Here is a 72,089-nt window from a genome sequence, read left to right as displayed (position 1 = left end):
CAATTATTTCAACTTCATACTATACACCATTGCCAACCATAATTTACTTATTTCATCAATACTTTCACAACCTAGGTGAGTCTCATAAGACATCTTAGGTACATGCCATTATCAATACTCAATATACTTTACCTCATCGAATTCGGGATCGGCCTGGGATGATGATTCAACGGTCTAGCCTTAACTTAATCTGCGCACAGAAACAAACCGTACTCTGAGTATACACTCAGTGGTATTTCTATAATCTGAACACTTAAATAATTATAAAACATATTAATTTATATATATTGAACTATTCAAACTCAATGAGTATTCAAACATTCACTTTCCAACCAATGTTTTGATCCACTTTAAATTCAAAATCATTTATTATTTTTCAATAGCAATTAATCAATCAGTAATATTCATTAACAACCAGTAATATTCATTAACAATCAGTCAATCAAAATAATTATTTATTCAGTAACAGTCAGTTATTCGGTAACAATCAATTTTTCAATAATAATCAATTATTCAGTATCAATCAATTGATCGGTTATCCAGTAACAGTCAATTCTTCAGTAAAAATCAGATATACAGTAACAATTAAATTATTCAGTAACAATCGATCTTTCCAGTTCCTTTATTTACCCCTTTAATATGACTCGGACCCAGACGGATACACGGATCCAACCAACACACCAGTACAGCACATAGTGCCTCATTGGCTGAAGCAGGAACAGTAACAGTAACAGTAGCAGTACGGTACACAGAGTACCTCATCAGAACAAATCTGAAACGGTAACAATAACAGTACAGTACACAAAGTACCTCATCGGAACAAATTCGAAACAGTAACAATATTCGACAAACAAAGTGTCGAATCGATAACAGTAACGGTAACAGTAACATAGTCGGCACATAAGTGCCTAATCAGTAAGCCGGCAAAACCTGTACTCTTCCATATCCTATGGCATGCCAACTATATCCGACTAGCCCGACTAGTTAATAGGGTATTTAATTCACTTTGTCTTTTTCCTTGCTTAGCCGAGATTTCCCGAGACAACATTAGCTACGGGAATTAAAATAATTATACCATTAATTTTAAGCACTCATTATAACAAATAATTGAATTTCTATTCAATTTACACCTTATTTTCAATTAGGTCCTAACTAATTCATTCACTTTACTAACTTAATTTGTGACAGCCCTATTCTGACCCTAGTCGGGAAGTGGTTTCGGGATCGCTAAACCGAGTTGCAGAAATAATTGAATATAATATTTTATGTCTAAAATATGTGATCATGCATGTGTGAAATTTGAATGCTTTGATTTTTGTCAATTTGAATGTGTTTCTAAATAAAAAGGACTTATGTGAGAAGCTTTGAATATATGTGTGGCTTATTTTAAGTGATTAATTATTGAATGATGCAAATAAGTGGGTTTGCATGCCAATTTGCCACTTTTAATGCTAGTGGCCGGCCAAGCTCATAAGTATGGGCATTATATACATGGTTTAATATTATTATATTTATTAGTGGTGAGAAATATGTAATAAAAAAATGTATTAAATGAATTAAAGATGAATAAAAGAGTATGGGTAATAAAAATAATGTGTTAGTGGGAGGAGAAACCAAAGTTGGTTTATTCCTCCATTGCCGTAGCTAGGAAAGGGTGGAGAAGAAATTTCCTTTTGTTGTTAAAATTTTCGGCTAAGGAGATTGCTAGATTAAGGTATGTACAATGCTACTCTTGGAAATTCATGCATAAATTGAATGGTTAGTTTGAATTCTACCTATTTCATGGTTCAAATTTTTGTTATTTTGGAAGATTGAAATTCGGCCAAGGAGCTTGAAATTCTTAGTAGTTGTTTTGATGTCATTAGCATGGAAATTTATGTTGGATGTGTTGAATTTGCTAGTTGTTTTGGCTTGGAAGTTAAGGTTTAGTGTTTGATTATGTGATTGCCGAATGTGTGGATAGTTGAAGGAAAATTTGTTAAAATGCTTAGTAAATGGATATTTGGTTAATATTGTGTATATTAATTACTTAAAATATAAACTTTAAATGAGTACTAAAGGTTGTATATAAATTCGGCCTTGGGGGAAATGTTAGTATAAAAATGCTTGAAAGTTAAATAGGTGATTGCTTTAATGACCAAATGTGCCAAAGAATAATGCATGATCTAGTTGACCAATATGTGTTAAGGGAACATGAATAAATATATTTCGATGAGCTATACATTCGGTTATAGTATGAAATGCAATGTTAATACATAGTTGCTAGTATGTATATGTGTGCTGGCCGAATTTGAACTTGAATAATGATTTGAGCACGATATATTGTATTGAGATTATGCTTAAGTGAAATTGTGATGAAATTGATTGGTGATATACATGGTTAAATAATATGTAATGCATTAGTTAGTAAAATGTATGCCATTTATGTGTGGTATTAAGTATATAATCGGCCTCAACATAGACATGCATATTCGGCCATAGGAAGAAGATTGGTGTTGCATGTATTCGGTTAGAGGCAAGCATATTGATGCTTTTGTCTTGGCTTAGAAAATTCGGCCAAGGGGGAATATTAGCTAAAATGTTGAGTTTGATTCATGATTCCATATATATATGTGACTCTAATGCCTAAAGTATATATGGGCTAAGTACCTTGAGGTTTTCTTTTGATGTTCGAATGAATTGTATTAAATTGCTTGATGTGATTAAAAATGCATATGACCATTGTGTAGTTGAGCTAGAAGGTGGCCATATGACCAATCAAACTCCTTGTCATATTCGGCCATAAGCTAGCATAATGAGACTTTAATACGTTAAATTTGTTTGAATTAGCTCAAGAGCTTAGAGGACCACAGTTGGATAAGGGAAAGGAAAAAGTGATCGAATAGCCGCCGAAATTGTTCGACCACATCCGAGGTAAGTTTTAAGTGTTTAAACGTTGAGTAAATTCAATTATAATAGGACATGATGAGTTGATTTAATAAGATATGATGTGGCCATGATATGTTCTAAGCTCAAATGGTAAGTTCTTAAGTGTTTGAGCTTGGGAATTTAAGGGTAATTTGAAATAGTCTGCTTAGGACAGCAGCAGTAACGTGACTTTAGAAAATCACCATAAATTTATGGACTTGAATTAGAGGCTGAATGAGACATGAAATTAAAGCTTAATGAGTCTAGTTTCTTATAAAAGAAACCGTGTAAGCAAAGGAATTTCCGATAATGAGATATTTAAAGTTGTGTGAGACGGTGTCAGAATGACTCCGAAATCCCCTGTTCGGTTCATAGAAAATCATTATAAATTGTACAAAAATGGTTATAAGATAAAATTTATATGCTTAGACTCCCTAATGAGTCTAGTTTCAAATGAAATCAAATACAACACATTTTGAATTCTGTAAAATAAGAAATTTGATTCGTAGTGAAGAGTGGTCAGATTAGTCAAACAGTGAAACAGGGGAAACTTTAAGAAAAATCTGGTATTGATTGGCCAAACCTAAAATTCTGGAAATTTTATGGATGGAAGATATACGAGTCTATATTCAGGAAAAATTAACGGAAAGTGTATATATGTGATAAGGCCTAATAGCCGATGTGATGAATGTGAAAGTGTATATATGTGATAAGGCCGAATGGCCAATGTGATGAATGTGAAAGTGTATATATATGTGATAAGGCCTAATGGCCGATGTGATGAATGTGAAAGTGTATATATGTGATAAGGCCTAATAGCCGATGTGATGAATGTGAAAGTGTATATATGTGATAAGGCCTAATGGCCGATGTGGTGAATGTGAAAGTGTATATATGTGATAAGGCCTAATGGCCGATGTGATGAATGTGAAAGTGTATATATGTGATACGGCCGAATGGCCGATGTGATGAATGTGAAAGTGTATATATGTGATAGGGCCGAATGGCCAATGTGATGAATGTGAAAGTGTATATATGTGATAGGGCCGAGTGGCCAACGTGATGGATGTGAAAGTGTATAAATGTGATAAGTCCCGAAGGGCATTTGTGTCAGTACTATATCCGGGTTAAAACCCCGCAGGCTTTATGCGAGAATATTATCACTGATTAATGTCCGTAGGCTTCGTGCTCGTACTATATCCGAGCTCTAAAGACCCGATAACTTCGTGTGGAGATTACGTCCGAGCTAAAGGTCTCGCCGATAATCCGAGTAGAGGTTAAAGCTATAAGACTTCGTAATAAGAATTGCTTATAAATATATTCAATGCGAAAGGTTAAACAGGTATGTACTCCAAGTTTATATGTGAGCTTGATTTGCACTAAATCATAAAGTAGTTATGTGATGCATACGAGAGCAATCTATGAGACTATTCCTATGATTATGTGACATCGGATCACTGTGAGAGGTTATGTGAAATCATACGATATATCTATGTCACATGAGCTCACTTTTATGTGAAAGTTTATCTGCCTATTGTATATGATGAGATGTGCATATTCGGTAAAGGGATGGTATGCCCGAAGGAAGAGTGAAATAAAAATACGAACAACTATGTTATAATTTGATTGTTATCTGTTGACACTGCTTAAAACTTACTAAGCATTGTAATGCTTACTCCGTTTACTTTGTTTCCTCTGTTTTATAGATCTCATTGCGAAGCTACAGGCTCGGGGATCGTCAGCAACTCGTCACACTATCACTATCCACTGTTTGGTACTGCTACGTTTTGGATTATCTTATGGCATGTATAGAATAGACTAGTGGCGGAAGAATATTTTTGGTTAATGTATATAAGCCATGCGAAAATGGCATCTTTTGAATGTTTACTTAGAGAAGTTTAAATTGTATCACTGACTGCCTTTAGTACTTATCTAAAGGAATGTTCAAAAAAAAACTTACTGTTCTGATATGAGTTTCAAGACTGGTAACGCCCCTTTATCTATTCCAGCGACGGATACGGGATTGGGGTGTTACATAATTCATACTCTATTTCTATTCAAGTTCCATCCAAACTCAAATTTAACTACTAAATTTTCATCTTATTTCACTAGTTTCAAAATTTCCTCAAATTAGCCCTTCAATATAAAACTTATGAATTACTTTACAATTCAATCCTTATTTCATTTCTAACTTGAATTTCTATCAATTTAACCCTTATTTCATCATTTTACTCAACATGAACATTATCTAGAAATCTAATAACTTTCAAAATATCAACTTAATTTCATCAAAATCTTGTTCCAAAGCTTCTAAAACATTAAAATTAAGTAAAAAGGGTTAAATTAACTTACCTATTAAACTTTCAAGCTTTAAAATCCCTATTTCTCCTTTTTCCTTTCTTTTCTTCTTTCATTGCTTTTCATTCCACATTCTGTTTCTTTCTCTTTATTTCCTTTATTTCATTTGTTTTGGTTATTTATATATCATATAAATATCTTATAACATAATTATTTAATTAATAAATATCTTTTATAAATAATAAATATCTATTAATACTTAAATACAAATATTACAAGTGTATTTATTTATTTATTTTTATTAATACATTTGTATCCAATCATTACCATACATTTGTCTTACTTTTATTTATTTATCATATAATATCAATTTAATAATAATAAATACATTAATACTTACTTAAATAATAAGTAAATACATACATGTATTACAAATGTATGTACATTATTTATCACACATGTATTTTATTTTTATCACACACTTGGCACTCACTTTGGCCTATTTACTTATTTAATCCCCTCAACTTTCTTTATTCTATAATTAAACTTTTACACTTCATTCAATTTAATCCTTTTATTCATTTATCCTTAATTAAGCTAAATTCACTTCATTAAACTTTAATTAACCACTCACTTAACTTCGTAAATATTTTTAATAAATATTTACTAATCCATTTTTCAGAAATGAAGACTCGAAAATACACTTTTCCTATAACCGTAAAGTTCGAGTCATTACATTTAAAACTTTTTAAAAAATAATATTTTATTTGGTGGAGCCATATAGAATGGTTCCACCAATATACTATATGGTTTTTTTTAAATGTGTTTTTTTTAATTTAAATTTTTTTTAAATGATATTTTATTTTGGGTGGCTCCACCATCTTGGTTGTCCTACATATATAGATATTGTTGAGGCTTTTTTGTAACAGTTGAACTGGAAGAGAAGAAAAGAGAGAAATTGTTGTGTTTAGTAGGAGAGCTTAAAAATTCTGGTGAAGATGAATTACTTGGTGTTTTTGGTGTACGTTCTTTTTTATGGTGAAATTGTAGAATATGATGTTGATTGTGTATTTCAAGGTTAGCAAAGAGTAGGGTTGCGATTCAATAAAATTGTGAAACTGGAAAAAAAGAAACGGAAGATCAGTGCGAAAAAAGCTATCTGTTATGGAAGGGCAATATCCAGATTATTTTACAAGTTTCTAATCTCTACAGATCCATTGATATTTTGTGAGATGCAACAGTTAGATGATGATGACCTGGGCATTATGATGGAAATATGGTGGTCGACTAGAAGCGAGAACCCTAACTAGTTGAGTTATTTGCTGAGTTAGCGGACTTAGAGCCCATTGAGAATGTTAGTCCAATAAGTCAACATCGCGGGTTTAAATTTGATCTTAATGTCGGATAGACAGATCAATTAAGCTACGAAGGAATATCGCAGATGCCCGAAAATCCAAATTATGGTGGGATTTTGTATATATATCCAAAGGTGATAAGCACTGATGCAGACGTCAGAGAGGGGACCAATAATGGTGAATATTATAATTAAGATGTTGAAGATTTTAGTGACCTCGATATTGATGAGGTTCCTGATGATATCGACAATAAAGGCCTGGAAGAGGTTGCAGATGCTCACACCCTTTTTTCCAGTAACCTAAGTTGTGGCATTATTTTACGGAATAACCCTAGAGGCGACATGTTAACCATAGATCCAGATACAGCGCATGCATTTGAGTTCCTTGAGTACACTGATAAAGTTCATGCTCACAAATTGGCGTCAAATTTGCAGTTGGAAGAGTTGTTCATTGGGCAATGGTTTGAAAACAAGGACATTATGTTTTCCATCAAACAGTACAACATGAAGGTGTCGATTAATTACAAAGTCACCAAGTCTACACCAACATTATATGTTGGTGAATGTTGGAAAGTCGACGATAGGTGTGGCTGGCAGGTTTGAGCTGTTTTTGTACAGAGGAATCAACAGTGGCAAATACAAAAATTAGAAGGGCATCATACAAGCACTATCACACATATGACTCAAGACAACCAGAAATTGGATGCCAAAAGTATCTGTAACCGCACTATGCCACTAGTGAAAGATATCCCAACCATTCTTGTGTCAACATTGATTGCGGACATAGAAGCCCGGTTCCAATACAACGTATCGGACAAGAAAGCATGGTGGGCGAAACAAGTTTTCATGCAGCAATTGTACGGAGACTAGGATGAATCATACAATGAATTTCAAGGGTGGATTTCAACGATGGTTGAGTACGTCCTAGGAACTGTCGTAGACTTCAAAACATTGCCATATAGAGGCCCAAATGGACAATTGAAACCCGGGAAAAGAGTTTTTCATCGATCATTCTGGACTTTTGATCCATGTTTTAGGGCATTTTCCCACTTCAAACCACTCGTGCAAGTTGATGGAATGTAACTTTATGGAAAATACACTCAGATACTTTTGATTGCAGTTGCACAAGACAGTAATCAAAATATACTACCGATCGCTTTCGCCATTGTGGAGTCGACAAACTCAGAATCGTGGGAATTTTTCATTAGGAACTTGTGAAGGCATGTTGTCAAGGAAAACACCATTTGTGTTGTCTCTGAGAGATCGAAGGCTTTGTTGCTGTGATTCTGCAATCCAATGCTTCGTAGAGGTCCGTCTACTACAGTCGACACATCACTATCAATTTTCACAATAAGTACAAGAACAAATAATAAAGCAAACAAATCTTGAACATGGGTAAAAATATCATATTTAAATTTGTAGCTATAGATATTTCGAGTCCATTTACTAAAAGGGATTGTAACATGTTTTATCAAAATACATACGTAAAGTATGAGCTGTAACCACATCGATTCAGACATAAGTTGACGAGGTTAGAGACTGATATGGTGGGGTCTGATCCTTCTATCAAATAGTGGTTGGGTAGCATGGAGCTGTGCCAATGGGCTCAATATTTTGATAAATGGTACCAATATGGTCATATGACGACCATTTTCGTTGAGGCCGTTAGTTCCATCTTAAGGCATACGCATCACTTACCGATTTCATCGATTTTCTCAGCCACGTTTTACAAGCTAACAACCTTGATGTCAAAAATAGGGTTGAGACAAGCAAAACAATTGGAGGTAGGACACGTACACGTCGAAGGTGTAAGGAATGCCATGAAAGATAGTGCTCAGAGGGCGAGGGCAATGAATGCAGAACTATATTCCCAGAACTTGGAAACTTTCTGAGTTACAAAGTACATTAGTCATCTATCAGGGATCTCACCACGGTCCTACGGAGTTGATATTTGAAATAGACGGTGAAAGTGCGGGAGGTTCCAACCACTACAATACCCGTATGCACATGTGGTTGCAGCGTGTACAACCTTCAACTTGAATATTGAACAATATATCAATGATGTGTACACATTTAAACATACATTGCATATTTGGGGTAATGAGTTCCCCGTATTTAGGGATGTATCAATATGGAAAATACATCTGCCTGCATTCGAGATGTTTCCAAATAGGTCACTATGTAGGAAAGTCAAAGGCTGACTGAAAATGATGATGACTCAGAATGACATGGATATCAGAGAAGAGCTCGTTCCAAAGCGTTGCATCATATGTAAATCAGTCGGCCATAATCGGAGTAAGTGTCCCCATGGAAACATCTATACTGGCCAATCTTCACAATCTAGAGGAAATTAAATGTTGTACCCGATGTTTGCATTTTATGGTGATATGGAAATAAAGTTTGTATTGTTCAGTGTTAAGTTTTTATTTAAAATTAACTTATACAACTTTTAATACTTTTAAAAGATATTATAAGTTATATAAAAATAATAATACATAAGTTTTGGAATTATAAACCAATACAACAAATATGACATAACACTTGAAATTTATATGTATCAAAATTGGAATGAACCAGGAATGGTATTGACATTCAAGGTATAGCGATTTACGAGCTTCTATTGATGGGGTGAACGTTGTAGTGTACTGTACATATCAGAAGGATTGGGCGTTGGGTCAAACATGGCTTGAGGCGGGGTGGAGAACATGGTATCACCAAACATATCAAATATTATCGGTGGTTACAGTTGCATGCAAGTCAAACTGGAACCGCCCATCACCGGATGACACGCATTACTCTAGGACCCCTCACAAAAGGTGTCAACCCATTGGTCTGGTGAAATATGTGTGTTACAAGGTTGGTTCTCCGGGTTGGGCTCTGCCATATGTTGGCCAACTGGGTTAGGCTCCACTATATATTGACTTTCACATTTGTAGTCGTGATCCAGTACTATCATAGTTGCTCACAATATAAATAAATGCACCATCGGGCAATGTACCACTGTATGTATTCAATCGAGGGACTAAAGTCAAACATATAAGAGTGCATCTCAGGCCGTTTTTCATATCGGGCATTCCATAGTGCTATATAACGCTGATGTTCCACTCTCCAATCTGCTCCGTCTTTTCCCCTCATGGTCTTACCATAGACATTAGCAAATTATTTTGGATCGACCAACATAAATTATCTTCACCCAAACTATCGCATAACCCAATCGGTGTTGTACCACTCAATAGTTCAAAAGTTGAGCGCCAACATGGTAATGCACCACACATGGGCTTTGTCATGAACCCACTATACAATAAGGGTTGCTACGTTCGGCACGAAATATGACATCCACAAGAACTGCACAAAATAACATAATGGGTCAAGTCACATACTGCAAGTGGATAAGTTAAATCAATGTATATTAATCTCTCCGGCGGATGCTTCTATCATTTGGAGGAAAATAATTAATGTATTGCTCACGTCAATTCCTGAAGATGTGGCCCATCTGAAACCGAAATAAACATGTTAGCATTTAAACATGGGAAAATATTATCCACACTTTTGAGTCATTAAATGTTAAGTATAATTTTGTCTTTACCTATTTACAAGTGGCCAAGTATTTGGTTGGTGCCTAACATCTGCTAAAAACGACATCCTGTACAGAGCTCAGGACTGTAGTAGCCCCATACAACCAGCCACGTTACTTACCCCCTATTTTTTTACTCGACAAAGCTCACGGTACAATATGGCCAACATTGCTGATCCCTAACTGTAAGTACTTGCACGATGAAAATCCTCCAATAAAGGCAAGTACTTTAAGTGGACCCTATTAGACGTGTTGTCCGGCATAAGTACCCCATTGATCAGCTGTATAATATAGGCTCGAGTGGCGTAAATCACCTTCTGCTCAGTGGCGGTGCTCAATAACTTCTTGAAATTTACTTTTAACCATGCCAATTTCAAGCACATGAAGTTCCATTCCCGTCACCAAGGGACTATCCAAGCAATTTGTGGCATACCACTGAAGGTTCCAACACTTTGCTTCGGCCCATAACCAATTCACCTTCAACTCATAACCCAAGTTGCATAGCGACATCCCCCAATGTGATCATGCACTCACCACACGACATAATAATGGTGTGGGTCTCTGGCCACCACCGCTCAACCAAGGCGGATATTAGGTTCGCCATCATGTCAAACCTCCGAATTAATGCAACGTCCCTAAATCCCACCAACTGTAAGTATGGTATGACCCGCTCACCCGGATCGTACTTGGGAAAATGAAACTGCAACATCAAAACCCGGTACCCATCATGTACTGTAAGTTTTTTATAAAAAAAATGATAAATCAAGTATCTATATAATTTAAACATAAAATTGTCAATGTTTTCAAGTAATTCTCATATCTATTTGCTTCTTTTTACGTACTATATACTATATATCTATTTGTTTAACTCATTAAAGAAATTGAATTTGGCTAATAAAAAAATAAATAATTCAAATAAGATCCGAGGGAAAAAAATAAAGAAATTATTTATTGTATTTATTTTTAACTTAAAATTAATTTAAAATTTAATTATATATAATATATAATTAAATATTTTTTATTTAAGTTAAATTAAATGAGTAATTTTATTTAAATTAAATTAATATATATAATTACGCCACGTGACACAATTTTAATGTCATATTATATTATATATATGATTAGTTTATGATTTGTACCATCTACTGCTAGAAGAAAATGATTAATAAAATGTTACTAAAATGAAAAAAAAAAACACTTATTTCTAACGTTGTTATAAAAAATATAAGTTGATCTAGTAATAAAAAGTATTTACAGTTCAAAAATTCTAAGGTTCATCCTATTATTTAATGATAAGTGCAAAAACTTCAAAATCAATGCAACAATAAGATTATAATATTTTTTATTAAAATTGACTGGGTATTTATTAATAAAAAAGAAGAATAACTGAAGCCCAAAAACAATGGGCTCAAGCCTACTAAAACAAACAAACTATCAAAACTGGCATTCACTATATTTTTTTTAGTGAATACCTCTAAAGTAAACTTAATAAAAAAAAACAAAACTTAATAACAAAGTAAAGCAATAAATGAATCTCGAAAAAAGGAAACCTATTGTCTACCTTAGTCAAATTCAAACAGGCTAGACTCCATAAACTTTATCGACTTTTCATTTCAAATGTCCCGTCTATTCTGATGATAGCATTTTCCAAAGAACTTTCTTTACTTGCTATCTGTTGTTGCTTTATTTCCTCTCAAAGACACCTTAATCTGGGCTCCTTGACCATTGCCCTTCCGGAGCAGTTACATTGTGATTCGGCGCTTCTCTCACCAGGTATGAGTTCTCTCCTCTTACTAAAGCTTCTTTTGCAATTTTATGGGCTCGAATGTTTTCTGATATGTGAATATACTGGAAATCAATTTCTTCGAAGCAAGATTTCTTACTCTGAATGTCCCTAATAATCGCCCCAATAACTGGTTTGTCTCTTGATGATGTTTGGCATTTCTTGAATATTGTTCGCGAATCCCCCATTATTATTACTAAGTGTATACCCATTGAGATTTCTAACTTAATCGCTTGTAAACCTGCATATGCTTCTACTGCAGACGGAGATGAGACGTTGTTGTGAAAGGTCGTCTTTGGTGCTAGAAATTCACCCATCAGACTCCAAACCACCAAACCCAATGCCGATTTGGAATTTCTTTTCTCAAACATTGCATTAAACTGAATCATTATCCTCGGTGTGTCCTCTCTATGTTTTTGGTTTTTATCCATATTTAAGGTGATCTTCTTTGCTGTCACTCCTTGTTCTGCCAAATACTTTTGTATTCTCTGAGTTAGGTCTCTTCTTTTTGTATTTTTCCTCTCATGTACAAATTGGTTCCTTGAATTCTAGATTGACCATAAGGCATAGCAAAAATATCGACACTGTTTATCGGTACCTCTCTTGAAAACCCAGGTTAGCCACTCCCAAAAATTTTGATTCATGTTGTTTGTGACCCAATAGAGACTTAAATTCTGCCATACTTTTATGGTCATAGGGCATTGCCAAAAGACATGGTGACAATCTTCTTCCCAGGAGTAGCAACGGGGATATTTGGTGTTTGTAATAACTCTTCTTGGCATTTGTAATAACTCTTCTATGTCTAATGTTTACTAGATTAGGAATATAGTTCCAGGAAATTTGCCAAATTGTGATTGTAATTTTTTACGGTAGTTGTAGATACCATAGTTTCCTGTAGAATTCTTTGATTTCGGCCTGTATTAAACAACTATTAGGATCAGGGTTAGCATCTTGTAATAATAGGCGCTTCGTACTGAGTATTCACCGGACAGTTCTCCTTTCCAAACTTGAATGTCTTCATAATCTGTTTCCGCAAGAGGGATCCCGCAAGAGGGATCTGCAAGATTTTCTGAGCAATTTCCACTTGAAAGGTATTGTTAATCAAATTTGTCTTCCATTTCTTATTTGTGAAATCAATGGGATCTGACACTAACTTTAGATCTTCATTGTCTGTTCTATTGTGGCATTCATTTGTATCGATCCCTGGGATCCATCGATCATCCCAAATAGAGATTTCATTCCCTTTCCAACTCTCCAGCATAGCCCATTTTGAAGAAGACCTTTTGCTGCCCAAACACTCTTCTAGGTAAATGAAGATAGATTTCCTAACTCTGTATTTAGAAAATTCAAATGCGGATAATACTTTACTTTTAATACCCTGGCCAATAAAGAATTTGGATAATTAATAAGACGTCAGCCTTGTTTGGCTAATAACGCAATATTGAATTGACTAAATTTTTGAAACCCTAAACCACCATTTTCTTTTATGATACAAAGGTTCCTCCAAGCACACCAATGAATTCCTTTTTTTCCATGTCCTTTTTGCCACCAAAACTTTGCAATAATACTATCAAGGTCATCACATAGTGATTTAGGTAATAATAAGCAAGCCATCATGTAAGTTGGTACGGATTGAAGAATGGCCTTTATAAATACTTCTTTCTTGCCCTAAGATAGGTACCTAATACTCCAGTTATCAATGCACTTTTTGAGTCGGTCCTTCAAATTTTTAGAAGATTCATTTTTTCTTCTATCAACCATATTCGGCAAACCTAAGTAGTGTTCTAGATCACTTGAACTATGTACCTCTAGTATGTTGATAACCAACCTTCTATATTCCTCTAATGTGTTTTTACTAAAGAATACAGTTAATTTATCAAAATTTACAAACTGACCCAAACAAGATCTATATTCGCATAGGATTTCTTTGAGTAAATTTGCTCCCCTATTTGTTGCCTCCCCAAATAAAATGTAGTCATCTGCAAATAGGTGTGATATTTGTGGGTCACTTTTGCTAACATTAATACCTTTTAAGAGCCCGCCCTTTGTTGCTAATCTCATCAGGCTCGATAAACCCTTTGCATATATTAGAAATAAAAATGGGCTTAAGGGGTCACCTTGTCAAAGTCCTCTGGTCGAAAGAAACTATTCTCCAACATTACCATTAATTGTAATATCTCGAATTAGGGCTTAGTCAAAATAGTAGTTTTGAGATCATAAATTTGAGACAGAAATACATATTTTATGATTCTTATGAGGTTTATGATATGAATGCATGCTGTGAAAGTTTTAAGAAGAAATTCTATGCATAAAATGTCTAATTAAATTTTAAGGACCAAATTGAATAAGATGAAAAACTTGAATTCTAGAAGATTTTAGCATGAAATTACTTTAAATTATGAATTAGAAGGTCCTAATTAGCAATTTGACCAATTTTTAAAAGTTCGAACAAAAATGGATATGTATAAGAAAATTTTGAAAGAAAAGAATTAAGGATATTTTGGTTATTTGGTAAATAAAAGAATAAAAAGGGAAAATAAGTCAAAATTGGTGTCCATCTTTTTCTCTCATTGCCGAAAATTGCAAGACAACATAGCTAGGGCTTTCTTCAACATTTCGAACTTGATTGTAAGTCAATCCTAATCCCGTTTCTAATGTTCTTTGCATTTTTGAAATGTTTGAAACATGATCTATCCATTTCTAGTTATATTTTGAGCTAGGGTTTAAGTATGAAATTTGACCCATGTGTAACATGCATGTATTTTGTTGATTAATGGAGGAATATGAATGTTTGATGCATGATAAATATCTTTTACTAAGTGATTTTTAGTGAAAACACATAAAAATGGGACTTGTTTGTAAAAGTGTAAAAGTGGGTTGTAATAATGTGTAATAAAGGAAAATATGGGCTGATATTAGCATAGTAAAGGTTAGGCTAGGCTTGGGTAACCAATAAAATACATGTATTTCATTTTACGATCTTAGGGACTAAATCGTAAATAAGTGGAAAGATAGGGGTAAAAAGGTAATTTTATCAAAGCATGAATTATGGATCGATTTGAGTAATGTGATTAATAAACAAGTTAAATTTGGCATTATATATTAAGAAAAATGTAAACCGGGTCTTGATCGAGGGAAGGATAATGTGTAACACCCCGAACCCGAGATCGACACCGGAGTCGGACACGAGATGTTAACAAACTTTGAAAAATTTTTCCAGACACTGCCCAGTCTGAGTACTAGTCGCTTCAAAAATCATATCTTGAGTTTCACAACTCGAAAATCAGTTTTGTGATTTTTCCCTGAAACTAGACTCATGTCTCCACTTATGTATTTTTTTCTAGAATTTTTGGTCGGGCCAATTAGTACAGTTTATTAGTCAAAGTCTCCCATGTTACAGGGGTCGACTGCACTGACCTTTTCCCATTACGACTTGGATATCTCTCTGCACAGAGCTTCAATACTGATGCCGTTTGTTTCTATGGAAACTAGACTCAGAGGGGAATCCATACATATATGGTATGACCCCTAATTATCTCTGGTCAATTTATAGTGAATTTCCAAAGTCGGAACAGGGAATCCAGAAACTGTTTTGGCCCTGTTCTACAAGAACCCGAATATCTCTTACTGTACTGTTCATATGATTGTTTCGTTACTTTCATATGAAAGTAGATTCATCAAGGTTCGATTACATAATTTATTCACTATTTAATTCCACTCCTACGAATTCTTGTGATTTTTCCAATTCACACCACTGCTGCTGTCAGCCTCTGTTTTCAAAGTAAACCTTACCTATTTTCGGGGTTTCATGGACCAACTAGGGCCTTGTCATACATATGCCCACATATGATCATACTTAGCCATTCCAATGGCTGATCATTTGCTCAACACTTCCATTCCAACTATAGTTACATCATGAAACCATCTATACATTCATAAACACGAATGGTCTAATGCCATACTCCACTTCTACAAGCCATTTTCGCATGGCTGTACACTTATACATTTCATAAAGTACTCGAAAAACAACAATGGGTAGTCCTATACATGCCATATCAAAATTCAACCAAAATAGTACCCAAAAGAGCCTTTGATAGTGTGGGCGACTTCGACTTCAAGATCCCAAGTCCGATAGCTGGAGAACTAAAAATCTATAAAACAGAGGAGCAGTGTAACGAGTAAGCAATTTATGCTTAGTAAGTTTTGAGCAAGGAATTCCAGCATAAACAAAGAATAACACACATTTAGCTAAACGAAATATTTCATAATACGCAATTTACAGATATCAAACTTGCTTCACAACATTAACAACCCTTATGTACATACACAATAGACTAACTTAGCCGAAGGCCGGTAGCTCGTTTATCAACTGAGCGAACATTTATTTGTAAGGGCTCGATTAAATTCAACACATACGTAACATATCCCCGTATTGGGATGTTTTTCGAGTATTCGCTGGAATTTTACAGCAAGCTCATTATTACTAAATCACGTACCTTCGGGATTTAACCGGATATAGCTCCTCGTTCAAATGCCTTCGGGACATAGCCCGGTTTTAGTAACTCACACAATGCCTTCGGGACATAACCCAGATTTAATAACTCGCACGAATGCCTTCGGGACTTAACCCGGATTTAGTATCTCGCCCAAAGGCCTTCGGGGCTTAACCCGGAATTTGTATCTCGCACAAATGCCTTCGGATCTTAGTCCGGATATATTCACTTAGCACAAAGCCTTCGGGACTTAGCCCGGACAGCATTCAATTAATCATGCACATCTAACAATAATTCATGGCACATTCATATTTCATTTTCATTTGCGAAACTTAAACACAAGGCACATATCGTCCTTGCACATTCGGCTCAATAGCCACACATAGAGCATGATTTAATCACATCGTAATTTAAGCTCTCTTACTCAAGAACTTACCTCGGGTGTTGTCGAACGATTCCGCTAGCTATTCAACAACTTTTTCCTTCCCTTTATCGGATTTATTTCCCTTTTGCTCTTGAGCTTAATTAAACAAATAAATTGATTTCATCATTTAGGCATCAAAAAGATGAATACAAGGCACTTAGCCCATATTTATACATTAGACATTAAAGTCTCATACATGCAAAAATCATGCATCAACACAACATATTAGCTAATTTCTTTCCCCTTGGCGGAATATGCATGTCTATTTTTGGGGTCGATTTCAACACTTAATACACACATATACACTAGTAAAGCATCCTCCCCCTTTTCATCAATTTAACACATGCATTGCTCATTAACATGCAAAGTTACATTCGGCCTTAGCACACATTTTGCTAGCCGATTCTTCTCCATTTAGCAACCAATGCACATATGTGCTCACACAAAAATGCTAAAAAGGAGGTTCAAGAATCATCAAGCCATCATCACATGCATCATTAACAAGCTTCATATTTTGCATGCAATGGCATTAACACAACCTCCACCTAGGCCGAATCTTAACTCATCCTCATGCATCATCACCACAACATCAAACACCAACCAAGAATGATGCATCCATGGTCAAGTGCCAATTCCATCACATAGCAAGATTTAGACCATGGGCTAGGTAGAACTCAAGCTAACAACTAAAACATGCATGCATCTCATGGAACATCATCAAACATACCTTAGCCTAGCTACATGCAAGGCCGAATCTCTTCACCTTTCTTCTTCTTTCCTCCTTAAAATTTTGGCCAAGGATGAACCAAAGGATGAGAAAATTTTTCTTTGTTTTTCTTTCTAATTTAGGCTAAATGAAGGTGAGAAAAGGATGAACAAAGATCTTCTCCTCTCTTTTCTTTAGCTCACGGCAATGGGGGGAAAAGAATCAACTACACTTTTTTTTTGTGTATTCATCATACTCCTTTTCATTATTTAATTTCCATGCCTATTATTTTATTTTTTTCCACCCATGATGCACCAACAAAACATGTCTATGACATGTCTTGGCCATCAAACTTGGTCTACCATGCTTGTCATGGCCGGCCACTACTAGTAGGAGGGAATTTGACATGCAAGTCCCCCCTTTGTCCACATGCACTAATAGGTCCTCACACATTGACCTATCACATTTTAGAATTTTCTCACATAAGTCCTATTGACTAAATTCACATGAAATCAACCAAATTGAAGCTTGAAATTTTCACACATTCATAATTGCATATTCTAGACAATAAGTATCACATTCAAATATTTCGGTAACTCGGTTTAGCGGTCCCGAAACCACTTCCCGACTAGGGTCAACTTTGGGCTGTCACAACTCTCCCCCACTTAAGAAATTTTCGTCCCCGAAAATCTTACCGGTAAATAGGTTTGGGTATCGTTCTTTCATCGAGCTCTCGGTCTCCTAAGTAGCTTCCTCGATCCCGTGTTTGAGCCATAACACCTTTACTAGCGGAACTCTTTTGTTTCGCAACTCCTTCACTTCACGAGCTAGGATACGCATCGGTTCTTCTTCATAGCTCATGTCGACTTGAATTTCAACCTCTGATGGGCTAATTATATGCGATGGATCAGATCGATAGCGTCGAAGCATCGAAACATGAAAGACGTCATGAATCTTTTGAAGCTCCGGGGGCAAAATCAATCTATACGCAACCGGACCAACTCGTTCGGAGATTTCGTACGGCCCAATGAATCTTGGGCTCAACTTGCCCTTACGGCCGAACCTGAGTATCTTTTTCCAAGGTGAAACCTTAAGGAACACTTTGTCTCCCACCTGATACTCGATGTCTTTTCGTTTCAAATCTGCGTACGACTTCTGACGATCCGTGGCTACCTTCAGACTTTCACGGATTACCTTTACTTTCTGTTCAGCATCTTTAATCAAATCAACTCCGAAAATTTTACTTTCACCGAGCTCGGTCCAAAACAATGGTGTACGGCATTTACGACCGTACAAAGCCTCGTAAGGTGCCATCTTAATACTTGATTGAAAACTATTGTTGTAAGCGAATTCAATCAAAGGTAAATACCATTCCCATAAACTACTGAACTCGAGGATGCAACATCTCAACATATCCTCAAGTATCTGAATTATCCGCTCGGATTGACCATCGGTTTGGGGGTGAAAAGCAGTGCTAAAATGCAGCTTGGTACCCAGAGCTTCTTGCAATTTCTTCCAAAATCGTGAGGTGAATCTCGGATCTCTATCCGACACGATAGAAACAGGTACCCCGTGTAATCTCACAATTTGATAAACGTACAATTCAGCTAGTTTATCCAATGAAAAATCCGTACGTACGGGGATGAAATGAGCCGACTTAGTCAGTCTATCAACAACAACCCATATCGCATCCTTCTTACTTGCTGACAAGGGCAGTCCGGACACAAAGTCCATTGTGACTCGATCCCATTTCCACTCGGGTATCATGATCGGCTGGAGTAATCCTGAAGGCACTTGATGTTCCGCTTTCACTTGTTGACATATTATACATCTCGAAACAAAGTCGGAGATGTCCCGTTTCATACCATGCCACCAAAATTGACGTTTCAAATCGTTGTACATTTTCGTACTCCCCGGGTGAATTGACAGTCGGCTACAATGGGCTTCGTTCAGAATCATCGAAATGAGTTCCGAATTCCTTGGAACACAAACGATTTCTGAACCTCAAACAATCATCATCATCAATTTGAAACTCCGATTCCTCGTTCGGAAAACACTTAGCCCGTTTTGCAACCAATTCATCATCGACTTTCTGAGCTTCACGAATTTGGTGAGTCAATAATGGTTTAGCTTTTAATTCAGCTACTAACACATTGTCTGGTAGAACAGACAAATGCACGTTCATCGCTCGTAAAGCAAACAATGACTTCCGGCTTAAGGCGTCCGCAACCACGTTAGCCTTTCCCGGGTGGTAATCAATGACAAGCTTGTAATCTTTCAACAACTCAAGCCAACGTCTGTCGCAGATTCAAGTCTCGTTGAGTCATCAAATATTTGAGACTTTTGTGATCCGAAAATACATGGCACTTCTCACCAAACAGATAATGTCGCCATATTTTTAAAGCAAACACGATGGCAGCTAGTTCGAGATCATGGGTCGGATAATTCCTCTCGTGTGGCTTCAATTGTCTCGACGCATAGGCCACGACTCGACCTTTTTGCATCAATACGCAACCCAACCCAAGTAGGGATGCGTCACTACAAATGACAAACTCTTTACCTGATTCGGGTTGCACCAAAATTGGAGCTTCAGTCAAATGAGTTTTCAGTTGGTCGAAACTTTTCTGACATTTCTCCGTCCACTCGAATTTAACATCCTTTTGAAGTAGCTTCGTCATTGGTGTGGCTATCATCGAGAAATCTTTCACAAATCGTCGGTAATAACCGGCGAGCCCCAAAAAGCTCCGAACTTCAGTAATATTTCTCGGAGGTTTCCAGTCAAGTATGGCTGAAATTTTGTTCGGGTCAACTCGAATACCCGACGCGGATACCACATGACCCAAGAAGCTAACCTCTCTTAACCAGAACTCACACTTACTGAACTTAGCATATAACTGCTTATCCCGCAAAATTTGCAGCACTAGCCTCAGATGCTCAGCATGTTCGGTCTCATCTCTTGAATAGACCAAAATGTCATCAAGTACATACGCAAGGTATGCTTCGCACCCTTTTCTTACATATTTCTGTGCCAACATTGCTGATATTACAGCTGGCATCCCCTCCAAGTCCGCAGACTCAATTCGGACTACTTCGTTATTTGCGCACCTCAAATCAATAGTCTTGCTCTTGCAATTCACAATCGCATCATGCGCGGTCAACCAATCCAAACCAAGGATAACATCAAATTCATCAAACGGAAAAAGCATCAAGTCCGCCGGAAAACAGGAACCTCGAATTTCCAGGGGACATTTCTCACACTTTGTCGACAAGCACGTAATGACCCAAGGGATTTGACACCCGAATTACAAACTCAGTAGACTCAATAGGTAAAGTCTTACTGGATGCTAAGGTTTCACATATGTAAGAATGAGTAGAACCGGGGTCAATCAAAGCAATTACATTAGTATCAAAGAGTGAATGTACCGGTAATAACATCAGGCGAAGAAGCATCCTCGCGGGCACGTATAGCATAAGCTCTAGCAGGCGCACGAGCTTCGGATCTGGTTATATCATCTCTAGATCCTCTCTGACCACCACTAGTATTGCCCGTATTTCCAGATGGTCTACCTCGAGCAGTGGTAGCACCCGGTTTCCCACTCTGATTTTCATTCTGTTCAAACAACCTCGGGCAATCTTTAATGAAGTGGTCAACTGATCCGCACTTGTAACAGGAGCGGTCAGGGAATCTACAACTCCTCGAATGCCATTTACCGCAATATCGACATTTCGTTCTATCTTGACGTTCATTCCCAACACTGGCGACCGAAGTGCCTCGTGTACCCACAGGGGGTCGATCACGATCTCGTCTAAAAAGGCCCGAAGTGCCTCTAAATTGGCCCGCATCATCTCGAAATCTCTTCGATGTCTGTTGAAGAGACCTTCCCGAGGATCTTTTACGAAACTCTCCAGTTCCCTCATCAACTCTTTGCTTTTCTTTTCTAAGCTCTTCGGCTTTACAAGCTCGTTCAACAAGTACCACGAACTCTCGTATTTCAAGAACGCCAACGAACATTTTTATATCTTCATTTAGCCCATCCTCGAAGCGTTTACACATAATAGCTTCGGACGAAACACATTCCCGAGCGTATTTGCTAAGTCTAACAAATTTTCGCTCGTAATCAGTAACCGACATGGAGCCTTGCTTAAGCTCAAGAAATTCCTTCCGTTTTTTATCAACAAATCTCTGACTGATATACTTTTTCCGAAACTCAGTTTGGAAAAACTCCCAAGTTACTTGCTCTCGGGGCACAACAGAAGTCAGAGTACTCCACCAATAGTAGGCAGAATCACGTAGCAAGGAGATAGCACACTTTAGGCATTCATCGGGTGTACAAGATAGCTCATCGAGTACCCGGATAGTGTTGTCCAGCCAAAATTCAGCTTGCTCGGCATCATCGCTATCCATAGCCTTAAATTCAGTAGCCCCATGTTTTCGGATTCTGTCAACTGGGGGCTTATTTGACCTTATTTAGTCCGTTACCGGTGGTATTGTAGGTGCGGAGGTAGTATTTGTCGGGAATGGAGGTTGTGGAACAACCATATTAGTTTGAATGTATTGGTTGAACCAATCATTCATCACGCTATAGAATGCTTGTCTAGCTTCATCATTCGGATTACTAGCATTAGGTTGAGAGTCTGCCGGCACTGTCCCTTGTGCGGGAGCAGGCGCTACACTCTCAAGATCATCAGCTACCTCTCGGTCACGATCGGGATCCATTACTATAAACACATTTACAATTGTCAGAAATCACCACACTATCAAGTAATCACATAAAATGGCATGTATAGCTAGACCCAACACATTACGGTAGTCCTAGAATCGACTAAACCGTAGCTCTGATATCAATTTAATGTAACACCCCGAACCCGAGACCGACACCGGAGTCAGACACGAGATGTTAACAAACTTTGAAAAATTTTTCCAGACACTGCCCAGTCTGAGTACTAGTCGCTTCAAAAATCATATCTTGAGTTTCACAACTCGAAAATCAGTTTTGTGATTTTTCCCTGAAACTAGACTCATGTCTCCACCTATGTATTTTTTTCTAGAATTTTTGGTCGGGCCAATTAGTACAGTTTATTAGTCAAAGTCTCCCATGTTACAGGGGTCGACTACAATGACCTTTTCCCATTACGACTTGGATATCTCTCTGCATAGAGCTTCAATACTGATGCCGTTTGTTTCTATGGAAACTAGACTCAGAGAGGAATCCATACATATATGGTATGACCCCTAATTATCTCTGGTCAATTTATAGTGAATTTCCAAAGTCGGAACAGGGAATCCAGAAACTGTTCTGGCCCTGTTCCACAAGAACCCGAATATCTCTTACTGTACTGTTCATATGATTGTTTCGTTACTTTCATATGAAAGTAGATTCATCAAGGTTCGATTACATAATTTATTCACTATTTAATTCCACTCCTACGAATTCTTGTGATTTTTCCAATTCACACCACTGCTGCTGTCAGCCTCTGTTTTCAAAGTAAACCTTACCTATTTTCGGGGTTTCATGGACCAACTAGGGCCTTGTCATACATATGCCCACATATGATCATACTTAGCCATTCCAATGGCTGATCATTTGCTCAACACTTCCATTCCAACTATAGTTACATCATGAAACCATCTATACATTCATAAACACGAATGGTCTAATGCCATACTCCACTTCTACAAGCCATTTTCGCATGGCTGTACACTTATACATTTCATAAAGTACTCGAAAAACAACAATGGGTAGTCCTATACATGCCATATCAAAATTCAACCAAAATAGTACCCAAAAGAGCCTTTGATAGTGTGGGCGACTTCGACTTCGACTTCAAGATCCCGAGTCCGATAGCTGGAGAACCAAAAATCTATAAAACAGAGGAGCAGTGTAACGAGTAAGCAATTTATGCTTAGTAAGTTTTGAGCAAGGAATTCCAGCATAAACAAAGAATAACACACATTTAGCTAAACGGAATATTTCATAATACGCAATTTACCGATATCAAACTTGCTTCACAACATTAACAACCCTTATGTACATACACAATAGACTAACTTAGCCGAAGGTCGGTGGCTCGTTTATCAACTGAGCGAACATTTATTTGTAAGGGCTCGATTAAATTCAACACATACGTAACATATCCCCATATTGGGATGTTTTTCGAGTATTCGCTGGAATTTTACAGCAAGCTCATTCATTACCAAATCACGTACCTTCGGGATTTAACCGGATATAGCTCTTCGTTCAAATGCCTTCGGGACATAGCCCGGTTTTAGTAACTCACACAATGCCTTCGGGACATAACCCGGATTTAATAACTTGCACGAATACCTTCGGGACTTAACCCGGATTTAGTATCTCGCACAAAGGCCTTCGGGGCTTAACCCGAAATTTGTATCTCGCACAAATGCCTTCGGATCTTAGTCCGGATATATTCACTTAGCATAAAGCCTTCGGGACTTAGCCCGGACAGCATTCAATTAATCATGCACATCTAACAATAATTCATGGCACATTCATATTTCATTTTCATTTGCGAAACTCAAACACAAGGCACATATCGTCCTTGCACATTCGGCTCAATAGCCACACATAGAGCATGATTTAATCACATCGTAATTTAAGCTCTCTTACTCAAGAACTTACCTCGGGTGTTGTCGAACGATTCCGCTAGCTATTCAACAACTTTTTCCTTCCCTTTATCGGATTTATTTCCCCTTTGCTCTTGAGCTTAATTAAACAAATAAATTGATTTCATCATTTAGGCATCAAAAAGATGAACACAAGGCACTTAGCCCATATTTATACATTAGACATTAAAGTCTCATACATGCAAAAATCATGCATCAACACAACATATTAGCTAATTTCTTTTCCCTTGGCGGAATATGCATGTCTATTTTTGGGGTCGATTTCAACACTTAATACACACATATACACACTAGTAAAGCATCCTCCCCCTTTTCATCAATTTAACACATGCATTGCTCATTAACATGCAAAGTTACATTCGGCCTTAGCACACATCTTGCTAGCCGATTCTTCTCCATTTAGCAACCAATGCACATATGTGCTCACACAAAAATGCTAAAAAGGAGGTTCAAGAATCATCAAGCCATCATCACATGCATCATTAACAAGCTTCATATTTTGCATGCAATGGCATTAACACAACCTCCACCTAGGCCGAATCTTAACTCATCCTCATGCCTCATCACCACAACATCAAACACCAACCAAGAATGATGCATCCATGGTCAAGTGCCAATTCCATCACATAGCAAGATTTAGACCATGGGCTAGGTAGAACTCAAGCTAACAACTAAAACATGCATGCATCTCATGGAACATCATCAAACATACCTTAGCCTAGTTACATGCATGGCCGAATCTCTTCACCTTTCTTCTTCTTTCCTCCTTAAAATTTTTGGCCAAGGATGAACCAAAGGATGAGAAAATTTTTTCTTTGTTTTTCTTCCTAATTTAGGCTAAATGAAGGTGAGAAAAGGATGAACAAAGATCTTCTCCTCTCTTTTCTTTAGCTCACGGCAATGGGGGGAAAAGAATCAACTACACATTTTTTTTTGTGTATTCATCATACTCCTTTTCATTATTTAATTTCCATGCCTATTATTTTATTTTTTTCCACCCATGATGCACCAACAAAACATGTCTATGACATGTCTTGGCCATCAAACTTGGTCTACCATGCTTGTCATGGCCGGGCACTACTAGTAGGGGGAATTTGACATGCAAGTCCCCCCTTTGTCCACATGCACTAATAGGTCCTCACACATTGACCTATCACATTTTAGAATTTTCTCACATAAGTCCTATTGCCTAAATTCACATGAAATCAACCAAATTGAAGCTTGAAATTTTCACACATTCATAATTGCATATTCTAGACAATAAGTATCACATTCAAACATTTCGGTGACTCGGTTTAGCGGTCTCGAAACCACTTCCCGACTAGGGTCAACTTTGGGCTGTCACATAATGTGCAATAGAGGTGATAATTATACACATTAATAAAGTATACGACGATTAGGCTCGATTACCATCATTTTTGTATCGAGGTAAGTACATGTGTAAATAATGGTAAGTACATGTGTAAATAATGCGACAATGTGGTATGTTGTGTTGTGTTAACATTATGTGATAATTATTCTATTGCTTATTATGTATGCTATGTCTAATGGTACTATTGTAAGCATGAATTATATTATGGTCGCTATCCACGACGTCACGAGTAAGTGCAATAGAGGTGCAATGTGCAAGTGAGAAAAACCTCATTTGAACATCAAGAATAGTTTAGGATACAAGTGAATTGTCATTAGGAATTAAGAAGTCCGAACTCGTTGAATGGTCCGGATTCGTGTTATATGTGGCATCTGAGCTCGTTGAGTGGTCTGAGTTCATAATGGATGCGATATATGTGATTGACTTCCGGGCAATGGTCTTGTGTGTCCTACCGGTGGCTAGGTAATCCTTGAGTGGTCAGATACTTGACAGCTTTTGTGAGCAACCTGTGTAGTTAAACCTTGATTGATAGCTTATACGAGCAAGCCCGTGAGTAGCTCCATTGCGAGTGTTGCATGATATGAGGTAGTTTCAGTTACATATGTTTATGTGGTACTTATAGTATTCTGAGTGTTCAATGGGTATTATAATGGATGATGCAATGAAATTCCCAAGATGGGCATGGTAATGAAGGTAAAGTTATTTGATATGCTACGGGTATGTACAAGTACGTACGTTATACTCATGAGTGATGCCTTGTTAAAGGATGATATGTGACGAGAAAGTACATTTATATATATATGAATACTTGATAAATGAGCTAGAATACTTGTGTAATACCTTGAAATTTTTTTTACAGTAAGATATTATCCTTGATATAGTAAAATAAAGAAATAAAGTGACAAAAAGAGAAATTTTGAGTTATGTCAATATTGAGAAGTATATTATGATATATTTATTCAAGAAAGGACTAAATTGTAAAAGTGAGAAAAGTTTTGTTGCACAAGAGAAAATATTCAAAATTTTAGAGGTTAAAGTGTAAATATGAAAAATTTAAAGGACTAATAGTGTAAATATTTTAAGGGTGGAATGATTTAGAAACTAAGGAAAATGGATGAATTAAGACCAAATTAAATAGGTGAAGAATTATGAGGGGTTAAATTGTAATTTTACTAAATTTAAATGATGACTCAAGGATGGAATTTTAAAAGATCATAAAGGGCAAAATGGTCAATTGGAAAGAGAGAGAATTCTAGAAGGCAATAATGATGCTAGAGATATTTTGATATTTTATAATTATTTAATTAGATAAATATTATTTTATTAATATATTAATAATATATTTTATTATTTTATTAGTATATAAAAAAAGAAAGCTGAGGAATTCTCATCCATCTTTCCCATGCAAAACCAACGTGAGAAGAAGAAGAATAAAAGAAGTTTTTATTTTTTTACAATTTGGTCCTTCTACTAAAAATTTACCATTTTCACTCAAAAATCAAAAGAATTTCCATAACTACTAAGAGAGAAAAATGTTAAGGAGACAACAGGAAGTTAGAATATCAAGTTGGATTCAAGAAATGAAAGCTGAAGGAGAGAGAAAATCAAGATGAAGATTGAAATCAATAGAACAAGGTAAGAACATCATGATTTCAATATATTTTTAAGTTTGATATTATTGAAAAAGCATGGGATTGATGTTAATGTAGAGTTTCCTTACATATGGTCCTATGTTCTTGATATGTTAGTGAAGAGAAAATAAGAGAAAGTGATGAGAAATAATGTAGAGAAAGAAAATAAGGGTGTTATAACATGGTAATTAATATCTTGCACTAAAATAGTTCTGGACAGCAGCAGTGGTCTAACTTTAAAAAATCAACAAAAATAGTAGAAATAGAATTAACAGTTGAATAAAATATGAAATTAAATTTATTGAGTCTTGTTTTTCATAGAATAAACGGTGTAAGCAATGAAATTGTAAATTGTAAGATATAACAAATTTAGTTATACAAGGTCAGAATGATTTTGGGTTCCCCTTTTTTGAATTTGAAAATTCATAAAAAAATTAGATAAAAATAATTAGGGGCTTAAATTTATATGTTTAGAATTCTGAACGATTCTATTTTCAATAGAAATAAACTAGAATATCATTTAAATCTTGTACAAGAAGATAATTAATTTTTAGTGAATAAGGGTCGGAACTGCCAGATAGCAGAACATGGGTGATTTTAAAGAGTAAACTGTACTTATTGGCTGAATAAAAAATTTTGAAAATTTTATGGTAAGAAGATATGTGAGTCTAGTTTTAGGAAAAATTAGCGGATCCAAATTTTGAGTTTTGTAGATCAATATAAAAATAATTTAGTGACTATGACATGGATGGACAGCTTTGAATAAATGCATAAATAAATAGTGAAAACATAGATAATGTTACTTATAAGAATGATATATACATTAAGGATGTGGAATGGAGAGGAGGAAAATAAATATAAAAATAAATATATGAATTTTCAGCTAGCAAGGGTTTACATTTAAAATGGATAATTTGTATGTTTTAGACTCAGTGACTAAATTGAATAAAAGAAGAACTATAGGGGCAATTTTGTAAAAATTTCAAAAATGACCAAAATAAAGGAAATGAATTGTTTTATTGATTAAATTAATAAATTGAATGAAATTATTAATTTGGATCAAGATTGGGTGAAAATCGGGGAAAATGAAAAATTTACCAAAATGCCACTGAATTTTGATATTTCTACAATTTCGCCATGTAAGTTCGTGTAACTTGAATTATATTCTTAAATACTCAACATGTATGTTATTGATGTGAATATGATTTAAATATCCCTTGTATGAAAACTGATGAAACATTGATATATTTGATAAAAAAGGGGAAGAAATCACGGTTGAATGAAAGGAAAATCCGATGGATCTCTGAAAAGGAATTGACGGTAAAAAGGATCTAGCCCGGACAGATGATCCTATCCTGATATAGCCTTCCCGAATAATACGTGTAAAATGGATTTAGCCCGGACGGGTAATCCGAATTAGGGTGTGAATTTAGCCTGAACTGGTAATTAAGATCTAAGCTCATTAGAGTAATTGTCGTTGTAGGGGATTTAGCCTGGACTAGTAATCCCGACAATACTCTATAAGTTTATATTACAGGGGATTTAGCCTGGACTGGTAATCCCGCTGTAAGAATGAGGTTCGCGGGAGTGTGCTTTCTGAAATAAAATGTGTAAGACCATAGTTGAAAGATACCATGGCAATATGATATGAAATGTGTAAGACCATGGTTGAAAGATACCATGGCAACGTGACATGAAATGAATAAGACCATGGTTAAAAGATACCATGGCAACATGACGGGAAATGAATAAGACCATGGTTGAAAGATACCATGACAACGTGACATGAAATGAATAAGACTGGTTGAAAAATACCATGGCAACATGACAGGAAATGAATAAGACCATGGTTGAAAGATATCATGGCAATGTGATATGAAATGAATAAGACCATGGTTGAAAGATACCATGGCAATATGATGAGAAATGAATAAGACCATGGTTGAAAGATACCATGGCAACATGACAGAAAATGAGTAAGACCATAGTTGAAAGACACTATGGCATCATGTCGAAGATAAATAAGGTCATGGATGAGAGACGCCAAGACGTCTGTTGAACAACTACTATTCAGGTAATATGTACCAGATGACGAATAGTTATATGAATTAGTTATAGAAAATGGTTGTGTGAAATGTTTACAAGAATTGGTCATATGAAAATATATGTACAAAATAGTTGTATGAAATAATTAAGAAGATAGATAAATGAAATAAGTATAGGTACATGAAATTTAATTTATATTAAGTTTAATATGAACTATTACCGAAATAAATATACATAAGATATATAGAAATGACGGTGCATGAAATATTGATATAATGAAATGAATGATATATGCTTATCAAGAAATGGTAAGAGAATAATATGTTCCGTGACATGTACATAAATGATTTTCTTTGATATGTTGATACAAGGAAATTATGTAAGTTGAGACTATTGTTAAACTCAAGTGTGATATGTCGAGAAAATAGGTATATCAATGTTGAAATTATATAAAATATGTACAAGTATACTAACAATGTTGTTTGATGCTTAGACAAGTGTCAAGCTATTGATTGAATCGTAATATGTTTATTTATATGATGCATTGAATCGGTAAGTGTTTTTATTGAAAGATTTTGTTAAATGATATGTAAATATCCTAGTAATGCCTCGAAATCCTGTTCCGACAACGGATACAGGTTAGGGGTGTTACAGCTTGAATGATGAACAATCTTGGTGGTTATGTTATTATGTCTTGTATGATTATGGTTACTAATATTGCATATTATTTGCATGTGGACTTATTAAGCTTAAATGCTTACTCCCCTCACTTTTCCATCCTCTGTAGTTTCGCCAAGCTAGCTCGGGGATTGAAAGTTGTTGAAGCATTCGATCACACTATCAAAAGAATGTTGGGTATAGTAAATTTGTTATTTTGAGTATGGTATGTACAGGGGACTTGGTTATTTTGTGATATGTGTCATGCTATTTTGGCCAAATTTTGAAGGCCTATGATATTGATTATTCATTTTGTAATAGCCATGTGATATGGCTCATAATTGATTCTTGGGTTGTAATATCTAATTGTTCATACATGCATGTATTGATGCCTTGATGATGTGCTATGTGCTTTGTGTGATGGATATATGATGAGATATTGTCTTGATGATGAGAATATGATTGCTTGGTGAATGTATGAAGATGTATGGATTAAATATTAGGAGATAAGGAATGGTTTAATAACCTAAGATGACAATAGTTATAAATATGCAACTGGAAATTTTGATAATTAAGTTGATATGCATGAAGTTTGTATAGAATGCTTCCAAATGGTGTGATTAAGGGAATGTGCAATAGGATGATATTATAAAGATGCGAAAGTGCTATGGTGTTGAATATTGAGTGTCTAAGTATGTCATGTTGCATGCTATGAAATATGTTTAAGTGCATGAGTGATTAAGGGTGGCAATTGGCTTGGAAAATAACCTTCAAATTGTCCACACAGGTAGACACACGGGCATGTGTCTATGCCGTGTGTGACACACAGTCTGTCCCACGGGCGTGTTGAATAGCTGTGTGTCCCCCGCACCCTAATTTTACAAGTCAGTATGTTCAGTAGTAAACACACGGGCTAAGACACGAGTGTGTCTTGGTCGTGTGAGAGACATGGCTTACCTACATGGGCATGCTTTGGCCGTGTGAAGTCTGCACCTCTTTATGAAAAATTCATTTAATTTTAATTGACCACACGGTCTGGTCACACGGGCGTGTAATACGGTCGTATAACCCTAAATTGGTGCTGACGTCATAGTCAGAGAGTTACACGGCTGGAGGACACGGGCGTGTCCCTTGTCCCACACGAGCGTGTGGTTCTGTATTAGGGAAAAGTTCCCAAACTTTTCTAAAAGTTCTCGATTTAGTCCCGATCCTTATTCGATGGTTGTTTTGAGCCTCATAGGCCCATATTAGGGACGAATTGTGTATGTATGAATGAAATTGATCTGAAGAAAAAAATTTATAGCTCAGTTTTGCATGAATCACTGTGTATGTTTTCGATAATGCCTCGTACTTTGTCCCGACGTCGGACACGGGTAAGGGGTGTTACAATAATAACTAATGAATAAGAAACAGTGGTTACACATTTCATGAGAGAATTTATCCATTTTGGAGCAAACTCCATTCGTACCATTAACTCCTTGATAAAATTTTATTCAACTCTATCATAAGTTTTACTCATGTCTAGTTTTACTGCCATAAACCCTTTTTTCCCCAATCTCTTCTGTTTTAGCTTATGCAATATTTCATAGGCTAACAACACATTATCTGATATTAATCGTCCTAGCACAAAGGCACTCTACGCACCATCAATGCATTTTTCAATAACTCTTCGAAATCGATTTGCTATAGCCTTTGCCATGACTTTATAAATAACATTGCATAAACTAATCAGTCGAAAATGCGTCATATTAGAAGGGTTGATAGTTTTTAGAATAAGCACAATATGAGTGGAATTTATCGAACTAACCTCCATGTCTCAATTTAGAAGTTGTAGACAAAAAGAGGTGACTTCTTCTCCAATAATATGCGAGCATTTTTGATAAAATAAGGCTAGGAATCTGTCTGCCCCTGGTGCCTTCATGGACCCCATTTCAAATACTACCTCCCGAATTTCTTCTTTTGTGTAGGGCGTTGTAAGTTTTTGATTATCCTCCTCATAGACACAGTGGTCTATCCTTGACAGCAAGTGTTCGTAGTTTCCCCTTCCCCTGTTGAGAATAATTTTTGAAAATAAGATCGTATGACACCCTCCATTTCCTATAAGGCTTCAATTTCCTTTCCATCTTCATTTTGCAGCCTATGAATAAGATTTTTCCTCCGACGCTGCGTTGCTTGACTATGAAAAAATGTTGTGTTTTTATCACCAAATTTCAACCAGTTCAGTCGAGCCCTTTGTTCCTGGTAGCATTCATCCTTCTCAATCTCAAAATTTAGTTGGATTTTCGTATCAATCATCTCAGCCAAATTTTTATCATCCCTTTCAACTTCAGTTAATTCAGATAATTTTGCTGTTAAAAGTTCATTTCTCTTCTTTCTATTTATTTGTATTTGACCATCCCATTTTTTCAAACCTTTTTTTAAAATTTCCAACTTTTGCAACAAGTTCCCTGATGACATCACCCAAATACATTTAACTTCATCGATGAATCAATCCTCTAGTGACCACCAAGCTTCAAATTTAAAAATGTTGCTCTTCAGCCGTTCTTCTTCCCTTCTCGTATTAATTAAAAGAGGATAGTAATCTGAAAAAGAATGCACTAGATGTTGAATTTTAACCTCTGGAAACATAAAAATCCATTACGTATTGACGACTCCTCTATCCAATCATTCTTGCATGTTTGTCTTAGGTAAATTGCCTCTCTCTCATGTGAACCAGTTACCAGAATACCCTACATCAATCAATTGACATTCCTCCAATGTTCTTCAGAAGAGTTCCATTCTTCTTTCATCTCTGGGCAGACCTCACTTTTTTTCAAACCCATACATTATTTTATTAAAATCTCCGCATACGAACCAAAGGATACCCTCAGCATTAGATAAACTTTTCAAAATAGCCCATGAGTCATCTCTATCTTATGCATAAAAGGATCCATAAAAGCCTGTATATCTTCATTTATTTCTTACTTCATTATCTTCTACTATCATATCAATATGTCTTTTAGAGAAATTTCAAAGCGTGATATTAACATCAATTCTCTATGCCAAACACAATCCTCCTCTAGTACCTTTTGAATTGACTTCAATACCATTCATGAAACTACAACTTCGTCGAACTCTTTCCATCTGACTTCTACAAAGCTTTGTCTCCATAAAGAAGACTATTTGGGGATTATAGATCTTCAGCAAATGCCAAAGTCTTTGAGTCGTCCGTAGCTCCCCAAACCACGGACATTCCAACTTAAGATTTTCATTGCGCCCAGTCGGCTTGCCTCTTGGCAACCGCCGATGATAAATGATTAAATTCTACCATTCTCCTATTCCTTACCATTAAGTTATTGTTCTCTTCTTTCCCTGTTAAATCTTCCATCTCCCCCCTATTTCTTTTTTTCCCCTCCTCTCCTATTAAAACACCATCTTCCAAATCATATTCCATAGCAATTTGAGTCTGATCTGCCAATAGTTTTTCCTTCCATTAATCGAGAAATGACAGTCCCCCTTCTAAATTAAATCCCAAAATTGGATCAATAATCTTTCCACATCTTTTTTTTTCCACATCCCATATTCTATTTCCCAATACTCGATTATCCTTTCAGTTTCCTTCCCGTTTCCCTTCACATTTTTTCACGTAACCAGATATTATTCATTGATAAAGCTCTTCGATAAGATTATAATATTAGATTAAATGCATATGTATATACCGTGGTAAAGCTTGCAAACAAAAAAAATAACTTAACAAATATATATACCGATTTACAAATAAATACATGCAAAAAAGGGCTAAAAAAACCAAATAGAGATTAATTTCATGCAACCAAAACATGTAGAGCAAAATAGCGCTGAGCACGAAAAATCGAGAAACCAAAATGAAATCTTTTTTATTTAATTTTTAATTAATTTTACTATTTTGTTTATCCTCAATGAAGTGTGATCCGTGTTTACTCGAGAATACATTCTGATATCTACATAATTTTAAAAAAATACATAAATTAAATATAATTAATTATTACATTACAATAACTACTTTTAATATAATACATGCACATCAAAATAGCTATATATATACCTTACTTATATTTATCTTGTATTTATTAACTTCAAAATAAATACAACTCTTTTTCTCTTCTCTTCTTTCTCTTCTTCTACTTCAAAATTTTAACCCCACATTTCCTTTTAAATGGTTGTTGATCGTCTCTTTCCTTCTCCCTTTCTATTTTTTTTTAAGTCAAACCAGTCATATCGTTGACATCGTTGACACAGCTAACGCAATGTGATCGGTCATAATGTTTATTTTTTAACCTTTTCATTTTTTTATTTCTTTTAAAAATGCCCTAGTTTATTTTTTTTACAAATAAACCCTTTCTCATTTTTTTCCAGTCAATTCAATCCCCTCACTTTCTTTCTTTTTTTCTCATTTTTTCTAAACTTTCTTTATTTTTTGGTCCTCTATTTCTTGATTTCTATTAAAAATATCCTTTATCAATTTTTTTTAAATGTCCCTTTGATTTTCTTGATTTCACATTACATAAATTATTTATATGAAAATTATATTTTACAAAATAACTATTGTAACAATCCGATTTTAACCCTAGTCAGAATAGTGGTTTCGGGACCACAAATCTGGGTCCAAAAATATTTTAATATTATTTTTTGTGTCTGTGATATGTGAATTTACATCTTTGAAATTTCTGTGATTTAATTTGTCTGTTTCTGAGCTTAATTATGAAAAAGGACTTAATTGCAGAGAATGCAAAAGTGGCCTTCTATTTGATTAAGTACTTAATTGATTTGTCTTTTTAAATATGAGGTATTTAAGATGTAAATAGACCATTGATATATTAAATGGACATTGTTGGACATCCATGATAAGCTTAAATGTTTATTATACTAAGGTTAATTTGGTAAAAAGGACATTATAATGTTTATAATAAAATAAAACATGTTTTTGGATGAATCATTCATCCTTATTGCCGAAAATCACAAGAAAAATAAAAGAGAAAAGCTTACCTAGGGTTCGGCCCTTGTTCATCTTGATTAAGGTATGAATTTTCATTCGTTTTTTTATAATTTCTACGTTTCTGTGATCATTGCTTCGTGTTCTTCAAAGCCCATGTCTGAATTTCTATTTCTGTTAAAGTTTTTAATGAAATGCCATTGTTGATATCATGATTTTTGTGATGTTTTTGGATGAATTATGAAGGCTTGGTAGATGGATTATAAGTTTTGTCTTTGAGTTTTGATGTAATAGAGTCATTTGAACTAATTTGTGAAAATAGGGTTTTGAAGGACTAAATTATGAATTAAATATGTTATTTGGGCTTGTATAGAAGCCATGTATATTTAGCCAAGATATAGTCTTGGTGAATTTTGCATATTTGTGATTTTGTGGAAAATAGACTAAATTGTTAAAGTGTGAAATTGTAAGGGCTAAAATGAAAAGTTCCCTATAAATTGAATATAATAAATGATTGAATGGTTGAAATTATATTGTATTGGATCAATAACAAAGAAAATCGGACTTAGATCGGGGGAAGTCCAAATTTGTCGAATAGTTGACTCGTTCCGTCCGAAATCCGTCCAAGGTAAGTCAAATTAAAATTACGTGTTAATTGAAATAAATTCTACATATATAAACTGTAATCCGTATTGAATGGCCTTGAGTGCCAGATAAATATATTTGGAGTAAAGTATGATAATATGTTAGTATTAGAAAAGCTCTGTATGTTTCTAAGAAAAGTTGACATCTGTCTGAGACATTGTGTAAGACCGTGTCTGGGACACAAGCCTCGATTGAGATTTACGTATAAGACCATGTCTGAGACATCGGCATCATATCTGATTTCGTGTAAGACCCTATCTGGGACAGAGGCATCGATATTGAATTACATGTAAGACCACGTCCGGGACGTCCGTATTGTACTTGTTTATGAGCATCTATATCGTTTTTGACCCGTCTGATGATAGCATATGAAATCTGAGATTGAGTATATAAAATGTATAACCTATGCAGGTACGTTTGTATCGTACTAAATTTCTGAATATGAAAAACTCTGTCTCTGTGAAATATGTATGGAAATGAAGCATGGCATATATGCAAACAAAGGAGCATGGTTAAGTTTATGAATTATTCTATGAAATGGTTATGAATCTTTATGGTTGAATTGTACTTATATGCTTTAGTAATTAGACCAATTGTATTTGGCTTACTAAGCTCTTTGTAGCTTACTCTGTGTGTTTACTATCTGTTTTACAGTTATCGTAGCTACTGCAGGCTCGGGGATAGTCGAGGATCATCACCACACTATCGATCTCATTTTGGTACTTTTGAAAGTGTATATATTTTAAAGTATGTCATGTATAGGCTAGAAGGTCTATGTATATAAGTTTTGATGTATATATTATGCCATGGGAGTTGGCTAGCAAATGAAATGTTGTATATAGTTTTGGTATTTGGTTGATGGTGCCAAATGATGTATGGTTGTAGTGTTTTATGAGCTAATATGTTTTTGTTATAATGAAGTATGTTTTGAGCATGGAATTGGTTGGAAATTTTGGTATGAATGTTGTATATTATTGCTTGTAGGATTGGACCCAAAAAAGGTGGCAAATTTGGCTTAAACCAAGCTTGCTTGGTGCCACACGGTCAGGGGACACGGGCGTGACTTGTGGCCGTGTAAGAAAAGCAATATTCTCCTAAGAACCAAAGGGTTTTGACACACGGGCGTGTCACATGGCCGTGGGCTAAAGTCAGTAGCTAGCTAAGTATCACACGGCCATAGTACACGGGCATGCCTATTGGTCGTGTGAAAAAGTCAGTATAGGACCTATTTTTTGGCACGGCTGGTTCACATGGGCGTGTCTAGTACCAGTGTATGACACACGGCCTAGTCGCACGGGCGTGTGACTTTAACAGTTTGAAAGAATTGGTTAAGTTCTAAAAATTCTGAATGGGTTCGATTTAGTTCCGACCTTTCCTTAAATGTACGTTCTAGGTCTCGTAGACTATATTTAGTGATGATTGCTTATGAAATGATGTTAAATAATATCTGTGATTCTAAATTTGGTCCGAAATGTTCTATCTGTTTGGTAATGCCTCGTAACCTTAATCTAATACCGGTTACGGGTTAGGGGTGTTACAACTATCAATTTACATAATTCAAATTTTACATTTTAAATATTCTAAAATAGTTTCACTTAACTTACAATATATAATTTTACAACATGGACAACTTTTTCAATACTAAAAAAAATTTAAACGATTTTGTTCAAGACCGACATCATTGTTTCTTACAATTTGAAAAATAAATTGTTTAATCGCAACAGAAGCGACTTTCTTGGTGCTATTATCTTGTAGCTTGGATGCTGCCAATATTGATGATCTCACTCGTGCGGTTCAATTTGAGATTCATTGAAACCTTCAAACATCCCGTTGACCTAAGAAATCTCAAATAATTCACCCATTGGCTGCATAACCAATTTGAGCCCATTATCGTCTTACTACATCCAATGGAAAAACTTACATAACCAATTTGAACTCGTTACCTAATAAATTACTGGCAACAAAAAATAACCATTAAATTTACCGCTATTAGAGCTCCACCAGATTATCGTTACATAAAACATACCTTCAAATTAAAAAATTTACTAAATAAGCAAAAACATAAATATATAAAAAGAAAATGCTCATCATCTCTCTTCCATTCATTTTCTAACAAAATATAAGCAAAAAAAAAATTTCCTTCAAAACTCAGATTGATTTGCCATTGGGGGTTATATATATCAATTTGGTCATGCCAAAGAGAATGGCTCCACCAGATAAAATATTATTTTTTATTTTTTATATTTAAATTTAAATAAAACATTTAAAAAAAATTAAAAAAAGGTATAGTGAACTGGTGGTGCCATTTAGAATGTCTCAACCAATAAGAAAATATTTAAAAAAAAAAGAGACGCTGACACATTGAAAATGAGTGGCGCCAAACTCTTTGGCTCCACCAAAAATTAGATTTTTTACCCTGTTTGCTAACATGGCATATTGGTGGCACCAAATTCTTTGGCCCCACCAACTTTTATTGTAGCGTTCAGGTCATTTCGTGTATAATCAGAAAAGTAAGTCATATTCGTAATTAATCAAATTTTTAGGGTCAATTTTATAAATAAAAAAAGCCTAATCTACAGTCCACACGTCATTTAAATCTTTTTCGGAAAAAGTTAATTTTTAAACTTTTTAAAGCATATCCAAAAGAAAACTATTGGTTAAATTCTGCTATTAAATTTTGTATTTTGTGTAAGTTGTAGATTTAGCACTTATATATTAATTTAGTCAATATTATCCATATAGTCTAATTTGATTATTCTTAGTCACTATATTTTTTTAATTTCAAAACTTCAATATCAATGCAAACGGCCATCGTTAAATGTATTAACTGATTTTTTATAAGTAATATATGAGAATAATAAACTTATATAGCGTAACATATTTTGACATATCAAATTTTAAAAATAACAATACTTAATGAATTTAATAGTTATCATTTGGCTGGAACTAAAATTTTTAAATTCTAAAAATAAAGATACTAAAAAAATGACCAAATTAAAATACAGATACTAATTTGAGTCTAGAATGAATTATAAAAAGATTTCGCCATTAATTTTTAAATTATAAAATATTAAAAGTGGTGATTGTATTTTTAGATACGAATGAATGATGTAAAATTTAATTACGAATGATAATTAGTTTTTAAAAAAAAAAGTTGGATCACACAAAAATATTTAAAATATTTAAATATCAAGGGGATGATAAAAATGGATCACACTTCCATTTTTATAATTAATAATTGTCACAATAACAGTAATTTCTTATAATTAATTTAAAAAAAATCCTTATAATCTCTGGAGTCAGATTAATTGGTGATAAAAACTCAAGCAATTCTTGTGGTTCAGATTTTCAAGGCTACCAACATTTTAATTCTTTTAAGATGAAAGAAAACATAGAAATAGGAAAAAGAGATAAGGCATTGGCTCTGACTGTTGGAGAGGCTTTGGAACAAAAAGAAAAATGAAAGCCACACTTCCCACACCCCATCTCCGGTCTTTCCCTTCTCCAACCCCACTTTCTTTCAAACTCTCCTTCGCATTCCCTGAAACCAGAAGGAAATCACTAAGCATCAGCTCTACTCCGAAGGGAACACCATCTCCTTCTTTGGCTTACGTGCCACTGAGGGTGAGTGCCAGTTCTCAAGCCGCTGCTGCACCTACTGTCAATTTGACGGCAATTCCCACCGAAATGAAGGCTTGGGTGTACGGGGAATATGGAGGTGTTGATGTGTTGAAGTTGGATGATAAAGTGAGCGTTCCAGAAGTGAAGGAAGATGAGGTTTTGATAAAAGTGGCTGCTGCTGCCCTTAACCCCGTTGATGCCAAGCGAAGGCAGGGCAAGTTTAAGGCTACCGATTCTCCTCTTCCGGTATTTTTCTCCCTTTTCTCTGCTTACTTAACTTGCATGCAACTTATGTCTTGTAATGATTAAAAGTCGATACTGTTCTGTAGCTTTCATAGCTCAGTTGGTTAGAGCACCCGTTCAGTAAGCGGGAGGTCTTGAGTTCGACTCTCAATGAAAGCATTTTTTGAGTCCTGGTGTGCTCATATTCCAACTATGAACCAAATATTTCTTTTACATGTAAAATTATTGCTGCTTTGCTGGTCTAACTTGTTTTTATTAACATGTAAAATGTGGAATTATCATTTAACTTGGTTCCCCTGTAGACTGTTCCAGGCTATGATGTAGCGGGAGTGGTGGTGAAAGTTGGAAGTCAAGTGAAGGAGCTAAAGGAAGGAGATGAAGTGTATGGAAACATAAATGAGAAAGCATTAGAAGGGCCGAGACAGTTCGGTTCCCTTGCTCAGTACACTGCTGTTGAAGAGAAGCTGTTGGCTTTAAAGCCCAAGAATCTAGATTTTTCCCAAGCTGCTGGTCTCCCTCTTGCTATCGAAACCGCCTACGAGGGTCTTGAGCGGACCGGCTTTTCATCCGGGAAATCCATCCTTGTTTTGAATGGTTCTGGTGGTGTTGGAAGCTTAGTTATTCAGGTATGGCATCCCTTCTTCATTTCAAACTTGGCCTGCCTTGGGATAAAAGAAATTTCAGTTTTGTGATTTATGGCAAATTCCGTTTCGAATATCAAGGATGAATGTTTTTACACTGCCGTGGGATAAAAGATAATTCATGCTTCAAGTTACTAGCTTCTTACACTATGCCTCCTGCATTCTAGTGTTTTTACAGTAATCTTCTTCCCATTTACACAGTTAGCAAAACAAGTATTCGGTGCTTCAAAAGTTGCGGCCACTTCCAGTACTGGAAAACTGGAGTTACTGAAGAGCTTAGGTGCCGATTTGGCTATTGATTACACAAAGGAGAACTTTGAAGATTTGCCAGAAAAATTCGATGTAGTCTTTGATGCCATTGGTAAGATTCCAATGTTCTTTCTAGATGTGTGTTATCATTACTTTCAGTCATTGGGGACCCTTTGAAAATATAATGAGGATATACTTGATTACTTGAGTGTGAAACAAGTGTCCTGAACTTCGTTTTTTGCATTGCATGCCTAAACCGAACTCGAATTTGTTTCTTGTGTTTCAATTTAGGGCTCTGAGATTTTCGGGTATCGGTTTCCGTACTTGATTGTTTCCATCTTTGGTTACAGGACAATGTGATAGGGCTGTGAAGGCAGTGAAAGAAGGCGGCAGCGTCGTGGCCTTAACCGGTGCTGTGACACCGCCCGGTTTTAGGTTTGTTGTTACTTCTAAGGGAGAGGTTCTTAAGAAGCTAAATTCATATTTAGAGAGTGGGAAAGTGAAGCCGGTTGTTGATCCCCGGGGACCATTCCCATTTACTCAAGTTGACGAGGCTTTCTCATACATTGAAACAAATCGAGCGACTGGAAAGGTAGTTATACACCCAATTCCATAACTCAGGTAGAACAGAGAAAGGGAAACAGCCATTTTCTATTGCAAGCTGCAAACCCCTAACTAGTTTTAGAACCAAAACGCTAATGTATATGAATGAATGCGACGTTATTAAGAGAATCACAAGCTACTTTCCGCATGTCTTCTTCCGTCAATTTGTTGTTATGATTGAAGAATGAAGTCTAGTAAGGCTTCATTTCTATATCCAAATAAAATGTGACAATGCATGCAAATGGAGGGAGGCCTTTGGTTTTGATATAAAATAAAATGCCTTCATGAAATTAGCTAGTCGGTAAAAGTGTACTATGTAGGTTCTTGTGTTAAGAGTTAAATTACATTTTGCTCTTTTTATTTAAAAATGAATAAATTAATCATTATATGTTAGATTAAAAAAACAAACTGTTTCTTTCTTTAAAAATTTCATCCATTTTTATTATTAAAAACTGTTATGGATGATAGAATAAGTAGATAATTACACATGGTATCTCACATGTACCTTGCTTTGATATATAGGGATTAATTTTTAACAACAGAAATTAATAGAATTTTTAATAGAAATACTAGTTTACTCTTTGATACTAATTTATCCATATTATTAGTAGATTGAATAAAATGTAATCCAATTCTTAGTACAAGTTCATGATATCTTAAGTAGTCTTATGCTCAAGCTAAAGAAACGATTTGTTAAGAGTTTGTATAACCTGAAACCCGTCACTCATTAAAAAAATAAATGCAATAGTAAAATAAGAGAATTTGTGGGTACGGACCATACTGTACAAATAAAATTAATATAAAATTACACTTCTTCTATTTGACATTAATTAAAATAAGATTTCTAATATAATCGAAATAATTTGTATGTCTTATTATTTTACAATTATTCTAAGTTATTATCAATGTCTATTATAACGCGATTAAATAACTAAACAAATATCTTCATGAATCGAATATCTTCGCAATATCAACAGCCCAAAATTTCTGGATATCCCCATGAGTGACATATATGATAGTTTGATGGTAGAATGAAAGATGAACATATGTGCCGAGTAAGGGGGGGTTGGCCACCTACCCCTCAGTCACCTTATCGATGTTGGATAATGAAGGATGATTAAGGTGGTTGTAGAACATGCCAAATGGCAAGGTTACAACCCCAGAGAGTGAGAAAGAATATGGTTATGGTTATGGGTTGGGTCACATCCAGAATAAATTCGTGTCTATTCGGCAGTTGGTAGCAATTAGCATGTGTCATTACATATAGGGACCTTAGCTTTGTGGTCCAACAAATGTGTGGAAACAAATTCAACAACACAAATGCAAATGTTTTGGTTAAAGTCAGCTATTAGTATCTCTATTTTATAAAAATCCCCCTATACTTTCAATTTAGTTAATTTTAGTTTATTTATTTTTCGAGTTTTAAAATTTTAATTCTAATCCAAACAATAACTATTAAATTTATTTGTTTAAATGCAATTATTAGTCTTGTATTAACATATAATTGCAGATTTAATCCATATTTTTCAATTGAATCATTCTAAGTTGCGAATTTTGAAATTTTAGTCATAAAGCAAATGATATCAGTAATCCATTAACTTAATCTTTAGTCAATAATATATGTAAATAACAAGCTAACATAGTATTACACAAATGATAATATGTTTGGAGCATTAGATATTGAAAATAACAAAACTTAACTAAATGAATATAATAATCATCATTTTGCAATGACCGAAATTTTAAAATTTAAAAAGTAAAGAAACTAAAAATGATTAAATTAAAATACAATGACTAAATCCACAACTTTGACAGAACATAAAAATTAATAGCAAAATTTAACTCAAATATATTTTCTCTCTTTTTTGGTGGTAGTGATTTAGGGATATCCCATACTTACGTACCATAAAAGTGTTATTTAAAATATTAAAGAAGATTATTTTTGTATATTATATATTAATATAAACTTTAAACCACAAAATAGTACTTCATTTTTTTAAAAAAAAATCAATACTTAACTTGTGTGGTTTTGAACCCTAATATATAAAATTTTGAAGGAATTTAATATCACAACTTAAATAAGCATTAATTTAATCAATAATATTAAGATTATATAAGTACTAAGATATTTGCCTATTTATTAATTTTAAATTTTTTAATATTTCATTATTTTAAATACAGTATACTTACAAATATAATATAAATATATATTCAAATAAACTACAACAAAAATCTTATCAACTTTTATAGTTGTGCCAAATTTGAGCACATTGATAGAAATTGAGCTTCCAAACTCAATATAAACAAATTTATCATCTGAATATCATATAATTATTTTAAATTAAATAACATAGACTCTGTTTTTTTTATTGAAAATGATTTTCAAGAAATATTTTCTGCATTTTCCTATATGTATTTCATGGATAACAGTTTAGTCAACGGAAAATGACTCACAAGTCAAGTCAATGGAAAATAAATCATTTTTCCTATAAAAAGGACTTAAACGTGATTTTGTTTTTATATAAAAATTAACTTAAGCCAAGCTTAATATTATTATATTAATAATATTTTTATTTTTTAAAATATATAAAATTAATAAAATATTAATATAAAAAATTATAATTTTCAATATTATTAAACAAACATATTTAATTATCTATATTTAATCATATAATAAATTATATTAATAATTTATTATTTTAATAAATTATTTAATGTTTTAATTTTATTTTAATAATAAATTTTAAAAATAATCATTTTAAATAATATTCATCACATATAAATGTAAATTTTCAATACTAATATTTTAATAATAAATATTCGTTAAAATTATAAATATATTAATAATAAATGTTTTATAGTATAAAGGTTAAAATATGGCATAATTTTATGTATTCTTCACAAATTTAGAATTTAGTCTCTGTACTTTTATTTTCAAGAATTTAGTCCCTCTACTTTTTAGATTTAAAAATTAAGTCCAATTGTTAACATTGTTTTTTTTTTTTGTCAATTTTGTTGATGCCACAATTTTAAATAAAAAATACTTGGTATTTATGTAACTAAAAAATAACATTATAATGAACATAAATGTAATAAAATGTAACAAAATATTTTTAATAATGCTAACAGTTGAATCTGAATTTTGATATTTAAAAAGTAGGACTAACCCATAAATAAAAGTATATAGACTAAATTTTAAATTTACGAAGAGCATAATGACTTGTGACATCTAGAATAAAAATATGAATATTTTAATTATATAAATATGAGTTTTTGTTTAAATAATGCTTAGCTACATTTTTCCCTTACAACTCTAATGTGTCAATATGTATTATTATATGTCTGATATATGTTATTTAAATTAAGTTTTAATTAAGCATTATTTTTATTAAATTTATATATTGCATTGATTATTATAAAATATTTTCTTATTATAAAATAAATATAGTTTGTTAAAAGGAAATTGCAGTATAATATTTTATAAAAAATATTTTTATGCCGTGTTTTTTTACAAAAAAAATAATATAAAATATAAACTCAATTAAACAATGAAAAAAAATCTCAAATGTATATTTATTTCATTGAAAATTTTTATGAAATATTTTCAAAAAATCCGTAGAACAACAAAAAAAATATTTTACATAGATTCGTTTAAATACAAAAAAAATATTAAGTCAAGAAATAATTTTCTAAAAATAATTTTGTAGTAATACAAATGGAAGTTTAAATTCAATACTTAAATTTCTTATCGCAACTTAAGTTGATTTCATTCTTAAAATTTGAATCAACACAAATTGAAAAAAACCCTACTCCGTTAAGCTCAAGATTTTCCTTCTAGAGTGCAAATTAAACAACACTTTCTTTTGAACACTTTTTCTTTTTTCACACAGAAAATTATTAAAATGAACCAAGATAGGAACTCCAGCACTACTTTTATTCTCTGAAATTAGCAATGACGATGAAGAAACATAAAAGCTGAAGGCAGGCCTTTAGTTTGACTAGAAGCAAATAGAAGAGCTTTGATTAGTCGAAAAAAATGCTGCATGCATCCTCATATTGCTAAAGTGGGTGAAATCTTGAAATCCAGATTCCACAGGTCAAACTTCCCATTCACGAAATCGTAATGTGCACCTTTCAGGGCCACTGTTTTCTTCACCACTGCTTCTCTCACAAACGGATACGTCAATAGGTTCCCCAGTGATACATTCACTGCCTCCTGCATTTTTTGGTTAATTTAATTCACAACATTATCACATACTTAACGTTTTATTCTACACTAAACAAAAAATGTACATAACCTTCTCGCAGTTGGTGCATTGCTCCGAGAAACTTAGCTCATTCTGTTCTGATTTCACTTTGGTCTTTGCTGGTGTACAGATGCTAACCCATTGTTCTATGAAATCACTGCATCACATAAATTAATAAGACCCAAAGTTCATCTTACCCAAATTTGGAATAAGATTATATATATAGGATCATATAATTGCTATAAATGAATCCCAATGTCTTTGCATTTTATACCTGATTGGTAAAAAATGACAAGGAATCTACATTTACTTTGACATGTTCCAGGATCTAAAAGCTTGAATATTAGAGCTTCATTTTTTACAAAACTTTATTCCCTTCCTTTATTCCCCTTTATAGGTGATATAATATATATAGCGAGAGAGAGAGAGAGAGACAGAGAGAACTTCTCACTTCTCACTTATCAGCTTATCAGCTTATTATATTAGTTATTGATAAGTCACTAAATTATATAGATTCCGAGAGTGAAACACCAAATAAAACACTGAAATACCTTTTCACTATTTAATCTTAAAAAGTAAATGGCGGCACTTGCAACATTTAAACAGAGAGTTGTAAAGTATGGCTATAAATATATGGTTTGTATTAATTATATGCCACAATACCTAGCAGTGGTCCCGTCGTCTGGGATGGACATAAGCCCTTTGATACCTCCACAGCAACTGTGTCCAATAACCACTATATTCTCCACCTGTAATTAAAACCAACCACATCCAATTCCAAAAAGCATAAAAAGTAAGATGGCAAAAGAGAACTTGACTCCACTAACAAATTACTGTTTCTTTATTACATTTCAAAAGTTGAGCTTTGATAAACTATACAGTATTTCAATACTTGAAAGTTAATCGTATTTAACATCTATATCCAACACATAAATATAAAAAGGACACTCATGTTGGATATAAAAAGTGGTTAGAGATCATGTTGCCCCCATCAATGAGTCAACATCCACATCATTAAAAAAAAAAACTAAGGAAAATGTACTTATAAGACTAGTGTATTGATTATTTAATTCACCTTCAGATGCAGGACAGCGTATTCGATGGCCGCCCCAGCTCCAGAGTATTTTTTCTGCAGTGAATAAATTAAAGCAAATCAAAACATAAAATTTTGGATGTCATCGTTTGAATAAACTGGGGGAGGTGGCATCAAAGTCCAAATGGCGAGAAGAAATAAAGTGAAATCGGTAATCAGGGTTACCTTGTCATAGGGCGGGACCATGCTGGCAATGTTACGGACGATAAAAGCCTCCCCTGGTTGGAAATTCAGGATGTGGGAGGGGCACACCCGGGAGTCGGAGCATGCAAATACCAAGAACTACACAATTTTTTTCAATAAACAAACAAACGACTTTGTTAGGAATTTTTTTAATATATTTGTACAATTACAATCAAAATAATTACTCTCCACCATTCATTCTGCTCTATAATCATTCATTCTTTTTGCTACTCCCCACCATTCAAAAAGTGGTGCAAATAATAGCCATACACGTCCCATTTCGTCAAGCAATGCACGCAATTATAGCACAGAAGCGTTTATTTCGTTGAATTATTAAGCATATTCTTCGTTCAAACTTGCATTTTTTTCAAAGTATCTTCGTTCAAACTTAAAAACTTCAAAAATGGACCAATTTCTACGACCCCAAAAAAGACCAATTTCTGATAATAAAAACAAACAACGAATCTCAGGATTTAACATGTGAAATAATACGAATCTTGTCTGAAATTATCAGTAAATTATGTACGAGAAGAAAAAAACAAAGCTGCCCAAGTATGATAAGAACAGAACGAACCTTAGGACTTTGCCCTTTGGCAAGTGCACCGTACAGATCAGGATTTTTGCTGGAAAAAATTGGAGGCAAAAGAAAAAAGAAAAGAAAACAAGACAAACAGATTAAAGTTAAGCTAATTATTATGCAAAATAAAAAGGTCCACGGGAATCTGAAGCCAGCCAACATCAAAATTCAACCACATTTTTTTCCCTTTTCTGCAATTAATAATTCATGTGCTGTCACCTTTCCAAATCCATTTTCTTTATTATATTTTAAAACAAAAATAGTAATAACAATTCTCTTTCCTTTTTTTTTTTGGAAAGCCATGAAAAACGCTTTGTTAAATTGGAAAGATAATTGGGCACGCGACATGAAAGGGCAAAAAAAAAAAAAAGAGAGAGCAGTGACGTACTCAAATTTTTCTTTCTTGAAGTGAAGGAAACCGGTCTCGAGCCGCTTGACCGGGTCGAACTGAGTGGACTCGGCAGCTGCCTCTAACTCGTCTGTTATCTGCTTGATTTTTGCGGCGGCGACACTCCCGAGATCAGCTTTGTCACTGCAACCGAGGACGAAGCCATTATCATCAAATAAAAACCGTTATGGTGTTTTACAGTTCAGCTGGGCCCCAATTGGGTACAAGGTAAATGAAAAACACGGTTTACTATGAGTCAAAACAAACGGATAAGAACGGCAACTGAATTATTGGTGAAAATGAAATTATGGCTTTCCGATTTTTAAGGTTCGGAGATCGGAGAGAGAAATGTTAAACGTGCAGCACTGTTAAAAATTACCTAAGAAGCTTCGACAAAGCTGCAATGGCTTCCTCGTATGACTCGCTTCCCATATCTTCTTCCTTCTGTTAACTCAAAAGGGAAAAAAAAAACCTCCAACTTAAAACAATTATGAATATTAACCAACATGGTCTACCGAAAGAAAACGTTTAAAAAGAAAGTAAAAGAAAAGCAAATCGGAAGGTGATCTGAATCGGGATCAAAGCAAGAACAAAGATTAAAAAGCTATGAACAGTTTCAAAAGGAAAAAAAAAGAGATATTCAAACTTATGATGAGATTCTTGTTTCTGGTTCTGAATTTGATAATAAAGACTAAAAAAAGCAGAGAATATTTCAACAACCTGACAAGTTGATTATCACTTTTTTTTTTCTTCAAGGAGACATCAACTATTTTCATAGCTTCTGCTACAGATAGGTTGTCTATATTTATACTGGTTTTATTAATTACCACGGTAATTGAAATTAACCTAAGGTTAAATCAAAGTGCAATGATTTAGGTTTTGAAGAAATGGAAGTGTTCCATTACATCGGACAGAGCGGTGGACGCGCTTGTCTTGGTTTTGCTTATGGTAAGCAAAATTTGGCAGCCTACGAGGAGGAAAAGTTACTGTGTTGCGTGGTGTATGAATGATTTAGTGTTGTCCGTTTGATTGGGTTTTCGTTAGTTGATCGGACGGTGCCTGACTTGTTATAGAAAAAGAGGGAAGAGAACATCCTTATCGAAATTAAGAGCTACGGCTACCGGATGTTACGGCGCGCCAAGGCCAATTGGACGACGTGGGAGTGCTGCCACGTGGTGGGATTATCGAGTGTGACGAGAACAAAAATTGATTACTTCCATTGTAATTGTTATTCAATCACTGTATAAAAAATTGATATATGTGAGTTTTGAGATTCGGTGTTTATATTTAAAATTTTTAATTTTATCTTTTATATAATTTATTAAAAATTGATATAAAAATTAAACATGTCTTTAATTAAAATGGTAAAATTAAGATAATAAAGAATATAAAGTTTTGGGTACAAAAATCTTATATTTCTCATTATACTATGTATTTTTTTAAATTTATCAAATATAAAAGATATAAATACCCTAAAATATTTTTCTTTAAATGTGCTTGATTGAAACAAAATTAAAGTTTTATGTATATATTTAAACTACAATCAAAATTTCATGTGTATAATAAATACACCAAAATAAAATTCATGTATCAAATTGTATATTTAGTGAAAGTTTATGTATATTTTTTATATTTATCCTTTAATATTTTTATATAAAGAAGATAAAATTATAAATATTTTTAAGTAATTAAAATAATTTTTACTATATATAATTTAATTTTAATTAATATAAATAAGGAGGAAATTTGAAAAGGCTAAAGCAAAATTTACTAGCTTGTTGGTTTGATTTTTAAAATTAGTTTAAACCCAAAAGCTTATTGCTAAACATTACTTATTGATAAAAACTAGTTGACTTGAATAACTAATTTTATAAAACAATAATAAGCAATGCCTTAATAGATTATAAATCCAAGATGATCCATATCAAACATTACTAATGGAATTTGTTCATCTATCTAATATTATACTTCTCACTAATTCAATAAAAATTACATGTATTTTTTAAAATATAAATAATTAATCGTAAAATATGTTTCATTCTTTTGAGTTTGACCTCTTAATTAATGAATGAAGTAACCAAGTATCACATTACACATCATAATTTTTTCACTAATTTAAATATCAACATATATAATAATTAAAAAATAAATTATTGTCAAAGTAGTGACGACTTACAAGAAAAAAAAAAAGAAAAGAAAAGAGTTATAAAGAAGCGAAATAAAGGGAAGTGGAAGGTTGACTTCTTCCTTAAACTGCTTCATTTTCAGATTTTCCTTTTTCTTTTTAAAAACTTTTGCCTTTAAAATTCAATGGTTTTCTTGCTCTGACATAAATCTAAATGAGTCTTGTTTCGCGTGCCCGAAGGTAAAAGAACAAAGAGACGCCTGTCCGCTACTACGATCGCGCTTGCTGGTAGTCTCCAGTCCACACGTCACTTAAATCCTTTCCGGAAAAAGTTCAATTTTTAAACTTTTTAAAACATATCAAAAGAAAATTATTGATTTAATCCTGCTATTAAATTTTTTATATTGTGTAATTATATTTTAATTTAATTATTTTTATTTATATACTCTAATTTATTTATTTTTAGTCAATATATTTTTTGAATTTTGAAATTTCATTATCAATACAAACATTATCCTTAAATCTATTAATTAATTTTTTATTAGTAATATATAAAAATAACAAACTGACATAACATTATATATATGATTATATGTTTGACGTATCAAATTTTAAAAATAATATTACTTTGAATTTAATAGTTATCATCCAATTGGATTTTGGACTAAAATTTTCAAATTATAAAAATAAAAAAACTGAAAATGACCAAATTAAAATACAAATATTAAATTTATAACTAATGTAAAATATAAAATCTAATAATGGCCAAAATTATTTGACTCTAGAATGAATTATAAAAAAAATACTAAAAAGTGGTGATTGTATTTTTATATATGAATGAATGATGTAAAATTTAATTACTAATGATAATTAGTTTTTAAAAAAGTTGGGTCACACAAAAATATTTAAATGATAGTTTGGATCAAGGGAATTAATTATGTCTAGTCGGTTTCATTCGCACTAGGCATTAATCTCGATTTTTTATTTTCAAGAAGGTAGTGATTTTATTTTTAAAATCTAAATTTTAAGATAAATTATTATTATTTTATTAAATTAGTTGATTCTGATATTTTAAAATTAAAAAATATTTCATTTGTAGTAATAAATTAAAAATTAAATTTAAAATTTATGAGATATTTCAACCTCGAGATTATTACAAAGTTGTGTGCTAACTACCCCAATGGATTGTATTGAGACCTTGATGTTATAACTCTCCGACACCCACTACATACAAGTGGGAGTGACGGAGGAATATAATTAATGAACACAATTCTGAGCCATACACCTACTCACCTTCAATTAAATCACAACTCCATCATCCCCACTGCATCTATGTTTCTCTTCTACCCCCATTTAGTGGCCTAAAATTTTCAAGTCTTTTTCGGTTCAATATTTTAATTTTGACCATTTCTTGTGTACCTCATTACCCTTTCAGAACCAGTGAAGCCCACAAACTTTGGGTTTGGAACATTTAGATAATTAAGGGTTTCGATTTTAATAAATATATATATATTTGAATTCACTTGGCAGTCATTGACTTTATTATAATTGTATGCAAATTTAGATTTTCTTAATTAAAAAAGTTGAAATAATTGAAATAAAGGATATATAAAGAAAGGCTAGATGAGCTGTATAAGGTTTCTATATATAAAATTATAAATAGTTTTTTTATATGTTTACCAGCTCGTACAGTTGTACTTAAAAAGTTTTTAGGTCTTAACTTTCTTGCTTATTAAGACATTGGTATCATAATTAATTTACATTATTATATTGCACCCAAAATGAAATGAAAAGTAGCACCAAATTGAACTTTATTTTATTTTATTTTCGCAATTGGTAAAAAAACAAAAACAGAAAGGACCGTATTCTAAATTATCTTACCGAGACCTTTGCCGAACAACATAACATCATGCACTTTTTAAATTTTGTAGCCATGCTTCAATTCACCCTGTAAAGCATAACATTAATTATATTTACCCAAAACTAATAGAATTAAAAAAAAAGAAGAAGAAGAAGAAGAAATTACAATATTGATATATAAGATAGGGTTATGCGACAAAAAACTGAAATAAAGATTTCAATTCACATTTATTTACTCCATAAAATTTGATGTTCTGTTTACTTTAATCTATTTATGGAAGTTTGGAAGGAACCTTCAAGTCTAAATACAACTAACCCGACCACCTCTTTTCCAAAACATAGGTATATACTTGTTCTTCAAATTTTAAAAAATAAAATAAACAATACCATTTGATGCAGTCCAAATGACATTAAAAGAGAAGTGAAGAGAGAAAATATATAATAAAAAAAAATACTAACTTGTAAGAGTTGACAGTGAGGTGAGGAAGAATGGCGTTTGGTTTCCTGGAAAAAGCAGGTAGAATGGCGTTTGCGTAGTGAAAGTAGGCAGGGTAAGACAAAGCGGTGGAATGTACATTATATAAATCTACATATGGGATGGTTAAGAAATGAATGGGCATTGGATAAAGAAAGTGAAATGTGAGACAACAAGGGCTTTATCCCTTCTATTGTGTAAAAAATATAAAGGATTAGAAAGGAATGTAGAGAAATGGATGGTAGGAAGTTGATGGTTGGTCAATCTAATCCTGAAAACACAAATCTCAGGTGAATAGGCAGCCACCGATTCCCCATCTATCCCGCTGATTCACTTTCACCATAACATGCTTCAATATCACTAACGTTGATTCCGACTATCTTCTCATATATCAAATATTTATCAAATCTAGATATATGATATTTTTAAACGCTTACATCGGATGAAAAATCACTTTATCTCCTCATTTGTTTGTTTGTTTTTTAAATTTTGTTAATTAATATATTTTTATTTTAAGTTAATTAATCTGAAATAGTATTAGTCAAAATTGTTCACCATAATAATTGTTATACACCAACTTAAAGCCTAGATAAGATTCAGATCGCTCATCCGCGACTCAATTAGGCCCCGCCAGATGGATGTGCGCGAGACGTACAAGGAGAGGACAGTCAAAGGAGCTCGCGGTTAGAGGTGATCGTGGGTTGGGCTGGGCCCAGACAAAAACTTAGGCCCGGGCCAAGCCCGATCCGAAATATAGGTCTGGAAATTTGTCCAAACCTAGCCCAAAATAAAATTGCTAAGGCCGAGCCTAGCCCGGCCCATAATACTTTTTTTAGCTTATTTGATTAAATAAAAATTTTAAAATATAATAAATCAAATACATTTAAAACATAAAAACAAATATTAAAACAAGAAACAAATAAAAAAATAAGACTAAAATAATTCTTAAAACGATACACAAATTGAAAATATAATATAAAGTGGTTATATTAAAATTGAAAATAAAAAAGTAAATATGATTAAAAAAATTTTAAAAAATTATTTAGTATATAATTTGGGCCAGGGCCAAAAAAGTTTTACTCGAGGCCTGGCCTGTTTTCTAAACGAGCCTTTTTTTTTGCCCAAACCCATATTTTGACCTATATTTTTACCCGAGCCCTCTCATCTTTCAAGCAGGCCTTCAGGCCGGGCTGGGTAGCCCAACCCATGATCACCTCTACTCGCGGTATCAGCTCGCACGAGCCAAGGAGAGTTCACAGTCTCATTTCGCATATACCCAAGGAGTTAGCATGTAGAGGGCCGCAAGGTCTAGCAGACGACCCAGAATTATACACGTGTTCAACATACTTGAGACCTGCTCAGAATGTCAGTCCTATGAATAGTGGGATCAAGTTTATGAACAGTAAAGTCAAATCATAAACAATGATAATATATATAAATACCTGAATGTTTCCTTTAATAAGGCACGCAGAGAATTACTCAACAGTAATAAATTTTAAATCGGAATCAAAATAACAATGAATTTTTTTAAAATTTTTTTAAAATCTTTTTAGTGATATGTTAGTTATTAATCGAATGAAAATTTTAAAATGAAAATCTTAGTTTTAATTGAATAACTTAAATCATGGTGAAAATGTGATTTTATATGAATATAAAAATATAATTTTAAAATTAATTGAATTGATATTAATATTATTATTAATATAAAAAGATGTCGATTCAAAATAATAATAAAAATATATTTTTTTTTATAAATTGGTTGTTTGATGTATCCAAAAGAAGGATTTTGCCACAGTTTACAACTATAATTGTAGCAATTCAGTTTCAAAGTTATTTAATCCATGCTATACAAGCCCTATCATTTACCAAGTCCCATATCCTTTTTTTTCCCCTTAAAAAACCTGAAACAAGGTATTCGGGAAGCAGAAGCCATTGCAAGAGAAAAACCCACTCCATGGGAAGAGAAGAAATCCAATTTGAAAGCAGAACTGCTCATGGATTAGATCATCTATCTAGATTCAAATATTCGTCTAAAAAATGAGAGACTTTAAATAAAAATATGATATTCAAAAAATGAGTTTTGATAAATTTTAAGCCCTGTTTTCTATATGGGTTGGGCATTGGGTAATTTTTTTTACCCAAGCCCGTCTCAACCTAGATTGGCCCAACTATATTATGTTGTAAAAAATAATTATATTAATTATATAAATTTTTATTAAATTACTAACCCAATAACAATTAGACTAATTACTCAAAACCTAAAAAAAACTTACCTATAACACCCTCGCCCGATTCGATTGTTGGGCCTGAGCTACAGGATGCTACATTCAATGCCGGAGCAATTACAATCAAATCACAATAAAATAATCATTAGCACATGCAATTAGGCGTCAATCATGTTCAAATCATATTAAACAAGAAATTACGAGTCTTAATCGAGGTTACAAAAACTCTTTTGTCAATCCAAAAATGAAATAGGACCAAATTGTAATGTTTTAAAAATTCAGAGCCGACGTCGTGATGCCATCTCCTCCAAGTCATGACATCGAAAAACCAGTATGTCATGTCTCGACATGACTCATTGTTGGTCGACGTTGCGACAAGGAATGTTTGCTCGTCAAGACGAGGACCCTATATTTGGTAAAAATGAATCATTTGGTACCTATTTCAAACTTCCAAACAAAACTTACAACATTTGCATCAAATACCACTCAATCCAAAACATACCTAAAACCGTACCAATCAAGTTTAAACACTCAAATTCAATTTCTTAACAAGATATTCAATACATTCTCACTAATTGAACTTAAGCATTTCAATACTATTAGACATATCAACCAAAAAATTAAAATAAAATTAGGTGTTCCAAAGTAACATATCCTCAAGCCTCACTAGATTAGATAGATCATGAAAACCAAGCTAAAGATAGTCAGAAACAAATAAGCTATTAAAAATAAAACTTTCTAACATATGCAACAATCAAGTGAAGAAGTAGTCACACTTTTCACTTTGCTTTCGGTTTATGGCATTAAATTGTCTGTACACATTGTTGCCCTTAGCAACACAAACCTAACATAATAAACAACACTTTTAGACTTGAATTTCCATTCAACCTAATTAAGAAACCAACCTACATTAAGGTGTATAAATAAAAAAATCCAGTAAAAGAATTACTACCTTGAGATCATCCTCAATCTTTTCCACTTGAGTGTAATTGAAATGGATTATCAAAGAATACATCTGTTTTACGGGAGAGCTTTTTTTTTCTTTTCTGGGTTTTATAAATTTATAGATGTGGAACGCCTCAATTTTAAAAGTTGAAAGTTTTAGTTAGAAAGTTTGAGAATCAATTTGATAGAATTTGTAAATGTGAAAGGTTAAATGTATTAAATTATTTTGAATTAGGATCAAATTGATAGAAATTTGAAGTACTGAGGATTAAATATGTTATTATACTAATTAGAGCATTATCAATCTGACGACATGTGACCTAAATAAGAATAAATTCAAACATTAATGCCTAAGTTAAAAATTTCTAAAATTGAGTAACCAAAACAAGAATACAAACATAATTAGGTGACCATTTATAAAATTTACCCAAAAATTAAACCCACGGTTTTACAAATTGAAATTTAAACACCGACCTTCATATTTAAACCCAAGACCATACCCAAATATATTACACAAGCCTGAACCTAAATTAAGCCCAATACATCCAAATAATTATCTAAACTCAAATTCAAATATAAACAATAAACACAATAGCAAAAAATTAAACCCACCGATTATATAAATTGGAATTTAAACACGATTTGTTTGTATAATAAGTGAGTAGTATTTGTACTTTGGTTTAATTCTATATAATGTTTTCAGAAAAAAAAGTTTTATATAATTTTTTTTGATTAAATCAATTTTTCAATCCAACCAATTGGTAAAATTCAATTTTATGTAGTTGGTTTTATTCTAAAGTCGGCTTGAAAAATTATAAAGTAGATTTTTAATATTTTTTTTAATTGAACCGATGGATTGTTTACCTTTATTTATAATCCATCACTAATTTATCTAGTCATAGTCCATCATAATTCATAATAATTTGGTAAATGTACATTTTTGTAAACCAATAAGTAAATAAAAGAAAATATGAATGCATTATTATGGTATTGCCTAATTAGCCTAGGTTAAAAGAAGATCATAATTTTTGTACTTTATATATTTAGTGAAGATTTTTAAAATTAATATATAATTTATTTTTTTTAGTGAATTATAAGAGAGGGACAGAACCTTAACAATAACATGCTAGATTACACCTGAGATAATAAATATGAAGCCAAAATAATAAAAAGGGAATCAGAAAAAGAAAAATGATGATTGGGCCAATTAGCAATCTTATTTAAAATTAACAGAAGGAAGGCTCGTCAAAAATTCAGCCCAAGTTCCTCCCTACAACATTGAACAATACTGTCATGTCTGATCAAATCTTTGTCCCTGTTCCGCGTCTATGATCCCTGCTTTCTTCCTTGAAATTTCTCACGTATAAAAATTAATTCAAGATTTCTGTTTCCCAGAAGGAACGGTAAGAACTTCTCCTAGTTTTTCTTAAAGTTATTATCATGACCATTATAGTTCATGTAAATTGTTTTGGAATCATCAGTTCATTATGTTCTAAAATGGGTATTCATTTCTTGTTCCCCTTAAATCGTTGGTACTTGTTTAGATCGAAATCGTGGAGATTTCGATATTAGCCTTTGCTCATGCAATGAAATTATATAAACAATGATGATTATATTTGACAAAGGCAATTCAGATTAAGTTGGTTATTGGTTTGAGACTTACATGGGAAGCAATGAAAATATAAAATTGCTTTAAGAGATCTAAAGTTCATAAATTTATTTAGGTTGTTAAAGTTTCAATCTAGAATCACTGAAGCAATGAGGGAGGAACTAGTGGATATGGCTGTTAAGTTTCTATTGCATCCAACTGTCGGAAGAAGTCCGGTCAGCCAGAGGCGCTTGTTTCTTGAGAAAAGAGGCCTTTCAAGTGAAGAGATAGATGAAGCCTTTCGTCGTGTTTCTGTGAGCACATTGACCTTTTTGCTAATTCTATGTAATTTCTTCTTTCCGCTTTTAGATTGTGATAAATTTTTTTTTCTCTATTTTGCAAATTGAAGGATACAAGTTCAAGTTTAACATTTCGACAGGACGTTAACTCAAGTCAACGTAACAAGTGACATATTTTAAGCCTTTTTTACTAATATTTTGAGTGTCTGTCCTTATTATAAAAGATGGCTTAGCTGTTCTGTTGGCATGTTTCATCCATGAAATAATTATAACTTCTTAACAAAGTTCATTAGTGTCGACAACATACATAGTAATTGTATACCCTGGAGTGCCTGATCAAAAACACATTTTGCTTGATGCCTATCGATTATCAAGAACAGATGTGCAATCAAAGCCTTTACATGGTGTTCAGCTACAAGACACGGCACAATCATCCCAACCTCTGGTGGCATCAATTCTTACAGCATCTCGACCATCCTGGTTTTCCTGGTCATATGCTATTTTTTCTATAGTGCTACTTATTTTTTCTGGTGTTGGGACTTCCATGCTCCTAAAGGTAATCAAAACAAGTTTGCTTTAATAGCTTGTGTAAATAAATTCCCTGAATGTTTATTTTCCGTCCTAGCATGTCAGTGTGGTTCATTTGATGGTCTATCGCCTGTTTAGAATTTCTTGTTGCCCAGGTTGAAGTCTTGGATCTGCAAGGTTGTTTTTGAAGAGGACAATGACAAAGGAAGAAAATCAAAACTATGTTTGTCAAAAGAAGCGATCAAATCTGCAAAGGCAGCCGCAACTGCTTCCGTCAATGCTGCAAAAGCAAGTCTGGAAATATTGCAGTCAAAGAAAGATGGTATGTTTTATGCAAAAGATGCTTTGGTCTTTTTCTTGTTCTTGGCAGTTTCTTTCATCTCGCTCGTCCACTTTTGATATTTTGTTCTACTTTTATCCTTAAAATGGCACTAATTTTATCCTTTGTTAGAGGGGAGGCACTTAGACGATTTATTGAGACGATTAGGCTCCCATGTAGCGGAACTGAGGTCAATGAGTATAACAGTACAGAGACTGGAGAGTGATAGGAATGCTTCCCACAAAAACCCGGAACAGTACCTTCAGCACACATCACAGTATGGTAGGCCGTATTGTTTTGTTATGCAACATTTTATTCTCTGTTTATATTTCACTTGTTTTCTTTTTGCTTCATCATCATAAACAAGTTGTAAATGTTTTGATTATCATTTTTGCTGTCTTGTATGTTTCTAACTAATTATTAATCTGTTTTTAATTAATAGTCTTTCCATTTTTACTATTTTTTTCAAAGCTGAAGTACTGAAAATGTCTATCAATTACATTAATACATACCAAATCGTTGGAATAATTATAAGTTTAGGTGCAATATACTCTCTTAAGGTATAATCCTTATTTTTTAGGTGGAGTCCTGTAACTAATGTATCATATGGCTTCTCATTAGGAGCTTTGTGACTCCTCTTTGGTATTTAAATCCACTGTCCGTAGGATTTGTTACGAGTTCAATAAATAGCATGTCTTTTTCTCGGAAATCCTCTTGTCTAATAACTGAGCTGTCTGAAATCTTATTGATTACTTGTATTTCATCTCAAGGATTTAAGAATGTATTGCAGACCGTCTCAGTAGCTTTTTATTATTGTATTACATTATTGCCGGTTGTTTAACATGGCAGGAATAAAACTAAAGCATGTATTATGCCACTTGAAATTCAATGTAATCGAAAGTTTGTAAGTAGCATGAAAAACATCTAAATGTGAAAATTAGAGTGGTGGCAGTTGATTTTCAGTACTCATGGGTACCCATCCTGCATTGATAATTTAGACCAGAAGCATGGATCTTAGAATAGACATCCCTCATCAGATTGAACATCAGAATGTTGGAATTTAGGAAATTGCCTATAATTTTACCACTAATGTTGGCTATTGTTTAAATAACAAATGTTTTGGCTGTGTTTTGTCTTGCACATGTAAAAATGTTTCAAATTTGTCTTGATTTACTTTTTCCTCTTTCAAATAATCAGGACGCAATAGCAATCTGTTGAAGATGTCTGTTGTACAAAGGGGTTACCCTGGTCCAACGGTAAACTAACAAAGCTTATCTTTGATTACTGCTTGAAATCCATAACGTTATCATATTCTACTGTGGCATTACTTGAACATCCCCGTTCTGATGACTCTGTTTCTTCCTTTTCCATTCAGAAATTTAAACCAAGTGGTATATCGAATTTTGATAATTTGGGTACCTTTCAGAGCTCTTCTCTGGACTATGTTGTCTCATTCTATCTATTCCTTCATTTGGGCTTTAATATTTTTTCTTCACTTGTTTGTTTGCTTTGATGATTGGAACTTCTACAGTTAGGCCTTCATCTGCACCTCTGAGACCCCCTGCTGGCCAGTACCCGAAGCCCTATATGGAGGTAATTCTTTTTCCTTTTAGTTCTCTTTGCTAATGCTTAGGTGGTTCATTGGGGCTAACACTCATAACTTTCCTTTTTTTTACCCACATCGTCAAATGTCATCTTAATCGTTTGATGATCAAATTTCCTTTCATTAGTATTACATTGCATAGGTGATTCAATAATTCAATCCAACGTCAAAGACGGTTCACTTTTGTGTCCATTCTGAGATTTCATAGACCAGGAAAGGTTGAGTAAATAAGATTGTTATAATGTGGTGAATGGTTTCTTTGCATGAATGGCCTGTGGAATTGACCGATATGTTGTTCCTTTCAGCTTTCTCATGTTTTCAGCAACTAAAATCAGCAAGTTTTGCAGGTCTTGGCTAAGGTACAAAGAGGGGAGAAACCTCCTGGAATAAAGGTTTGTACCAACTTAGCAACTCCCCCACAAATGTGATCTGTAGGTTTGATTTCAATGCTATTTTTCTTGCTTCGGGTTTCAGGATACTGATGACTCACCACCGAATCCTAATCAACCATTACCAAATCCTCATATAACTCCAAGACTTCAGGTAATCCATTCTGAACAAAAATAGACATATTATCTTGCTTACTGCTCTTTACACATAATATGCGTGAGGAATCAAAACAACCGCGGTGAACCTGGATTGAATTCTTACTTAATATGTAATGCATAACCACTGATTCAATCTTGGTTTTTTAGCTATAATTAGTCTTTTCCTTTAGTTTTCCCACTTTCAGTTTGATTTTTTGTGTCTTGAACAGCCTTGGGAGATTGCTCAACCGCAAAACAGCTTTGGTTACTCTCGGGACAGAGGGTTTTCTCAGCCAAACAGAGAGAATGCACTGCCATGGTGGAAACGTAATAATACCAACATAAGAGGAGTAGAAGCTGGAAATGGCTCGTATGGTCTGAGGACCGACAAATAGCTGCTTTTCAGCAGTCTTAAGGTATCTCCCCTGCTGCAAAGAGTTGGGGGTCTAGTCCCCAATCATTGATCAACTTCCGGATGAGAAATTAGGAATCCATGATTCTGAAGATATGCATAAAGGGAACCGTATACTTGTTATGCTTCTATACTTGCTGGTGGAATGGTCACCTTTGGGTTGAAGTCTTGGGAACAAAATCTGTAAAAATGGTTTCTAAAAAGTTATACAAGGGAGATTATGTTTGTATGTTGTGTGTATGCAATTTCCATATATTTTTTTACATAAAGAAATTAAAAAACATATGCAAATCCGTGAAAAATCATTATTTGATAATAGGTACTGTATATATTTTGGGAATTCAAAGTGTAGGCAATGCATGCTAGCTTATGTTATTCTCTCAGCAATTTCAGCACATCCATTTCTTTTAAACTTGACACTTCAGGTGTTCATGTGTTTCTTCTTATGATTATATAAATAATTTGATAAGTTAAAATTTTGAACTAAAGTTAAAATTTTTAACTTTTCTCTCAAAAGTATTTTTGACAGCTTAATTACATTTTCACTCCTCTAACACATATGGTACTTTCCCTTCCATGGTTAATTGTTTAAAAAATATTTAAAATTTATTTTTTATATATTAAAATATTAACAACAAATTATAATAAATTATTTTTATATTCTTATTAAATTATTATTTGTTACTTTATAACACCATGCTTAAAATAAATATTTTATTTCTTCAAAACACTTTTTGACAATACCATGCATTTAAACCAAAATTTTCAAAAGTTTTGCAAAATCATGTTTTTCAAAATACTTTTTAAAAATAATGCTAAACTAGCCCTAAATATATTTACAAGAGTAAACTATCAAAATCGTCACTTTTTTTTTCCTCTCAGGTTACATTTTTAATCACTTATGTTTGAAATGTTAAACTGATATGGCATGTGAAATAATTATTTCAAATGAAAATTTTAGGTTAAATTATACAATTGGTCCTTATATTTTTTTTGTTTTGAACAATTTAATTTTTTCCTTTTACGTTGAAAGTGATGGAGAAAGGATGAAAATAGAGGGAGAAGTAGAAGAGAATGAAAAAAAAAAAGGGAAAGTTAAAAGAACAGAAAAGAAAAAAAATAAATTGCTTAAAACAAAAAAATACGGGGGACTAATTGTACAATTTACCCTAAAATTTTTATTTAAAATAATGATTTAATGTGCTGAGTCAGCTTACTGCTACACAGTTAATGACAATTAACATGACTAAAATGTTATAATAGGCTAACATAAGTGACTAAAACGTAACATTTCAAACATAAATAACTAAAATGTAACATGTGGAAAATAAAAATGACTATTTTAACAGTTTACCCTTAAAAATATTGAGCCGGTCCGGGTTGCATTACCGCTAACCGGGGATTCATTTGCTAAACCGAGGCCCACTTCCGATAAATATAAATAATATTGAAATTAAAAAAAAGAAAAAGAGAAGAAACTTTCAGTTTCAGCCTTCAGCGGCATGGAACAGTGTGCCTAACACTCTTCAATCTCGATTTCTTTTTTTTTCTTTTTTTTTCTTTTCATATTAATCGAAGGCTAAAAGATATTGTTAGATGACATGACAGACGATAGGTTTTCTCAGCTGCCGAACAACAGATTTTCACAGGTACAAAGATTTCGAAACGAAACCTTTGTTTTCTGTTTTATTTTCTTTTGGAAGTTATGGGTTTTCTCTTGTAAGGATTTTGCCTGTATCATCTTCCTTAGTAAGATTGAAAATCACTGGATAATCTGCTTTATATTAAAAGCCGGCAATCGAATATTTATTTTGTAGTTCTCAAATTTTGGGTTCTTAATTGTTGCATGAGTTCTCAACCTTTTTTTTCCTTCCTCTTTTGGTTGATGGTGATTTTTACCGTATTCCTTTTAAATTTAGCTTTTATCTTTCAAAAAATAAATTTTAAAAAGATAAGGTTTCCGTTTTCATAATGGATGGTTTAATTTTCTTTGATGGAACTAGCAACGAAAGGATCAACTTTTCGTTCTTTAGCTAGTTGCTTTTTGCTTTTCATTTCTTTTATATGTTTTGCTTTGTAATGTATTATAAAAGTAAAACAAATGGTACAAAGCTGCATTTACTGATTTTTTTTTTACAACTCAGACACTACTAGCAGAAGCAAATAACTGAACTCAGATTTTTTATTTTTGTTTCTACAACCCAAGGCGTGTTGCAAAACAATCAATTTAGTGAAGTAGTTGATGATTTATCTTATTCCTTGATGTTCTGTAACATGGATGTGGTGTTTTTCAATCCAGTTTACAAAGGTCTTCACAGCAGCACGGTAAAGAATCTTATTTGAGGACTGGTGTTTGAATTTCTAATGTTGTCACTTGTTTTAAGACAGGAAAGGAGATAATGGTGGTGTAGATTTAAGATCTGATCGGTATATGAAACCAATAAATTGTGTTTTTCTTTCTTGATATGGAAAATCAATAATGGTGGTTTAGATCGTCTTTCTTATTAAATTGTGTAGAAATCAGAGTATTTTATTCTAAATAGAACATAAATCAGAGTTTTTATATACAACCTATGACACTACTTTAGGAAACTCTAAGTTAGGAAAGATACTAAATAGGAGATATGATCCCTTAAAATAAGGGATTTTAATAAAAAAATATCTACAAAATATTTACAGAATATTCCTACACTCCCCCTCAAGCTGGAGAATATACATTGTATAATCCCAGCTTGAATAGGAATTTATTGAACACAGGTTTTGTCAAAGCCTTGGTAAGAATGTCTGCAATCTGTCCTTCTGAAGGAATGTAAGAAAGAGTGGCTATCTTTTTGTTGACTTGATCAGCAATAAAATGCCTATCAATTTCAACATGCTTTGTTCGGTCATGTTGAACTGAGTTCTTGGCAATCTGAATGGCAGATTGATTATCACACAAAACTTCAAAGTGATCCTCCTGATTTGTGCCAAGTTCTTTTAGTAATTTAAGTAGCCAAATTCCTTCGCATATCCCCAAAGCTAGTGCTCTAAATTCAGCTTCAGCACTACTTCTTGAAACAACAGATTGTTTCTTACTTCTCCAAGTTGTTAGGTTACCCCGAACAAAAGTGCAGTACCCACTAGTGGATCTTCTTTCAGTGAGATCTCCAGCCCAACTAGAGTCTGTAAAAATCTTAACAGTTCTGTCTTGTGTCTTCTTAAACATTAAGCCGTGTCCTGGAGTTTTCTTCAAGTACTTGAGAATTCTATTTGCTGCTGCCATATGCTCTTCAGTAGGATTTGTCATGTGTTGACTTATCACATTTACGGGAAAAGCTATATCTGGCCTTGTCAAGGATAAGTAGATTAGTTTCCCAACTAACCTTTGAAATTTCTCTCTATCTACTAAGGACTCATCTTCTTTATTGAATCTCAAGTTTGCCTCCATTGGTGTATCAGCTGGCGTACAGCCAAGAAAACCAGTTTCTTTGAGTAAATCAAGTACATACTTTCTCTGGTTGATCACAAGTCCTTCTTTTGATCTTGCCACCTCCATTCCTAGGAAATACCTTAGCTTTCCCAAGTCCTTGGTTTCGAATTCCCTGTTTAACAACTTCTTCAAATTGCTAATCTCTTCCTCATCATCTCCAGTAAGAATGATGTCATCCACATACACAATTAGGATAGCTTTCTTATTTGTAGAAGTTACCTTGATGAAAAGCGTATGATCGGAAAGGGACTGCTTGTAGCCATTTTGAAGAATGACTTTAGTGAACCTCTCGAACCAAGCTCTGGGTGATTGTTTTAACCCGTATAGAGACTTGTTGAGCTTGCAAACTTTATTGCTACCTTCAATAGACTTTGAGCCAGGTGGCAATTGCATATAGACTTCTTCCTCAAGCTTACCATTAAGAAATGCGTTTTTTACATCAAGTTGGTGTAATTTCCAATCGCAATTTACAGCCAAACTTAGGAGTACTCGAATAGTGTTAAGCTTTGCCACAGGTGCAAAAGTTTCTGTGAAGTCTATCCCATATGTTTGCGTGAAACTTCTGGCTACTAGTCTAGCTTTGTATCGTTGGATACTGCCATTGGAGTTATACTTTACAGCAAAGATCCATTTACAGCCGACAGCCTTTTTTCCTTGAGGAAGGTCTGTAATGGTCCAAGTAGCATTTTTCTCTAGTGCACAAATTTCCTCTTCAACAGTCCTTCTCCATTTTGGATCCTTTAGAGCTTCAGCTATGCTTGTGGGAACCTGTTCTTTATCCAAAGTTGCTGTAAATGCTTGAAAAGACGGCATCAATGAATTATAACCAGTAAATTTTTCAATAAGATGCTTGGTGCACTGTCTAACCCCTTTTCTAATAGCAATAGGAAAGTCATCTAGAGTAGTGGACTTACTGATTTCTTCTTCCATTTCGGCAGCTGGACCCAAATCCAATTCTCGGCAAGAATCAGATTGCAAAACAGTCTCAGGGATATGTCTTCTTTTTCTTGTGTAGACACGAAACTGTTTGGGTGGTGGTGTTTTTTGAAGACTGTCAATTGGAGTAGGTGTATTTTCAGGAAGAGTGTTTAAAGTGGGTGTAGGTGAATTAGTCATAGGTACTACAGGAGAATCAATGGGAGCATTCACAGGTGACAGATCTGCAGGTAATGGCGAACAAGATGGCAATTCTGAAGGTTGAGAATGAAGATTAGGAGGAGATACCTGTTGTGGCTGAAAATCACTCCATGTTTCCCCCTGATTTTCAGCCTGAGTGAAATAGGAATCCTACTCATAAAATGTTATATCCATAGTGGTGAAAAATCGTTTAGAAGGAGGATGATAGCATTTATAACCCTTCTTAAGTGAAGAATACCCAACCAATACACATTTTAAAGACTTAGGATTTAACTTGGACTTATTAGGAGCAATATTTTGGATAAAAACAGTGCAGCCAAAAATTTTAAGTGGCAGAATGGAGGAGATAGGCTTAAAATGAGGAAAGTGCTGCAAAAATATAGATTGAGGCGTTTGAAATTTTAAAACCTTACTAGGCATCCGGTTGATTAAATATGTGGTAGTTAATAAGGCTTCCCCCCACAAATATTTAAGAACATTAGTGGTAAATAGAAGAGAACGAGTAACTTCAAGAAGGTGCCTATTTTTCCTATCGGCAATGCCGTTTTGCTATGGGGTTCCAACACAAGAACTAATCTGAACTATGCCCTTTTCCTTTAAAAAATCACCTAAAAACCTAGCAAAAAATTCACTGCCATTATCAGATTTAAATAGCTGGATTTTAGACCCAAATTGAGTGAGAACCATGTTATAAAATTGCACAAAAACACTAGCAGTTTCAGATTTATCTTTCAGCAAATAAGTCCAAGTTATCCTACTGTGATCATCAATAAAAGTGATAAACCACTTACAATTATCAGCATTCTTCACCCGAGAAGGGCCCCAAATATCACTATGGATCAAAGCAAAAGGGTAAGAAGGCTTGTATGTAGAAGGAAAATAAGATGATTTAGTATGTTTGGCAAGAGAGCAAACTTTGCAAGAAAAAGAATTAGGCCTTTTATTAATGAATAGAGCAGGAAACAATTTTGCAAGGTATTGGAAACTAGGATGGCCTAAACGAAAGTGCCATAACATAACAGTATCAACTTTTCCTAAAGCGGTAAATGACTTGGAGATCTCGATTTTAGGAGAGGTAGGGAGGATGTAGAGACCATTATGCAAGCTGGCCTTACCAATCATCTTCTTCGAGTTCAGTGCCTGCAAAGTACAATCACGATCATTAAAAATGACAGAGCAGTGCAAGTCTGTGGACAATTTACTAACAGAGATGAGATTGCATGCCAAATTTGGTACAAAGAGAACATTTTTAAGTGCAATCTGTTCATTGAGAATAACAGTGCCATGTCCCTCTATTTTGCACAAGGTACCATCAGCCGTTTTGATAGCTTTATCAAAGGTATGGAAAAAATTGTGAAACAATGCTTTGTTACCAGTCATATGATCCGTAGCACCAGAATCGAGGATCCAATTAGGAGTCAATTGGGAGGAGAAAAATGCAGTAGAAGAAAGGTTACCTTCTGGATCTTTTATGACCAGATTACCCTCACAAGACCCTTGAAACTTTCCAAATAGTTTTTGAAGTTCAGCAATCTGTTCTTTAGTGAAACTAGTGACAGAGGTGGCAACGACAAGGCTTGATTTATTATCTCGAGAGTGCTTGGACTTCCAGTCCTGAGGCTTACCATGAAGCTTCCAACACTTCTCCTTAGAGTGGCCGGGCTTTTTGCAATGATCACACCAAGGTCTCCCCCGTTTGGAAGAGGGAGATGATTGATGGGTCAGTAAGGCAGATCTTTCAGAAGTGGAATATGGTTCATCAGACAGCATCACACACCTTCGGCTTTCTTCCTTCTTGACCATAGAGAAAGCCTCTCGAAGGGAGGGAAGAGGAGAAATAGCCAGGACCCTGCCGCGAACCTCGTCCAGGTCCTTATTTAAGCTTTGGAGAAATTGAAAAAGTCTTCGTTGAGTAATAATTTGCTGATAAAGAGCAGCATCTCTTGGATCTACCCAATCATAATGTGCATACAAATCTACTTGTTGCCAAAGAGCAGTAAGGGTATTGTAGTAGAGAGTAACAGGCATGGTTCCTTGTTTAAGGGTGGCTGCTTGATCTTCAACATGATATAATTCAGCAATGTTATCCGTGCTAGAGTAGGTTTCGCGGACTGCACTCCAAATTTCAGCGGCTGTGGTGTAAAGAAGAAAGTTTCTGCTTATACTCGGGGTCATGGAATTAAGGAGCCAAGTCATAACCTGACCATTGTCACGCATCCACTTAGCAAAACCAGCATCAGTCACAGCAGGCTTCTTGATTTCACCAGTAACGTAGTCCAATCTTTCTCTGCCCAAGAGAAAAATCTTAACCGATTGGGACCATTCAAGAAAATTGTTGCCATTCAATCGATGGCAGGTGATAGTTAGACCAGACGAATCTGATGGAGCATCGGAACCAGAAAAATTTTCTGGATTTGAAGTAATCTCCGAAGTAGGAGAAGGAGTTTCGGACATGGTCTAGGTTGAAAAAAGAAATCGTAACCTAAGCTGATACCATGTAGAAATCAGAGTATTTTATTCTAAATAGAACATAAATCAGAGTTTTTATATACAACCTATGACACTACTTTAGGAAACTCTAAGTTAGGAAAGATACTAAATAGGAGATATGATCCCTTAAAATAAGGGATTTTAATAAAAAAACTATCTACAAAATATTCCTAAAATATTTACAGAATATTCCTACAAATTGTGTTCAGCAAACTACTGGTTCTATTTAGAACTCTGAATAGTGAAGAAAATGATGTGTATAATTGGGTATGAAGAAGTTAAATCTTATTGTTTTTTATTCTCTCAGATGCACCAGTTTGTTGATGGACGAGAAACTTTGAAATCAATAGTTGTCCAAGATTCAAGCTCTCAAAAGATTTATAGCCGTTTAAACGTAGGTGAGAAGAAGGTAAAACTCTACAAAGTCCACTGCATTAGCTTTTGATGAATGCTGCTTGTATTATGTGACGGCCACACACTTGAGTTTTAAAAATATAATTTGGCAAGGAATAATAATAATGATAGAAAAATGCTTATAACTGGCAGAAACTTCTGAATACTATTAATAAAGTTCTATGAAAGTTCAGAGACATTTGTTTTGTTACAATGTTGTTTGCATTATCCGCCTTTCTCCTGGAAGGTATCAAGAACTTAATGAACTTTAATTGCTTGAGTCAATTGGAACAAAAGAAACGTTAAACATTATTTTATCACTGAGATTTCTGCTGTTTGAATTCTGAAATGCATTGTAGGATGACTTCCCTTTTAGAGAAAAAGCTTGCTAAGCTTCCTTCATCAATAGTGTTAGCAGTCTAATCAATTATTTGTACTTTCACAATTCGGATGGGAACTAGAGTATAACAAATTTAGAATTACCAGAATGAATTGTTCTTTATCTCGAAATGTAATTAAAACATAAACGGGTGATTAATTTGTTGACTTTGGTATATAGGAGAGAATCTGTGGTATACCTCAAACAGAATGTCAAAGGTATAGTTTCTATGAACTTGCTTAAATCTGGTTTCAAAGTTACCTTCTTAATTCTGAAATTTTTTTTGTTAATCAACAATATTGAATTAAGAATTTCCTGCCTTGATTTCAGCTTGAGGATTGTCATTGAGGAAAGAGTTGGACTGGCATCTTGTAATGAACTGGATTTTGTGAGTAGCTACAGAGGACATGGATCACCTTGTCCGATTCCAGATCAGGCAACCACTACATGCAAGCTCTTCAATGTTCATGCTGTCACTCAATCTTCCCCTTCTACTATACTCTCTTTCACTGAGAAAGCATCTCAAACTTCTCATGTTTCACGTGTAATTGATTCAGACCAACAGTCATCCAATGAACCGGAAGCTTCTAGGGTGCTTCAGAATGTTCATATAGTAATCACACTTTAATTATACAATTTTACTGTCTTTCCTTTATACCCCCCTATAATAATTACACTTTAATTATACAATTTTACTGTCTTTCTTTTATACCCCCCTGTAGAGGTTTTCTAGAACAACTGCCCCCCTCCCCCCCCCCCAAAAAAAAAAAAGGAATGTAGTTAACAAGGTTTTCAATATCTTTAAGGTTACCTAAAAATATCCATTTCATTTTTTTCTCAGTCAACACGACTAATGGAGGATTTTCTTGAACTAGCTAAGGAAAACACAAAAAAGGATCTGGAAACCTGTGGTGTTCTTGGTGCTTTTCTTGTAAGACTTACGACTTCTTTCTTTAACATTCACAGTGTGTTGTTTTGTTGATATTTATAGCATCATTGGCTCAGGAGTATGTTGGCATAATTGGTCCTTTTCTTGTAATGCCCACGCTCTACAAATGCTTCTTTATTTTATTGTAGCCTCGTGTTTATAGAATAAATTTGTCCATACCAATTTCATGAAAAATAATTGCAGTTGGTAGAAGCATGACATTGTAAACGGTTTTATGAAGATTTTGTTAGGTGGGAATGTCATTTTGGTTGTTTTATTTGCCTGCTGTTATGCTAGCGCAGAGTTTGGGGAATTAGATACTACATTGCTCCAACTCTTCATTTTCTTGAAATACCTGTCTGATACATATTCAGACACGGGTGTAGGGATGTAACAGTCCAAATACATGAAAAAATTTAGAAAAAATTGAACGTTCTTGTGTTAGACATATCTGTATCCAACACTCACACTTGAGTCTGAGTAACATAGATTAGATATAGCCTTGTATTCTTTCCTTTTTAGAACTTAAGCTCAGTCTATAACCAACATAAGCCCAGTCTTGAAAGTTTTTGATCGATGAGGCTTACCAAGGATTTCCTTCAACAGTATCATTTAGGTGAAGTGATTCCTACATCTGAGCTAATGTCTGCTAATGTTTTAAACATTATAGCTGGTCTTTATTTAGTCTTATTATGCTTGTGTTTATTTATATTTGAGTAAGCTAGTCTACCAGTCTTTTTGGCTAAAAACTTATCTTCTGTTAAAATTAGCATGCCATTATTAACATTGCAAATTCTACCTCTTTGACCTTCATGAAACAGGAAAAGGGAACTTTCTATGTAACCACTCTGATAATACCTAAACAGGAATCAACTTCAAATTCTGTAAGTGTGAAGAGATTTTTACACCTTGATTCACTTTATTGTTTTACTTTGTCTTACACTTGGTGCTTGCTTCTGTTAACTTGTCAATAATGAACAATAGTGTCAAGCTATTAATGAGGAGGAAATTTTTGCCATACAAAATGAACGGTCCCTTTTTCCAGTGGGATGGATACATGTAGGTTCATTCCTTTCTTTCATTAGTTTCTTTAATATTTCTGTTTCTCTGGTCTTTAGGTTTTACAAGAAATAGGTAAAATCATCAAATGCAAATACGAGTAGACGACTATGCCCTCAAACTGACCTCAGTACTATGTTTCTTGTTTACTTTCAGACACACCCTTCTCAGAGTTGTTTCATGTCATCAATAGATCTCCATACTCAATACTCGTATCAGGTAATGAAGTTAATCACCTATGCACCCAATATTACTCAAAGATTGGGTATTTAGATCATCCTAGACTCCAATCTATTTATTCCTCTGTGGGTTAACAGTCTTATATAACATATTTTAACCTATGTATCGTATTCTGATATTTCTTAAATCTTTTAGGAAACAAAAATAATAATTTCTTAATGGACATTTGTAAAATGCAGTTGTGATGATAGTTGTTTCACTCATCAGCTATTAAGATTATTGCCACTGTATGACATTTCTCAAATTATTTTCAGGTAATGGTGCCTGAGGCTTTTGCCATCGTTGTGGCTCCTACCGATAATTCAAGGTCTGCCCCTCGTACATAATGATTCAATTGTTGGCAACTTGGATAATGTCACAGATAAACTGATAATGCCTTCATCTGCATATCTAGGTTTACCTTTCATCCACTTTCTTTATTTTGGTCTTCCATCACGCTGGTTAACTATGATGCTTGGCCTCTAACATACATGACTTCCCTCTAGCCTCTTTAATGTATCAATATAACTTCCTACCATAGCCTGATAATCTGTTCACTGCCTTTATACGTCGGAGTTATGTGCCGTCAATATAAAGATGATTTGTACCCCATCTTTTGTTACAAAAATAGGTTTTGGGCTGACATTAATCTATTGAAAATTCACTTCTCTTTGCATTCTATAAAATGTAAAATATGAATCTAGGTAGTATAAGCCAACTCTGAAGAATGTTGATTTTGCTTCTACTTAGTTCATCTCTATTGCATTATTGCAGCGCAGCTGCAGCCTTACTGTGTAGCCGTCAAGCTACAATTTCAAACAAATAAATCCTATATGTTTTAGATGGCAAAATATTAAGTTTTAGAATCACATGCTTGGTGGGATTGCCTCAATAGACAAGCATAATAGTAACATCTTTGCATGAAAAACTAGAGTACTCTCATTATTCAAGTGAAAAGGCATAAAGTTTTCTGTGAACAAATTAATACAAAAATATCATCATAAAGTTTTCTGAATGTGTTTAATCATGACCAAGTTAATAGTATTGAGTTATTTGATTTTTTTTCCCAGGAGTTATGGAATATTCCGAGTATCTGAACCCAATGGAATGAGTCTCCTGAAAGAATGCCAAGAGAAAGGATCTCAATTTCATTCTCACGAAGAAACAGTAGATGGGAGCCCCATATATGAACGCTGCACTCATGTCTACAAAAATTCAAATCTAAGGTTTGAAATCTTTGACCTGCGCTGAGATACAAAAATGTACATAATAAAATGGGTGCAACCTGCATGCCACACTACAGGATCTAGCTTATTAGAAACGCTGCTTAACAAGTGTGCATATTACTGTCTTTCTAGTTGTAATAATGATGAGAATGATTGTATCATGTGTTTTAATAAATTGCATTTTCATTTATCATGTATGCATTTCAGTTTGTTTAGAAATCGTTATTTCACACTAATATCATAGTCTTCCAGATGCTGTAATGGGATTTGGAGGACTACAACTTCTCCCTCGACCCCCAAATAATTCACCTGTAAGAGATAAGAATTATATATCATATCTCTTATAACCTTATATCATTTTACAATCAGCATTATCAATAATGGTAGAGAACTTGTATTTCTGATTCTGATTTGGTGAACTTCACCTTAATAAAACATTTATCTTTTAATTTTCACATATACATCTTTCTTCTTCTTTTGTCTTTTTTACGTATTATCTATATCTTTAAAATCCATATGTATTTTAAAGGAACAACTTTTAGTACTTTTAG

At 33.9% G+C, this 72,089-nt stretch overlaps 4 protein-coding genes, 1 long non-coding RNA gene and 1 other non-coding gene across 21 annotated transcripts; 5 read left to right on the top strand and 1 right to left on the bottom strand.

The window, feature by feature from the left end:
* Positions 1-11,656: 11,656 nt before the first annotated feature.
* On the top strand, positions 11,657-13,355 carry LOC107886582 (uncharacterized). Of its 3 annotated transcripts, XR_001680800.2 has the most exons (5): positions 11,674-11,906; positions 12,179-12,354; positions 12,469-12,531; positions 12,614-13,007; positions 13,147-13,355. It is a non-coding gene; the product is annotated as an uncharacterized lncRNA (long non-coding RNA). The 3 variants fall into 3 exon arrangements; XR_005917473.1 differs by having other exon boundaries at positions 11,657-11,906; positions 12,179-12,531; XR_005917470.1 differs by lacking the exon at positions 13,147-13,355 and having other exon boundaries at positions 11,657-11,906; positions 12,179-12,531; positions 12,614-13,040.
* A 25,353-nt stretch (positions 13,356-38,708) lies between these two features.
* On the top strand, positions 38,709-40,992 carry LOC107886583 (2-methylene-furan-3-one reductase). The gene is made up of 4 exons (XM_016810582.2): positions 38,709-39,354; positions 39,654-39,977; positions 40,194-40,353; positions 40,592-40,992. The coding sequence occupies exons 1-4, from the start codon at positions 38,947-38,949 to the stop codon at positions 40,855-40,857; spliced, it is 1,158 nt and encodes a 385-aa protein (XP_016666071.1). The 5' UTR covers positions 38,709-38,946; the 3' UTR covers positions 40,858-40,992.
* Positions 39,437-39,510, top strand: TRNAT-AGU (transfer RNA threonine (anticodon AGU)). Its single transcript has one exon. It is a non-coding gene; the product is annotated as a tRNA-Thr (tRNA).
* Positions 40,993-44,585: 3,593 nt separating the features above from the next.
* LOC107886584 (carbonic anhydrase 2) lies at positions 44,586-52,178 on the bottom strand. 3 transcript variants are annotated; one of them, XM_016810584.2, is made up of 10 exons: positions 51,777-52,178; positions 51,339-51,405; positions 47,712-47,776; positions 47,333-47,476; positions 46,942-46,990; positions 46,350-46,466; positions 46,167-46,220; positions 45,755-45,840; positions 45,143-45,248; positions 44,586-45,060 (listed from the first exon to the last, which is right to left on the bottom strand). In XM_016810584.2, exons 2-10 carry the CDS (start codon positions 51,390-51,392, stop codon positions 44,896-44,898), a joined length of 840 nt encoding a protein of 279 aa, XP_016666073.2. In that variant the 5' UTR covers positions 51,393-51,405; positions 51,777-52,178; the 3' UTR covers positions 44,586-44,895. The 3 variants fall into 3 exon arrangements, with proteins under 3 accessions (XP_016666073.2, XP_040955726.1, XP_040955723.1); XM_041099792.1 differs by lacking the exons at positions 51,339-51,405; positions 51,777-52,178 and adding an exon at positions 48,053-48,277; XM_041099789.1 differs by lacking the exons at positions 51,339-51,405; positions 51,777-52,178 and adding an exon at positions 48,053-48,277 and having other exon boundaries at positions 47,712-47,773.
* Positions 52,179-56,205: 4,027 nt separating this feature from the next.
* Positions 56,206-60,608, top strand: LOC107886585 (peroxisomal membrane protein PEX14). 4 transcript variants are annotated; one of them, XM_016810586.2, is made up of 12 exons: positions 56,206-56,365; positions 56,687-56,864; positions 56,960-57,008; positions 57,230-57,405; positions 57,516-57,699; positions 57,829-57,978; positions 58,894-58,952; positions 59,072-59,111; positions 59,228-59,289; positions 59,647-59,691; positions 59,774-59,842; positions 60,057-60,608. In XM_016810586.2, the coding sequence occupies exons 2-12, from the start codon at positions 56,721-56,723 to the stop codon at positions 60,219-60,221; spliced, it is 1,143 nt and encodes a 380-aa protein (XP_016666075.1). In that variant the 5' UTR covers positions 56,206-56,365; positions 56,687-56,720; the 3' UTR covers positions 60,222-60,608. The 4 variants fall into 4 exon arrangements, with proteins under 4 accessions (XP_016666075.1, XP_016666077.1, XP_016666079.1 ...); XM_016810588.2 differs by lacking the exon at positions 56,960-57,008 and having other exon boundaries at positions 56,687-56,895; XM_041099787.1 differs by lacking the exon at positions 56,206-56,365 and having other exon boundaries at positions 56,764-56,864; positions 56,960-57,015.
* Positions 60,609-61,706: 1,098 nt separating this feature from the next.
* LOC107886586 (AMSH-like ubiquitin thioesterase 2) lies at positions 61,707-71,728 on the top strand. Of its 9 annotated transcripts, none has more exons than XM_041099739.1 (11): positions 61,748-61,887; positions 62,445-62,563; positions 67,642-67,743; positions 68,287-68,324; positions 68,437-68,719; positions 68,948-69,037; positions 69,856-69,918; positions 70,019-70,093; positions 70,250-70,312; positions 70,588-70,640; positions 71,383-71,728. In XM_041099739.1, exons 2-11 carry the CDS (start codon positions 62,501-62,503, stop codon positions 71,561-71,563), a joined length of 1,011 nt encoding a protein of 336 aa, XP_040955673.1. In that variant the 5' UTR covers positions 61,748-61,887; positions 62,445-62,500; the 3' UTR covers positions 71,564-71,728. The 9 variants fall into 9 exon arrangements, 8 of the variants coding, with proteins under 8 accessions (XP_040955682.1, XP_040955701.1, XP_040955692.1 ...); XM_041099761.1 differs by having other exon boundaries at positions 61,755-61,887; positions 62,538-62,563; XM_041099760.1 differs by having other exon boundaries at positions 61,755-61,887; positions 62,538-62,665.
* Positions 71,729-72,089: the final 361 nt, after the last annotated feature.

This window comes from Gossypium hirsutum, chromosome A03 (assembly GCF_007990345.1).
Source record: "Gossypium hirsutum isolate 1008001.06 chromosome A03, Gossypium_hirsutum_v2.1, whole genome shotgun sequence".
In the NCBI taxonomy this organism is placed as follows: domain Eukaryota; kingdom Viridiplantae; phylum Streptophyta; class Magnoliopsida; order Malvales; family Malvaceae; genus Gossypium; species Gossypium hirsutum.
Note: the sequence above shows the minus strand (reverse complement) of the source record. Positions and strands in the feature narration are given on the sequence as shown.

Bases quoted from the DNA above. Each gene is read 5' to 3' on its own strand.
- LOC107886584 (XM_016810584.2), bottom strand. From the start codon at position 51,392: ATGGCTACAAAATTTAAAAAGTGCATGATGTTATGTTGTTCGGCAAAG. The intron at 46,991-47,332 runs GTACGTCACTGC...AATTTTTTCCAG, and splicing joins TTCAAGAAAGAAAAATTTGA to CAAAAATCCTGATCTGTACG. The intron at 45,841-46,166 runs GTGAATTAAATA...TTTTAATTACAG, and splicing joins ACGCTGTCCTGCATCTGAAG to GTGGAGAATATAGTGGTTAT.
- LOC107886585 (XM_016810586.2), top strand. From the start codon at position 56,721: ATGAGGGAGGAACTAGTGGATATGGCTGTTAAGTTTCTATTGCATCCA. The intron at 59,112-59,227 runs GTACCTTTCAGA...GAACTTCTACAG, and splicing joins ATCGAATTTTGATAATTTGG to TTAGGCCTTCATCTGCACCT. The intron at 59,290-59,646 runs GTAATTCTTTTT...CAAGTTTTGCAG, and splicing joins ACCCGAAGCCCTATATGGAG to GTCTTGGCTAAGGTACAAAG.
- LOC107886583 (XM_016810582.2), top strand. From the start codon at position 38,947: ATGAAAGCCACACTTCCCACACCCCATCTCCGGTCTTTCCCTTCTCCA. The intron at 39,355-39,653 runs GTATTTTTCTCC...GTTCCCCTGTAG, and splicing joins CTACCGATTCTCCTCTTCCG to ACTGTTCCAGGCTATGATGT. The intron at 40,354-40,591 runs GTAAGATTCCAA...CTTTGGTTACAG, and splicing joins TGTAGTCTTTGATGCCATTG to GACAATGTGATAGGGCTGTG.
- LOC107886586 (XM_041099739.1), top strand. From the start codon at position 62,501: ATGTTCTGTAACATGGATGTGGTGTTTTTCAATCCAGTTTACAAAGGT. The intron at 69,919-70,018 runs GTAAGTGTGAAG...AATGAACAATAG, and splicing joins AGGAATCAACTTCAAATTCT to TGTCAAGCTATTAATGAGGA. The intron at 70,094-70,249 runs GTAGGTTCATTC...GTTTACTTTCAG, and splicing joins TTCCAGTGGGATGGATACAT to ACACACCCTTCTCAGAGTTG.